Source organism: Cydia pomonella, chromosome 1 (genome assembly GCF_033807575.1).
Source record: "Cydia pomonella isolate Wapato2018A chromosome 1, ilCydPomo1, whole genome shotgun sequence".
Classification (NCBI taxonomy): domain Eukaryota; kingdom Metazoa; phylum Arthropoda; class Insecta; order Lepidoptera; family Tortricidae; genus Cydia; species Cydia pomonella.
Window position 1 is genome coordinate 28,677,700 of NC_084703.1, and position 55,459 is coordinate 28,733,158.

A 55,459-nucleotide genomic window follows, 5' to 3' on the forward strand; every position below is an offset into this window, starting at 1 on the left:
ACACCAACTACGTAAAATAGTAGGATTAATTACAGGACATAACACACTTAACAAACACCTACACAATATGGGTAAAACGGACAGCCCCATGTGCAGAGCGTGCATGGAAGAAGAAGAAACAACAAAACATATTCTCCTAGACTGCAAACAGGTAGAAGTATACAGGAACAAATACCTAGGGACTCCGTGCACACTAGGAGAGGCAATTAGCAACCTGAAAACTTTGCTAGGCTTCGTGGAGGAGCTGGGGTGGTTAGAGTAGCGCTACCTCGTTTCATGCAAAATAGGCACAATGGTTGTCGATTTGCGGAAAATGCCCAGAAGCACTAACTAACTAGGTTACGTCACGTCCTCCTGTAGTTATTAAAACGCACAATGAGTCATGTTGAATCTGTTTTTATATTTTGGCAAGGGTTGAAAATTTATTAGCGAGTCCCTTGGCTTTTGTTTCTGTTTATTTTTAGGGAATTGTCTTAGAAGCGGTTAATCTTTAGCTGCTGATGCAGGTAATTGAAGTGTTTTCTTATGAATTATCAGAATTTATAGATAAACAAAAATAGTTCGGTCAAATATTCGGCCCATTTGTAATTTATACATTACGTAATGCACCTTTTTGATGTCGTCAAGGACCTGTTTTTAACTCTACATTATATACATTTTATAATGAAATTAAACAAGAAAAAAACGAATATTTAAATATATAATACAAAACAAAGCGTACAATGGTTTGTTATCGTGTTGGATTAATCTTCCCACAAGTATTCTTTGTAGATTGCTAAACGAACACTCGGATTTATCAAATACATGTCCAGTAAACGGCAACACCGGTGATAGACTGGTCATTATAATTGTTAATTCAAAGGTGAAAGTACAATCTTTAATCCAACATAACTGTGACAAAGTATTTTAATAATTTGTTTTATTTCCTACATGTTCTTTATCTTTTGATTTTTTAGATGAAAAAAATAAGTTTAATTTTGTTGACGGCAATAATAGGCGTTTCAAATACATCCTTGGTGGATGATTTTGTGGGTAAGTAAGTCTTGATCTACCTGTAGAGATTTTTCGCGACAAGCTCGAAACGGAAAAATACGGTTCTAAAAACCATTGGTATTTGGCTTTCTGCACGGTCGCAATTAGACCTGTACCTCTAGTGTAAATTTATTCGATAGCGAAACGTGTCGTACGCGTTTGCGTTAAGTCTCATTTTGTATGGGATTTAGAAACAGCGCGCCAAGCGGGACGTTTTGGAAACTCAAAATCCCATACAAATTGGAACTTAACGCAAACGCGTACGTCTCGTCTCGTTATCGAATAATTTTACACTAGGGTTTCTAGTTAATCAAAATGAGCCACCGTTTTCGAGTAATGGTCAGGATAAGTATGACTTAAACTAGTATGCATCCCAATATGGACTCCCCACTAGCGTGTATAAAACGGATAATATTTATTTGAAATTGTCAGTTTTGAGTAGGATTTCTAGTAAATAGTTTTTTTAAATAAATGTTATTATTTTAATTCCAAAATTTTATTAACTCGAAAACGGTGGCTCATTTAGATTAACTAACTCCATATTGTGTCCAAATTGGGATGCATACAAGTTTAAGTCATATCTTTGATACGCATAGCAACTTGTGGTATGTCATCATTGCGCATAGAAATGAAGTAATATTATATTGTGACATAGCAGTTGTCATATATTTTTTGTGCTTATAGGTTTTAATTATAACTAGACTACATTATAGAATAGACTGATAGACGTATATACACCCTCCAAACACTTAATTCGACGGAGCCCCTATTTCTGCGTAGTTTGCCCTTCGGGCATCTAAAGAAACCTACCGAACCTAACCTACCTACTATTTGAATAAATCTATATCTATGAATAGTTTCTTTTATAAAACCATTTCTCCTACTGTAAGGGGCTCCTCTCCTTTCTGATTATGACTAAAGCAATATTTGCTTCATAGGTTGCTCACAAACATAAATATTTACTAGTAGCTCTGTGAGCTGTAGACCTCGCGAGCATAGCTTAAAAGTGAATAAAAGTATGGCTCTACTGTTTAAAAGAATTTATAAAAATAAATTGACAAAAATACATAATAATTATTGAATAGGGTGGTCCTACTTTACTTTGTATGTAGAAAAAAAATAGATTTTATCTTCACAAGGCTCCCTTTATTATATTATGGAATAATTTGAACTCATTTGCAAATGATTTAGTGGTCGCTGTACTCGCTATGATTTTGTAATTTGCAATATCCTCATACAATTTAAAAAATGCAAAGTAACTAAAAAGTAAAAAAAAAAAATCAACCGCCATATTTTGAACATACTTATGACTAGCTCTTGAACATGTTGTCCGAAAAGAACTAGAATAGGAGTTGAGTTGAACGGCAAACACAAGGTGGTAGGGTACGCCGACGACCTAGCTTTATTAGGGGAAAGCCGTGAACAAGTGGCGGAAGCAGCTAGTGTCCTGGAACGGGAGGCTTCTATGATAGGTCTCAGGATCAACCAGTCGAAAACCGAATACCTCCACATGAAACGGTACAAAAACACACGCGTCAAGCGTGACAGTCTTCATGTTGGAGGCACCGTTTATCGTGGAGTTGACAAATTTCGGTACCTCGGATGCACGATTACCGACACAAACACCAGAGAGGAGGAGATCAACATAGGCATCCAAAATGCCCTGCGATGTAGCGCAGCCCTCCATAAGGTGTTGGCGTCCAAGCTTCTCAGCAGAAATACTAAGTTACGGGTATATAAAACTATAATAAGACCAATCCTTATGTATGGCTGCGAAGCTTGGACACTAACACTGAAAGAAGAGAGTCAGCTCCTGGTAGCGGAAGGAAAGGTGTTACGGAAGATTCTGGGACCTATCAAGAGAGATGACGGCACCTGGAGGATCCGTAAGAATGTCGAAATCGAGGAGTTAGTGGCCGAACCCAATGTCAAATATAAATCAAATCGGAACCGGACAGTTAGGTACCTTTCCTTGTTAGTGTACTTTAGTTATCTATGGATTTACCGATAATACTGATTAAGATACCTATAATTATTATCTAAAGATACAGTATAAGTGATTACTTATTGTTTTTAGATTTTAAAACAAATATGCGAGTATTAGATTATGTATTGTTATTAAAATGCTTATACTGATTAATGAATTGATTTGTGAATTTAGTCATATGTTACCTTTCGCCTATGGCTCTACAATGTACAGATATATAAATCTAATTATCTACAAATCTACATAGTAAAAATCTATAATACACGTTCTTAAAAGTAACTCTGATTATGGAAAAAAAGCTGCATTTTAAGTGGCGGCAAACGCAAAGTTATAGTTTTAAATTAAATTTACAGTACATATGGGGCTACTTTATAGCACTAGTGCGAGAAGTAGCATATTACGTTACTGTGTCGAACATTTAAAGGGCCATATGTACTGTAAAACGTTGTACGATACATGTGCGAATAGGTAATTCGCAACTCGTGTCGATTTAAAACACTCCCTTCGGTCGTGTTTTAATTTATCGCCACTCGTTTCGAATTTCCTATTTTTCGCACTTGTATCGTAATGTACTATTTTAGACGTTTTAATAAAGGGCAAATGCCTTGAGAAAATGATATATAAATGAAACTACTAGTAGGTACTTATATATATTCGCAACGGCAGACTCCAACCTAACCTTTTTGATGGATGCGATGCGGTGATGAAAATGCGGTGGTGGCCGAGTGGATATGACGTGCGACTTTCAATCCGGAGGTCGCGGGTTCAAATCAATGAGTTTTTCGGAACTTATGTACAAAATATATGATTGAATTGAAATATATAGGCTGTATTATTATTATACACCCCCTCTTAACAAGGAAACAAGCCAATTCATGTGGTGATTAATTATCAGAGATGCAAATAAACTATTTTTACAATTATACGCAAATACTAAGAAATTTTTGATATTAATAATTTGAAAGAAAGAAAGAAAATACATTTATTTATGACAAAACCAGAGACATGTCAGTCGCTTCGCTTGACAGACAGATGAAGTGTGCGAAAGGGAAGCCATCACGTATATGAACAAGCCATAAGTGCGAAAGAGACAGATTACATATGCGAAAACGTAACCATTTTTGAGTTCGAAGGCGGCAAGATCATATTGCCGTATTTTTTAACGTGAAAAATATAAGAGAATCAAAAAGAAAAATATATATTAAGTAATTTAGTGACGATGGTGTCATGTGGTGTGCCGGGTTGTTGTGTTTCAGGGCCAAAAAACCCAGGAAAATACTCATTTTACAGGTAATTATGATAATCGTAGCGAAATTTTCGTACCGATATTTTATCAAATTAACAGCATAAAAAGTGTAAAAAGCCAATTTATACAGTTCATTATAAGTTTTTCTTCAATTGTGTGTTAATATTTCATCATATTAGTCAATAATTTAGAATATTTTGTGTAAAAACCTAAATTGTTACTTTACGCTAGGGCTTGACAAAATGTTCATATGACTATCGATAACTCGTCGGTATATTATTAGTAGGTATGGAATTAGTTGTTCACAAGACATTATTAAGTTATTAGCCTTTATAACCGACTTAAAATAATAACGATTGTTATAATACCTTTTTTGAAGGTGCACATGTTTAGCGATAAATTTAAACTTCACTTTCCAACACAGTACTTACATTTTACCCACTTCTCCACGGCTTTGTAGCCAATACAAGGAAACACAAGACAGCGTATACTTGTGCACAGCGTATACACACCCAACCCAACTTGTCAGTAGGAAATGGCGCGAAATTCATATTTTCTTTGGTAAGTCAACTCTTTGCGCCTACTGTTAACACTTAGCATGTGTTTGTATTAACGACATTACACATGTTACACCACTTACACCCGCATACGACAGAAACCTGCTTTATCAACGCGAGTCACCTGCTTTACCGACAGTGCCGCATTCCTTAATGCTTGTTCGGACTAACTACGTTAGTAATTTAGTCAAGTAGCGAGTATTTTTAGTTACTTAACGTCCCATAACACCAAACCAGGTGAGAAAAATAAAAAATCGCAATGAGTGGCGATACGATTTTAAGTCGACACGAGTTTCGAATTACCTATTCGCAAATGTATAGTACAACGTTTTACAATACATATGGCCCTTTAAATTTTCGATATATTTGACCATTTTGAGGCTGACTGTAACGACTGTAACTGTAGCCTCGGTTATGACTATCAGTATTGTTATTTACTGTGCGTCCGCTGTAAAAGAAAATTAAAGGTACTATAGGCGCTAAAAAGGTCTAATAGTAGTAATAATACTCATATCTATTACATTTTTTATAAAAACAAACACAATTGAAAAAGTAGTCGATAAAGCAGTTAAACATCGATAGATTATTAATATGTTGTAACATGACATCACTATTTTTGTTCGCACATAGACAATTTACGCATAAACTTGCATTTCATTTTTGGTCACACTTTTGAAGTTTGACAGTCGTTCTATACTATCCTATTTCTATGGACAAAACAGACACGGATGACAAAAACATGTTGACAATACAATGAATTATCATTTAGCGCAAAATGCCATAAAATGGTCACAACTCAGCATGTAGCTGGCAAAGCCAGCGCTGTTCTTCCGTTGTGAATTTAGAAAATGAGTGAGGTTTAAAAACCGTTATTTTTGTGACTAACTGACTTATAGATCAAAAATCTTTCAAATACCTAACCTACTTCCAGGATGTCATAGAAACTTGAAATTTGGCATTAAGGTAGACTATTAGGTGTTTATAGCGGAAAATCGGATAACTGAAAATTATTGATAACTAGATGAAAAACAATCATATATTGATAATTATTAGATTTATCTAGACTTATAGATCAAAAACCCACTTCCAGATGACTTAGAAACGTGATATTTCACATTAATGTAGACTATTAAATATAGGTATGTATATAGAGGAAAAATATGAAAAATAAAAATTATTGATAATTCGATGGAAAAATATATATTTTGATAAATATTAGATTAATTAAAACTTATAGACCAAAAACCTACCCCACTTCTATATGACCAAGAAACTTGGTAGAAGGTAGACTATTCGACGTATTCAAAGGAAAAAAGTCTGAAACTGAAAAGTTTTGACGATGGACCGCAATAACGCGAGGGTCCCATTTTGGCACACATACAGATCTCAATTCTTTTGTCGGCGAGTCAACATTCAACAATGGCACATATTCTTAATATTGATCTTGGCTCTCATTTCACATTTATGTTTTTGTTAGCTAAACATACTGTGGCCATCCGGAATCAATTTTTTGAATTTAAATGTACGCAGTAGCCTTCTTACATAATACCTTTTAAAGACTTTGGTATATGTGTATTTTTACAGGTATAAGGAATAGCTTGCTCGAGCAGCAGGTTTTACAATTACTGGAAACATTTAGGGAGACAATGTTAACTGGCTCTGGTGACATTCCGATTTTGGACCCACTCCAAGTAGAACAATTACATATAGATGAAAATATAATTGACTTGCCAGGGTAAGTACTATAATTTATAGTTTAATATAAACCTTGGGTAACAAACATAGATACCGAGAAGCGTGTCTTCAAAGTGCTGATGAGCGTATAATATATATATATCATTATTGAATTTGTTTGAAACAGTAAAATAAAAACGTATTAGTGTTTCTTGATTTTTGTGTGTACACGAAAACTCGTTTTATTTCGAAATAGCAGTGGAGATGGGAGTACCCCAAGGATCTTAGGCCCGTTTTATTCCTTGTGTATTTCAATGACCTATGGCAGATCGCCGGCATGGTAAGCCGAAGATCAGGGATTTTTATGTTTGCAGACGATACTTCTTTATTGTTCAAACTTAATAGGAAAGGTACTGAACTTGTTGAACCAAACAATACCGTATCCATGATATCCTATTGGTTTGCTGCCAATAATCTAGTACTGAATCTGAGTAAACGAAATGTAAAGGGGTCTCACTAGCTAACTCATCAACTGAAAATGTAGTCCCTAAATTCTCTAATATTCAATTTAATGGTCAAACTTTAGAATTTGTTAAGACTACTGTTTTTCTAGGAATAACTTTAGGCTCCAAATTACAATGGGGCTCCCATATAAACTTTATTAACTAACAGGTTGAGCTCCGCTGCGTTTGCAGTAAGGAGAATAAGGCAGCTTACCAATGTAGAGACGGCACAGTTAGTCTACTTCGCTTACTTTAACAGTATAATTACTTATGGTCTTATTTTGTGGGGATCAGCTGCTGATATTAATCTAATATACATTTTGAAAAAAAAAGGGCAATTAGATAAATTTACAGCCTGGGGTCACGTGAGTCACCAAAATAAAATATTTAAGCAAATACATATTCTAATTGTAAGGAAAACCTTACACAAGTTTTCAACGAATATTGATAAGCCAAAGGCTACAAGAAATACAGGAAAGCTTAAAGTAACATATTACAGACTGGCTAAAATAAGAAAGTCGTTCTTGAGAAATTGTATAAAATTCTATATCAAGATACCAAAGAATTGTCACCAAGCTTAGATTCTAAATTCAAAACTGTTGTTAAGCAAAAACTCATTTCGCGAGAATACTATAAAATGAGCGATTACATCATGGATTTGGCAATGATAACGTCCTGCATTAGCAATCTAGTGCGTCACTTTTCTATTAGAAAGTACCTACTGTATGTTATTTTTATTTAATATAGAAAATAACAACATACATAATGGATACATACAGAGGATTACTATAACTAGCTTAAATCTAAAATAGGCCCTTGAGGCATTGTACCAAGGATGCTGGCGGCATTTCCTCGTTGTATCGCAATACTGATACGTTATGCGAGGAAACCGCCAGCTCTTCGGTCACCAGTTACGTCAACCAGACGTTTCGCGAATTTTGCAAAAAACTTGTGCGCGCTGTGACCCTATGAACCTACTCTAGCCATCTTTCAGCTCTTGCCATCATACCTGATAATGCCAATCGGCTCAAGAAGAGCAGGCACATTGATGGTGGTAAGAGACCGACGGATTATGTCATTAAGCGACGCATGTCTTGAAAAACGACCCGCAATTTTTTAACAAGATAATCCATGGTGTCCGAGTCGGTCCACGTCCGTGCCACAAGAGCATATATGTGGCGTACATACCGAAACACCGAGTCGCAAACCAGTCGCCAGTCTTAGGGAGGTCAGATCCAAGAAAGTACCAGTATTAGGAGAATAATGGGCATGTAGCCAGTAGCCGGCTTCCCGGGCTCCGACTGCCAAAAGCCACGCTTGATCTTGACTTATACAGTTCTTTGGAAGAGTGTATTAAAGATATGTTATTCCATATTAATTTAAATTGTATTTGTTATTTAATGCTAATTATGCTAATAATATTAGTTATAATTATAAGATGTAATGTTTTGAAAAGATGTGTCCCGACAAGTTTCTCGCCGTATACTTAGGTAGGGCAGGCACTGACTCATTAAAGAATATTGTTTTGTCTGAGATTATACGTACTTACTAAATTGTACATTTCATTTCAGGGCCCACGTGACGATTAAGGATTTGGTACTGCATTACCTCAGTACTTTTGTCGTGGATCATTTAAGAATTTCAATCAGTGGTTTAATTCCATTGCGATATTCGGTGCAGTTTGAAGCACACATTCCGATTATAATCGCTGAGATTGGTAATTCACTAATCGTGTAATTTCTGGATAAAAAGAAGGCATTTCTTCTGGGGGCTAGCAAATAGCAAATATTAGATATATATATTAAAAACTAATATTATTTACAGTTAGAATAAATAGTTCGTTACTTGTGCATGGTACAACTCTTCTGGATCTCTTATAGATATAGCATAAACTCATAAAAAGGGAGAAATATTATTTTACTAAACATTTGAGCAGATAATACTCATAGAGGATTAATATTATTGCTTAGTTACATAATCATTTCACTGCAAAATACTAATAGGTTAATTGAATAAAAACTTACTTATGTAAAATGTACTTAATTAAACAAGTTCAAATGAAACTGCTATTTAAGAGTTGTTTGAAATATTTTAACAATACGATCAATCGTGCCAATATAAAAAATGAGACTAGTCGTTTTATGCTTTAGCTTTAGCTTTTATATTTTAGATTTGTAGTATTGGGTTGTCAGTGAGAAATCATACAAATTCCCATTCAATTAATTGAAATTCATTTTTACATTTGGTTTTTATTGCTTTAGTTTTTTTTGTACTCACCTATAGAGTACGAGTATGCTGCGGTTTAATTAGTAATAATTACAGGGTTGGGCAGATTAAGTGTCTTAGTTTAAGATAGCCTTAAAATTAATACAATACTTCAAATCTGAATATTAAACTTGTTTTTATTTTAAGCATACTTAAGATAAAAGTTAATAAAGCCTAGTTCATATAGAATTGGCACATAAGCAATGTTTCAAAAAATAATTCCATGGCGGAAAAAAAATGACAATTACAGTTCAATCACCAACCTTCAAAGTATTAATGGTGAAAATATTATTTTCCTAGCTTTATGCATTTTAATGTTTTCGACCATGAAAATTGAGAACAGGAGATTGATCGTGCACAAATACTTCGAAAATTCTTATCAATCCCGGGCAAAGACAGCTAAGTCGCTTAAGATAGAAGCTAGTTTTTGTAGGGTCATAAAACGTTACAAGGAGACTCTTTCAACCGACAGGAAAACACAAACTAATCGGAGGTCTGGGACAAATAACAAGATTTTGGGAAAAAAGTCCCAAGGTCACTCAAACTAAATTCAGGACGGTCTAATTACGATTTATCCCAAAAATTCAAAGAAACTTCTAGAAAGATAAAGATGATTCACCTCAGAGGTGGCTATAAGAGCTATCGAGCAATAAAACAGCCAAATCGGACTGTTAAACAGATCCGACAAGCTAAAACACTAGCTCGACTATTGTACGACCCAGTATTGACAAAATTCGAAGGTTGCTTGTTGTTGGACGACAAGACGTATGTAAAACTCGATTTTAATCAACTACTCGGTTCGAAGTTTTATATGGCCAATAATAGAGGTAATTTACCTGAAAAATATAAGTTCGTGAAACTTGACAAGTTCGTAAAAAAACATATGATATGGCAAGGAATTTATAATTGCGGCTGTAAGACGAAAAGTTTTATAACATAGTCAACAATGAAGTCGGACCTTTATATTAAAGAGTGCTTAGAGAAATGAGTATTGGCATTTATTAGAACCCATAACGGTCCTGTGAAATGATGGCCAGATTTAGCCAGCTGCCACTACTCAAAAAAAAAATCAGGCCAATTACATGCCCCGCGAGATGAATCCTTCGAATTGCCCCAATTCAATCTATCAAAAACTACTGGGCAATCATGAAAAAAATTAAATAAGACTAGTCAAATTGTCCAGGGTATCAATTCATAGCAATCTACTAGAAATCAACACGCCAAAAATGTCGACAAAAGTGTTGTGCAGATAATGACGGGGGTCCATTAAGAAAACAGTTCGTAATTATTTACATAACTGAGATTTTTTTTTAATTTATACATATTTGAAAGCTTAATACATTACTATTTAAAATTCACCATTCATAACTTTCTTATTTTATTAACTTAAAAAAATAACAATCTTCTAGTGCGTATCAATTCTATATGAACTATGCTTTAGTTAATATTTACAAATTTAATTAATTAGCTCAAATCGCTCTCCTTTAACCTGTATAACTTTACGCATTCTCCCATGCAATGAGTAGCACGCGGCACGCACTACCTCATCTGGTATAACGTCCCATATCTTGACCAACTGATGCTTAAATGAATTTAAATTCATTTCCTGTGTGCTCCCAATCCTGCTGAGCATGTATTCCCATATAGAAAAGTCCAACGGATTCAAGTCTGGTAAAGATGGAGGCCATTCTTGCCACGGTATAAAACCTGTCAAATTTGTTCGACACCAGTCTTGTGTACGTTTAGCTTTGTGAGACGGGGCACTGTCTTATTGAAAGCAATAATTGTCATACCCAAACAACTTTCGGATATTTTCTAGCATATATGACCCTGCAACACGTTCTGAATAATATAATAGTCTTGCTTAATTTTTACTCCCCGATCAATGAAGAGCAGTGGTAGTTTGCCCCTAGGTGATATGGCACCCCATACCATGACAGCCGACGCACTTTGAAACCGGCTAATTTGTCTCCTAGAATATCCCTCAATGAACCACCGTAAACACGAGAATTTTGTTGATTGTGGCTAACTTACAATTTAAACATCTTTTCGTCGGAAAAAATAATTTCATCGCCCCCATGCCAAGCTAGCAAGTGCCTGCATTTTTCAACTGTAGCTTTTTTCTGGTCTTCTGTTCATCCATGATATTTTTTTGTGGGCCTTCAATCGTAGATTATGTCGCCGCAATATACTACCCATTGATCGTCGGGATATTTTCATATCTTTAGCGAGTTTTTTTTTATACTACGTCGGTGGCAAACAAGCATACGGCCCGCCTGATGGTAAGCAGTTTCCGTAGCCTATGTACGCCTGCAACTCCAGAGGAGTTCCATGCGCGTCGCCGACCCTAAACCCGCCCCCCCCTCGTTGAGCTCTGGCAACCTTACTCACCGGCAGGAACACAACACTATGAGTAGGGTCTAGTGTTATTTGGCTGCTGTTTTCTGTAAGGTGGAGGTACTTCCCCAGTTGGACTCTGCTCTAGATCTGGAATGACATCCGCTGCGCTGTGCCCTACCACACAAAGCGAGATGACATTCAAAATGCCCATACCTCTCTTTTGGACGTAGTTTAAGGACGTACCCGGGTAAAAGTTGGGGGTAAGTTTACTTGCACTTTAGGCTGGATTTCACCGAATACGCTCACGAATGCTTTTGATTCTATTTGTGACACGAACAGATGGTTTTCGACCAGGTTTGAGTCTGATTCTTCAAGATCCTGTTTTTTTAAATCGCTTAATGTTCCAAGATATGAACCTTACATTAATATCTATATGTTTCAGCTTCGTAAATATCTCGCACGGTCGGAACTTTTGCTTGTATAAATTTACAACGAGCTGGCGTTTTGCGTCCATGTTGAAAACAATAGATATCAATCTGACGTCTAGAAATCATAAAGACGCATAAATTCTCGATTAATAAAAAATAATATAGTTAAAAAAAGTTCTGCTATATTTAAGTAAAATGGCAGTACAAAACTAGGCCACTTAATCTGCCCAACCCTGTAGTTTTAAGATTGTTTTGTGTTTTTATGACATTGATGTACAAATTTTTATGAAATACTTGATGAAATAAACATTTTAACAATGCCCGGTGGTACGGGTAACATTACTAAATATTAATTTCACAATAAAATAACTGGTGTAGAAGGATATACTTAAGGACTTTCGAAGTTTAATTCGTTATTTGATCAACTAGAAAATAATTAATGAAAGATCAAAACGCCACACCCACAAACAGACAGGCTACTACTAGATGACTCGTATAAAAAGTATTGTATACAATAGTGATATAATAATCAAGCTTTTCAATCTCGTACCTTACTCAGGAAACTCAGCAAGTTTCGTTACCTAAATACGGTACTCGACTGAAAAGCTTGTATAAACACGATTGTATAAAATACTATAATTAGGCAGTCAATCATGCTCATATACAGGGTGGGCCCTGTAACTAAAGCAAAAAAAATACCAGAGGTTTCTTAAAGTATGTACAGTTATTACATAGCGGTCCTAATATTCCAAAGTTTTTAATTAGGATATACAGTTATTTAAAATTAAGATTAGCCATCAATGAATTTTCACATTCCGATACTATCGCTAAGCAGTCGTAGGATATCTTGGTACCGGGCGTTTTGACAGATTCTAACATGTGTGTGTAAGTAGGTAGTGCAAATTATTTTTTTAATTATTTTAGGAAACACATAGTACATAGTACGTAATATTTTGTTGACCATTATCATTATTTTTGAAATACTACATTTGTATTTATTATTGCGAATCTCTTTAAAGGATTGGTTTGATTTTATGATTTAAAAATGTTTGTAACTTTATGGTACGTTGACATGCATGCACAAATGCCACGAATACTTTATGATTTACGCGATTTGTGCGAAATGATTCTGCTTTACGGCGAAACTAGAGGCAACGCACATCGAGCTCTAAGGTTGTACGGTGAACGATTACCTAATCGAAGGCAACCAGCCAACGGCCGAGTCATCACCAACGCCGTGCAACGAGTACGCGACAACGAGCCTGTGACTGGAGCAGTGCCGCCGGCACAGGGCCCGGGTGCGGCATTTAATATAAGATTGGCATTAGAACGATGAATAATACGTCATTTTCGGCAACGACTTACGACCAGCACCAGAAAAGCAGGCCTTATGTTTGGGGTGAATCACAGAATAGTACAAAAAGTTCTAAAAAATAGAAATTATCACCCTTATAAATTTCTTAAAATACTAGCCATGTTACCACGTGACTACCCAGTGCGACTTGCATATTGTGACTGGTTTGTCACAGATTACTTTAATAATTTACCCGAGAACATTAAAAATGAAACGTGGTTTCAACTAGATGGTGCACCTGCACATTCTGTTGTGCCAGTCCGACTAAGGCTAACTCAAATATTTGGTGATAGATGGATTGGTCGGTTTGGTCCCCGAAGATGGCCGGCAAGGTCTCCCGACCTTACATGTTTGGATTTTTTTCTTTGGGGAGCTATTAAAGATTACGTGTATTCGGCAGAGGTAGACACGGTCGAGATGCTGAGGAGAAGAATTGTTGAGGCGTTCGAAAAAGTTCGAGAAGTGGATCTTGACAGAGTGCACCGTAACACACTCTTGCGTTATGAAGCATGCAGTTCTAAAAAATAGAAATTATCACCCTTATACATTTCTTAAAATACTAGCCATGTTACCACGTGACTACCCAGTGCGACTTGCATATTGTGACTGGTTTGTCACAGATTACTTTAATAATTTACCCGAGAACATTAAAAATGAATCGTAGTTTCAACTAGATGCACCTGCACCTGCACATTCTGTTGTGCCAGTCCGACTAAGGCTAACTCAAATATTTGGTGATAGATGGATTGGTCGGTTTGGTCCCCGAAGATGGCCGGCAAGATCTCCCGACCTTATATGTTTGGATTTTTTTCTTTGGGGAGCTATTAAAGATTACGTGTATTCGGCAGAGGTAGACACGGTCGAGATGCTGAGGAGAAGAATTGTTGAGGCGTTCGAAAAAGTTCGAGAAGTGGATCTTGACAGAGTGCACCGTAACACACTCTTGCGTTATGAAGCATGCAGAACAGCAAATGGTCAGCACATAAAAAAAATTGCTTCATTAGATAGGTATTACTCATCACGTTCTGTCAAGCAACGGAACGATTTAGTTTATTTTGTAGTTTTGGTTATGCTACAAATATCTAATAAACATGATAACATTATCTTCGCTTTTTAATCACTACGTCTTTCAGTACAAGTGGCTGTAAATACTTGAGAGACAAGTGGGCATGCATCATGATAGAGAGAATGAATTACCGTAATGAACTTTTACCAAACAGTTTGTTTGAGACTATTTTCTGCGGTGGTGTGTCACCTTTGATATTTATTTAATAATAGGTACTTATTCAGAATAAATTGTTGCATTCTTATCACCTTATACTTGTAACCTGTAACTTTATAAATTCGAGAAATGTCTGGCACCCTTAATTAATTTAAATTATTTAAAATCTTATTATTTACGAAAAAGGCAGTTTGAAGTAAATGTTGCTACGACAAATGATAGTATTGACCTACAAACTTCATACTAAAGCTGGCCACAGACGTACGTGAGTTTCCGGATCCGGGAAACCTGAATGTATCCGTTTCACCAAGTTTCACGCACACGTTCTTAATTTTTTCAGGCCTGCTACCGAGAAGATCGAAAATTCGAAACATCTTTCTCTATCGCTCTAGCATATTTGACTCAAGAGCGGTAGAAAAAGATGTTTCGAATTTTTAATTTCTATTTTCGCAGTAGCAGCACTGAACGGAATAGGGAAAAATCTGACGCCTGCGCCGGCCTATGGAACTCCTTATCTGAATTATTAATCCTGAAATCTTATCAGGAAACCGTACATCTGTTGCCAGATTAATTTGTCGATCATTTTGACAGTTCTGAGAAAAGAGTTAATTTGATCTTTTGACTTTCAGTCCTCTACGCTAATAATAATTTTATCATAAACTTTCATAGACATTCACGCAATTGCAAATGATAACTTTTTGTTGTTTGTTGTTCATTTTCTTACCTATTGACAATGTAGGTACGTCAAGAAGATAAGATACATCAAAGTTATGCAAATAAACGACCATTAAATAAATTACAACACACGAACGCAAAATATTTAGGTACGTAATACCTATGATGAAAGAAGAGCGAAAACAAATCGAGCTTTATGTTAAATATTGCAAACGATTATCCTCCGGCTAATTAAGTATTTAATAGCCGTGTTACTTTCATCCCACTGCATCGAAAGTGTGGTTACCAAGTATTGGTCTGTTTGTGGCGGTGTGTATCCCGATTTTCACAGAAATTTATTGAAAAAGGTGAAACTCTCTCTAATATTGAAAAGGTGCGCACATGCCGTATCGGACAAAACGCAATGAATTGGAGTACAAGCCGTACCACCGAAGTTGTAGCTGAGAAAAATAAACATCCTTAACAAACCTTGTGAAGTGCATAACCAGTAAGATTTGAATACCTAATTATTATGAGTGATTTTATTTAGTGCATTTTTTTGTTGGAATTTCATAATAAAGAGTAAGTTGCGTTAAAATTATAATTTTATTACCTAAATTTATCCTATCGTGCCTACACCGTAAATCTACTTGATGAGAAAATTGTTACTCTCGTTGAAAAAAGTGATTATGCAATTAAGTTCAACTGCATACGTTTAAACAAAATTGATGTGTTTATAGGTTTAGTAATATTATTGGAAACGATCGTAAACGTCACTGTCAAGTATTTAGACTGGACACAATGTTTGTGGTACATTACTTGCTCGATTAATTTTGTTAAAAAATAACAATAAATTTATTTTTCATTTTAATTAATTAATACCATTTAGACGTTATTACTGATTAGTTAAAGGGTGTATATTTAAATTTTTTGCTTTAGTTACAGGGCCCACACTGTATTCATAGTAGTTTATATGACTGCTACATAAAAAAACTTATTCAATTACGAGTGCTGGTTTATGAAACAAATGAAGTGCGTTTCATAAAAAGATCACACGATCGTTTTAATGCCTACTTATGTACAGTTACATAACTACATTGTTTTACCGGAACCGCATGTTACGACAAGCATTGCAGTATCGTTTCTCTTTTAAGGATCTCGCGGATAGGCGGGTGGCGCCTCCGAAATATAGTGATCGTTCATATCACATGAAATATTTGCTGAGTTTAGTTTAAAATCAAAAAAATCAAACTCATTGTTTTCATACTAGTAGTTTTTTTCAGCACGCAGTAAATCGATACCTAAATGAAAACTATTTTCATGCAAACAACGTCCTCTCAACTGATATTAGAATAGAGATCGAATCAAATCAATTTTTTTTTCAGACATGTTCGAAATTTGAATGTACCTAATTATAAATTAGTTGTCATAATGGAGCAATATTTTTTTAATGCTAGTCATTACTTGCGGGTTTTGAACGCATCATAGAGGGTTTCATAATATGTGTGTACTTAGATAACAATATTGACAATAGATTTAGAAAAAAAGGCGAAATATCCAATGCATTGGTACGCCACAAGTGGCATTTAGGTTTTAGGTAGCCCAAAACTGGAGCACTTTGAAATACTCTCAAAATGTCGCATAATTTTATGTTTTGCACATTTTTTAACATTTCTAAACACATATAATATTTGATTACCTAATTAATGTAAGCATAATCAAACTGGTAATTTTCAGATGAGTACGATCTTTATATTAAAGCGATGGATTATGAAATATTTGGTAGAGGAGACGGCAAGTAAGTTATTAATCTGATGTATGATGTAAGTAGGTAATTAAACGTTACCTATAATTGTTACTTTAATTATATTTTACTCTTTTAGAGTTGAGGTGATTGAGCCAAAAATTTCGGGGTCCTTTACTATTGCAGTCTTAAGCACGACGGTAACAGATATGGTCGTTAACATTGGTTTAAGCAAGTTTGAGGTAAAAACTTTTTTATTTATTTATTTAGAAGCAGAACTTTGCTCATGACATTAATTAGCCGAAAGTACCTATAAGTTACATGACAACATCAACAAAGTAAATGAATCATGAAAAGTAAAATAAGTTTCGTCGAAGAATTAATTTTTGGAGTTCATTAACAGTTCCATTTCACCAAATGTTGTTTTCCGAAAGCAAATGCAAAATTATATGTAGGTGTCATAAAATGTTGGTGGTGAATAACAAAATGTAGGTAAGTACCTATGCAGAATAGAGTGGCCAACATTATATCTAATCTAATACTGATTCTAAAATGGATTGTGTAAATGTGAATTAAGTAAGGTGCGAGCTATTAAACTTGCTGTAACTTTATACATTAGCGTTTGCGTCAAATCCGGCAGTTCTGATTTTTGCAGACTTCTCTCGCCTCGAGCGCCGAACGCAACTTTGTCAAATATGTATCGAGAAGACCTCGAAGAACTCGTGTTTTTTAGATTTGGGCGATTATAACCCTAAAGGACTTATATTTGATAGTACCTTCTTGAAGCGTTCGTAAAGTAGACTAAATTTGCTACAATACGAGACTTGAATTGACCTGTAGACCTACCCCTCAAATGGAGGAGGGAAATTGTCGCCTCACGAGGTCTAATCTATGCTATATTTCTTCCTGTTCTTAGCAACTAGGGTAAATTATATACGGCGGTTCAGCGGTTCTTTCGTTTTTTGACAAAGTTGCGTTTGACGCAAACTTAGATTATTCGTTTGGCCAACATCATAACCAAGGTTGCAAAAAATCAGAGCTACCGGATTTGACACAATGATCTCGAAAACCGCGAAACTTTTACGAGACCTAGAAGTGCATTTTCTGGACCAGCCAAAGGTGCGTTCTGTCGAGTTAATTATAGTTAGAAGGTTATCCATTAATTACCGAGCCCCCAGTATAAATCTTCAGAATCAGGATTTCCTTCTTTCACTGGTGCTAGTTATTCTATAAGACATTCCTTATTGCCAGTACCCCTAGTGTACATTTATTTGATAGCGTGACGTAACGTACGCATTTGCGTTTAGTCTTTAAAATTCAATACAAAATGAGGCTAAAGGCAAAAGCGTACGTCACGTCACGCTATCGAATAAATTTACACTAGGGGTTCTGATCTCATATTTGTAAGTCACCGGGAAGAAACCTATGGGTTTTTAAATGTTGTTTTTAGGGTTCCAAATGGCAAAAAACGGAACCCTTATGGATTCGTCATGTCTGTCTGTCCGTCCGTCCGTATGTCACAACCACTTATTTTCCGAAACTATAAGAACTATACTGTTGAAACTTGGTAAGTAGATGTTTTCTGTGTACCGCATTAAGATTTTCACACAAAAATAGAAAAAAAAAACCATAAAATTTTGGGGGTTCCCCATACTTAGAACTGAAAATCAAAAAAAAAAATTTTTTTCATTAAACTTATATATAGATACAAAAATGATATTGAGTTTTCTAATATCATTTTTTTCTAAACTAAATTTTGGATATTGACCTATACTCGTATTACTTTTAACATACAATGCTGTTTCGTATATATAAAGGCACGGAAGAGTTAATATTCCCAATTTAGTAAATAAGGCTTTACATGATTCACATGTGTTTACACCACATATGGATCGTATACATTTTTTTTGGCTTTTTAATACTAAATCTCTGTCTGTTGAGTTTCCTCAAAGAATTACCCCGTATCTTAGAGTTGACGTGACGTAAGCGTGATAGGAAGTTATGACAGCAGATTAGTTAGAATAAGAGAATGATAAACCTAAAAAAATATATGATGTACATTACCATGCAAACTTCCACCGAAAATTGGTTTGAACGAGATCTAGTAAGTAGTTTTTTTAATAAATCATAAAATTAAATAATTTTTTTTTTCATTAAACCCATACGTATCTATGGATAGGTCTTCAAAAATGATATTGAGGTTTCTTATATTATTTTTTTCTAAACTGAAAAGTTTGCGCGAGAGACACTTCCAAAGTGGTAAAATGTCAAAGTCAAATCTTTATTGCATATCACAAATCACATAAGATGGAACAGAAAGTGTAGAAGTACATGTGACGCCCTGCAAGGGCACAGCAATCTAAGAGGACTAAATCTACTTTAAACAATGAGTAACCAATAATCTAAACATTGCAATTAAACCCCCCCCCCCCCCCACTGTAACTTCTAAAATAAGAGTATGATAAAACTAAGAAAAATATATGATGTACATTACCATGTTAACTTCCGCCGGAAATTGGTTTGAACGAGATTTAGTAACTAGTTAAAAAAAACAATAAATTTAGGGGGTTCTCCATACTCGGAACTGAAACTCAACTTTTTTTCATCAAACCCATACGTGTGTGGTATCTATCGATAGGTCTTCAAAAATGATAGTAAAATGCGTGTCCCCCCCCCCTTGTAATTTCTAAAATAACAGAATGAAAAAACTAAAAACATATATGATGTACATTACCATGCAAACTTCCACCGAAAATTGGTATGAACGAGATCTAGTAAGTAGTTTTTTAATACGTCATAAATGTTACGGAACCCTTCACAGGCGAGTCCGACTTGTACTTGGCCGCTTTTTATTTAGGGATCTGTAGCCGAAATTGCAATAAGATTCGTCATGTCTGTCTTTCCGTCCATATGTCACAGCCATTTTACTCGAAAACTATACGGTAGGTATATTTTAAGGAAAGTAAATATAACAAGGTGTAATTTGTGAGCCTCTCCTTAAATTAAAATAGATATTCAAAAGTTAAAATCAGGGTAGTTTCTTCTTACAAGTATATATAAAGTATAAAGAGTAATTTAAAAAAAATTACACACATCATTCCATAGGACTTTTAAAATAACTTTTCAGATTTATAAAAAGGTTTTTGATAAAGTTAATTTAATTTGAACTTGATCGGTTGAGCCATTAATGAGTTTTTCAAAAAACTTATCTTCTTATTATAAGGACATGCATAGGTACATTGCGAAAAACCCGTAACTTAACTCAAAATATTAAAAATTCTTAACGCACCTCAAAATATATGAAACAAAATAAACGTTCTCAAAATAATAGTAAATTTAAAGCATGGGCTGATTTGCTGTGAAAATGAAAAGTCGAGTGTAAAATTATTCCTTCACTTTCACCGACATAACTTACGAGAGCTGATCCGAAAGTTGTTAGCTGCTCAGGCTCTATTCATGTGATTTGAATAATATTTATACCATTGTGAGGGATCTTTCAGAACTAGCTAACTATCTTTAAGTGGTTTATGGAAGTGATGTAAAATCATTTTAATAAAACGATTAGTTTTTTAATATTTTATTTTTTACTTCGACGTCTAATTGTTTTCTAAATTGATTTCTATGACTATTGGTCATGGAAATCAATTCTTGTTCAAAACTGGTTATATTTTTTAGATGTTTAAAACAAAATTTAAATCTGCATTTAAAGCATAATCTGCATTTAAAACATAATATACTAAAATAAAATGTGCTGTACTTATATATTTAATTATTTATCAATTGTACATGAAAAATAGCAGACGGAGTCAAATAATGAATACTGGAAACATGTTAATTAGATTCTCAAACTGTTAAATAAGGAATTCGTTTAAATTTGACTGATTTGACAAACATTTCCTTTTTTTAAGTAATTTATAACTCCATACAAAACAGCTTTCAGTAAAAAGAAATCATAAAAAAAACTATTCGCATTGGTTTATTTAGGTATTTGAAATATCTCTTACAATGGTACATATTATTCACGGCGCGTGAGTAGTGCCACAGCAGCTCATAACTTTCGGAGCAGCCCTCGTAAATAATTACTATTAAAATAATGGTATTGGTTTCAGCCTCAACTCACTGGACTATTCTACCACGATGGCGCTAACAACTTCGCAAACGCTTTTGTTGCCAACTTGGTTCCGGAAATTGTTGTCTTCTACAAAGTAAGAATAACGAGGTTTTCGTTCGACCGATGAAAACGGGAATTTCAAACTGATGTTCCAATATGTCATTTATGGTTGAAATAATATCTATTAAGTTAGCGGTTCCGGATAACTACATGCTAAGATACCAACGTCAATGAAGGCCCATCGTAATTTTTAATATTTTTATATATGAACTTGCAGTTTTGTCTATGGTACTAGCGAACATGGACGCCAAATTTTAAGGCATTCACACTTCTAAAAGTATGACATTTTAAAGTAGGCAAGCACCGGGTCTCTTTTGTGTAGGTACCTAAGTTGGGGATCCTCTGAGCCGATTTTTGGATATACTCGAGCGTGAGATATAAAAGACTTCCAGTAGTATCGTAATCTACCCTGCGAACATACACTAATTTAGCGAAGATACTAAAAAGCTAGTCTGAGTATCGGAATACTCAGCAGAAATTGGAAAAATACTCATATAATAACAGTTTTTATTAACTGGACTTCTGCCCGCACGAAATTTCACACTTTGTTAAATGTTCCAAGAGTCAGCACATCCTTTCAAACATTGTGGGGAAACTGAACCTGTAACTCACTAGGTTTTAAGAGAAAACTACTTACATTCCTTAATAAAGACATAAATGAAAAAAATAATTAACTAAAAACCTTTTTCGCAGTTTACAAGGCCTAATTTAGCTACCTCCCGCGATAAGCGAAATAAAAAATCGTTGCCTCCCTTTAGTTTTTGCTATAATAATATGAGTACAACCGACATAGATGAATATGCACAAGTTTGGACGTTCGCGGTCGGTGTCATGTCGACCGTGCACCGTGTAGTGAGTAGTGATACTTGTAGTAAATAAATAAATAAATAAATTATTTTATCTTTCGATTTTGATAGGTCTCGACGGCGCCGTTGAATTACGCCATTTAGCTACCTCGCCTCCCTAACTATTGTTCTAACCGATCCCAACATAGTCGCAGAAGACTGTAAGACTTTGTTTGCGAACAGAATCTTTTAATTTTGCATATGTATGATAAATAGTTACTTATTTAAACATATTCATTAACATTGCCGGCTGCTGTGGGTCATATTTAGTAGTTCCAATTAAGTGCCTGACTCGTAACGTGTAAGTCGATTACTTACCTTTTATTTCAGCATTAATAAATGCAATTTTACTTCTTATATTTAATGATGACAAGTAGTTATTCAACAAATAACTTTTACATCAGAAGGTGTTCAATTACGCCAATCATATATCTGAGTAAGATAATAACATTCTATAAAATCCCATTTTTTCAAAAGAAACGACTAGTGCTTTGAGCCATAACATACATATTTCAAACGTAAGCTTAGTCCCATCAGACAGAATAAATAAACACTTGTGGACTTATTTTTTTCATACTTGGGAATTTTCATGCCAATATTTATGCTCTCTGCCGGATGGCAACATAACTTGAGTTAAAACTCCGAACTAAGGATTCGAATACGCAGGTTTTATTAAGTATGTCTAAAAACGCTGGACATGTTTCGATCCAGCGCAGTACACGTCGAGCGTTCGACCAACACAGGTGCTCCTCGAAAATTGGATCGTAACACGCGAATACCTAATCCGTTGAAAATATTATTTTATCGAGTTTCTTGGAAGTTAAATAGTAAAGATTCAAATATTGACTAACTTATTTATTACAGGATGAAATTAGAGACTTTATAAGTCCTTTAATACAAGACATTGCAAATCAAATACTGGAAAACGTAAGCATAGGAGATCTATTTCCTCAATTCCAACACATTAAGAACGTGAAACTAGACGGATAATTGTAAAACTCTTCTGGGTAGTTGTTGTGATACTAAGTGTTCGTACACTACAAGAAAAAACTAAATTAAAACTGTTGAGAATAATCGTTGTTTTATTACATTACGTAAATGACTACTCACGCTTATAAGTTTGTTTTCTGGCGTCACCTAACGAAGCGGCGCAAGACGCTACGCGGAAGACCTGCCCTGCCCACGTAGCCAACATGCCAATAGTTAACGCTCTTCCGTAGCGTAGCGTAGTCATCACTCTCTATCACTCTTCCATATTAGTAGACAGTGACAGTTGCGTTACGTTCGCTCCGGGGCAATAATGATTGGCATTTACTCTTTAAAATAATGTAATTTAATCATCCTCTTCTATATAATAATATCCCTATAAGTTTTATATTTATTACCTTCAAAATTGATGCATAATAACTATTAGATCCTTAAATATGAAATTGGCGTTCGGCGAACTGGCTACTTTGATCCAAATATCTGGCTTTTGACTAGGAATACCAAATTCGAATTTATTTCAGGAGCCCCCACAGTGATTATCGATTTTTGACAAATTTTGAGTCGTTACTCCTACATTTGCACTACAAATAGAATTATAAGACAAACGGCTATCGGTTCTTCAATCTTTTATCTCCATTCTGGTCTGCCGGATTTTGAATGAAATGAATACCTATTTATTTTATGATTTTTAAACATTGTCTTAAAAACACTTTTTTCATTACTCGATTGCTGTCAAGGATCTTACATATACGTAATCTACATATTTGGGTTCGTCTTTGACGTGTTTATAAACTGGCCAGAGATTTTAATTTTAAACTAATTAACAAAAGTTATGCCCAGAAAACCAGTTTTACGGCCTAAAATTATTGAACTTTGATGCTAAATATCTCGAAGACAAATGAACTTTGAAGTTAATATAGAATACTAAGTATATTGTTTAAAGCCGTTGCTGTTAATGCATATACATGATAAGCTACAAAAAACATTAGAAAAGTAACGGATTCAGATTGAAGGTCATTGGCGCATAAGCTGGCTTACTTGTGTGTTCGAATTTTGCAATTTATTTGCTATCACTTCATTTGTTTTTTTTTTAAAAGCCTTCATAACAAACAAAACAATTAGGTTTGACAGTTCATTTGATGTAAACTTGACAAAATAAATAGCACTGACGTTTTCTTTTACTTCGTTGGCAATGATTTGCGAAACAAACTCCATACAAAACTTTTTTTTGTTCCTAGTTGCGTCGGCCTGGTTCTGTTCACAATATGGAGAGCTTAAAATATCGCGTTATTTACGAATACGAGTTCCACCATGGCACCAGTGCTGCAGAAACGGCTTGCAGGATAAAATAAATTTTCATCCCTTTTTAACCATCTTAGGGAATGAATTTGCGAAAACGCTACAATATTCTTTTTAATTTTGATATAATACCTTTATGAAATGAAATGAAAATCATTTATTTCGAGCTATAAACTCATATAGTGTTAGTACATACAACAATTATTATTTATCTACCTATATATCTAAGTTAGTACAATATAAACAAAACAATAAATACCTAAAACTACTTAATATAATCTATTTCGATGATGCGTTGGTCCGTTGGGTTCATGCAGTTGGTTCCAACGCCTCATCAGAGGGCAGTCTACTCTGACGATAAATACGTTTAGGAGACTGTTGGTGCTACCCTGCAACCTATGCAATAGGGATGCCGCTCTTTTACGCATAATAGCGTAAAAGTCATCCGTACGGGCATCGGAGAACATCCCCGACGCACTGCAGTACCGAGGCAGACCCATCAGTATCCTAAACGCATTATTATATTGCACACGCAGCGCATTGTACGATCGCTGCGAGAAGCTGGTCCACAGGCTGCAAGCATAAAGAGACTGACAATAAGCTTTAAAAAGTGTAACCTTTACGTCATTGCTACACTTTGCAAACCTGCGCACCAGCATATTGCATCTGACCGTCAACGCCCTGCGCTCTCGTTCCAAATCAGGATCGTCATTAAGGCTTTCGGTGAGCCATTGACCCAGGTACTTAAACCGCTCTACTCTCCTCAGGGCGGCACCATTTAGCTCAACCCTAGGAACTTCCTCTAGTTTCTTGTTGCCAGCCCTGAAGATGAGTAGTTCACTTTTTGTAGTGTTATACCTGAGCCCATGTCTCTCCGCATAATGCTCACATATTTTTAGGAGCTTCCTGAGCGCTCTGATTGAGGGAGCCAGCAGCACCATATCAGCGTAACTTATGTTGTTGAGGCAGGTACCGCCAATGTTACAACCAACCTTGGCACCACTGAGTTCCTCAATCAGCCCGTCCATATATATATTAAATAGGGTCGGAGAGGTTACCCCCCCCCCCCCCCCTGCCGCACTCCACAGTTCAGCACGTATTCGTCTGAGTGCACGCCTGCCCACCGCACAGAGTTTATTTGGTTGCTGTACCAGTATTCAAAGACCGCTAATAACTCTGCAGGGAGACTGGTCTCGGACGACACCTTGCTCCACAAGATGTCGTACGAGACCCGATCGAACGCTTTGGAAAGGTCCAGAAAACAGGCGTACACTGGACTATCTTGCTTTCCATAGCACTGGACTGTACTTTTTAAACAAAATATGGCAGATTCCGTCGACACTCCTGGCTGGAAACCGAACTGAGCATCTTTAGCCTTATAGTTTTTCCGAAGCTGCCTATCCAGAAGCCTGTCCAGCACCTTAGCAGTCATTGTCGCCAGCGAAATCGGCCTATAATTGCCCAAGTCAGACACATCCCCCGTTTTGTTTTTTATTATAGGCACAACAATAGTTTGCATCAGTGCGCTCGGCAGGTACGAGTGACTAACACACAAATTAAACAATAACGAAAGCACTCGCGGAAGATGTGTCCCAGCATGCAGCAAGTACTTTAAGAGTATATTTTATAATTGTATTTGCATGTATTTATATGTGAAAGCAATTAAATTATCTGATTCTGAATGTATTTATGACCAATTCGGAGTCAGTATACCTACGTATTAGAATGATTTTAAACGTGTAAAGTTTTGGAATTTCGCGTTTAATGAGTTAAAAGGTAGTTGCCATTTTACATAAAATTAACAAATGCGTATGTACATTGCCATTAACATTGAATAAAGGTGATTGACAACCATATGTTCATTATAGACTTATTATCGTAGTTGTCCACTTTGTGTTAAGTATGACCTAAATTCAAGCAGTTGTTTTACGGTTTGCGTGGGATGGCGATCAGATACCAAGCAATGTTCGTGGCGGCGGTTGTAAGCTTGTGGTTGCCGTAAATTAAGCTAATAATGTCCGTACATTATATTGCAATCCTATGTATGTTTGAAGGGTTGGTCTAATTAGTTTGTAGTAACTTATAATTGTACTGCCTTAAAGAGCTGTCTTATGAGTAAACACTCATTGGTAGTAAGTAAGCCTTTAGAAAATAATTTGTTTCTAATAGAGAAAAAGTGGATTTAGTCAAATCTCACAAAATTTTAGTATGATGTAAATTCAAGTCTTCTGATTATTTTTTTGTAAAGGCACATTTCTTTCAGAAGTAATAAATTTAATTACTAACTTTTATAAAAAAAATTATTATGTATCTAACATACCTAATCTTCGTAAATCGTCTTCTTTGCTCTATTATGCAATCCAAATATTGCAATTAGATACAATATTCCTGGCAAATCCATATAATATAATGACGAGTCTCTTTTGTTGAAATAGAGGAATTACAACGCCATGGTGATTGCATTGTTATTAACATGTTGAGACAAACTGCGAGTAATTTGTGCGTTATTTGCATTCAATTTAATAATTTATTAGAGACCTTAACTATTTAATTTACGATAAAACAAAATTAGAGTCAGGCCAAGCCAAGTTAGCAGCGGTTTTGATGGTCCAGACGGGGCACGTGTTATTTTAAACGTCAAACTTCTATGAAATTATGAAGTTTTCTTAACACTTGCACCATCCTGGGCCTTCAAAATCGCTGCCAACTTATCTTGGTCTGACTCTAAACACTTAATGAAACATTTAGAATTACAATGATTTTGTGACTCTATCATCCATCCAAATGTATCTGCTCTGATCAAGAGGAAAATCGATATATGAGATTTTTTTTTAGGGATGAGCGGTTAAATTGGAATAAACCGACGCCATCTTGAATTTCTGCATTTATGCTCTGATCAAGATGAACATCTATATCTGAGAATCTGAGAAGGCCTTTATCAAAGATTACATTAAAAAAACATCAGCCCTATTAAATTTCTGCATTTTTACTCTGAACAAGATATAAATCGATATCTGAAGATCCGAGAGACCCTTTATCATGAATTTGAGGCTTAAATGAAAAATGATTTTTATCTCGATCAGTGCAAAAATACAGAAATTCAAGATGGCGGTCTTGAATTTCTGTATTTTTGCACTGATCGAGATAAAAATCGATATCTAAGGATCCGAAAGACGCTTTATATGTAGTTATAGTCATAGTCATTTATTCATAATATTATAAATATTACATGTCAGGTTATTTACCAAGAATTATGAATCTGAGGTCAAAAAATCATTCGGCATTTTGAATTACGGCATTTTTGTTCTGATCAAGATGAAAATTGATATCTGAAAATCCGAGAAGCCCTTCATTAATAGGAATCGGACTCGCACTTGGCCGCTTTTTATTTTACGGACACAGTAATAAAATACAAAATAATACTATTAAAAGGCAAACGAGCCTTGACAAACAGTTTTGCCGAGGAAACTGAGTCAGAAATAGTGTTTCCAGTGGGTTTATATATGCATTACACATACAAATAATACTTACTGTGTACAGATTCGACCATAGTTTAGATACATTGTGAAAGTTTTTCACATTGCCAATTAGAGGTTAAACTTCCACTATTTTATGAAGTTTATTTATAGTATATGAATATGAAGTTACTTGTACAAGGGTGCAAATTTAGTTTTTTGCTTCTATTGCTAATTTTGAGTCCTGAGCAATTAGCATGTTTCTTATAATTTGGCAACATAAACGAATTCGTATTTTACCCCAAGACGGAAAATTGGCCAGTTTGACGTTGCCATATACAATATATAATATCTGGGAGACCGAGCTTTGCTCGGAAAACATATTGAAACTCAAAAATGCGCGTTTTCCCAGAGATAAACCAAGCTAGATCGATTTTTCGCTCCCGAAAACCCCCATATAGCAAATTTCATCGAAATCGTTAGAGCCGTTTCCGAGATCTCCGAAATATATATACAAGAATTGCTTGTTTAAAGGTATAAGATATACATAATAATACTGTTGCCATGACATTTTAATTTCAAGTCCACGTCAGTCTCACGCTTGCAACAAAATGTAATTATGCTCATGCTCTCTTTTTTTGAGTAGTAAAGAACCCTTGTTCGAGCTGCTGACGTGAAAAATATGTTCCTAAAAGGAAAATCATGTTTTTAATCACTACCATGAGTAGTATTCCAAATATTCATGGGTGTTCGCAAGGTCTACAGCTCACAGAACAGATTTGTGTTGTGACATATTTAAGCTAGCTTTTACGGCGCGGCGCTAGACCAATACCTATTATAGTGCTCCTAAGCATTCACAGCACAAGCGGTTTCATAAGTGAGTTTCATAATGCATAAATAAAACGTAAACTTGGTTATAATACCAATCATGTGTTTCAAGTTCTCGCTTTATTGGATAAGGGATTATAACCAAATTCTATAGAGGTATTCATATCGAACCCTAATTAATCTATGCAAAAGTGGACTTAACATTCTCGAGAGGGATGAAGATTGTTGTATTAGCTTAAGGCTTCATACGTACGAGTAACTAGACAAAAGGACAATACCGGGAGTGGCCTATTTTTATGAGAATGACGTTACTAACAAATTGTACAACTGTCCGTGATAAGGAAGGAAATAAATCCAAACAGCTAAAACGTTTGGTTTTATTAAACTTAAAATAAATTTTCTTAAATTTCAAGGACCGTAAACCAGGTTTCGAAATTGGTTTTTCATCATTTTGTTAATTACGACCTAAAACTGCATACGAGCAGGTTCTTGCGGGATACCTACACTCAGTGTATGTATGTTATTTTGTGTATGGTATTGTGACCCCTGACGCTTAACGTTTAACATCGATTCCTCATGGATCCCATCATCAGAACTGATTTTTGACAAAGTCGGGACAAAAAAATAACTTTCAAAATCGGTTCAGAAATGACGGAGTTATGAAGTAAAAACAAAAAAAAATACTAACCTAATTGATAATCTCCTCCTTTTCAAATCTTGAAGCCGGTTCTTCTTCTTCTTCTTCTTTGTCAGGGGCTATGTAATGCTCTACAGCCTAAATATCACTGTGACCATTCCTGATCTATTGTGATCACCACCTACTACAACTCTCGATCCAAACCTGCAACTTCAAACAGCTGCAGGATCTTCTTGATCTCGAAAGACCTAAACTCCTCCGGACGTAATATGTGTCTGCCTAGGATTGAGTCACGAGTGCGCATTAGGGAAGGGCACTCTGCGAGGATGTGCAAAGGCGTCTCCTCTGCCTCGATACAGAGTCCGCACCGCCCCATGTCACGTTTCCCCATAGTGAGCAGGTGCTTATTTAGGCCGCAGTGCCCAGTAAGCACCATTACAAAGTTGCGCAGTTGGTTCCTAAACAGCGCTAAGGCGTTTGAGGCCGCCTTTTTGCTGAAGGCCTTGATAAGCGCCTTGGAATGATTCAAGCCTGTAGTTTCTCTCCAGAGTTGAATGGTTTTGTAGTGACAATAAGTCTTTAGGGTGAGCCGCGTTAGGCTTTTGGGAATACCACAAAAAGGCTCAGGAGTGAAGTTCTTCCCCTTAGCCCCTGCTCGCGCGTGTTCGTCGGCCTTTTCATTTCCTGCGATACCCGCATGCCCCGGGACCCAACGTAGAACAACCTTGTTCCTGGCTCCAAGGTTGTTCAGTAGCTGCCTGCAGTTCTCGACCAGCCTTGACGTAGTAACATCAGAGCCTAGGGCCAAGAGTGCCGCCTGGCTATCCGAATGGATATAGATTGTATTTTTGCCGTAGTTGCAGTCGCAAGTCGGTTAAAAATATACATATGTTTATAACATATATGGTAGAAAGTATCTAACATACTTCGCATATATAAATAAATCATATAAAGTTTGTATTGGCTAATTATATTTTATATAACATACATAAGTTGTAGTAATTATTACTAATGATGATATTTGAAATATCTTAAATATAACATATCATTCTCATTAACGTAATTAATAAAATAAATAGTAACTATAAAAAAATACACCACCGTCTTCATTCACGAATAACAAATAATATGCAGGTACTCCAATAAATCCATAGAACACTTAATATCCATAGAACACGTAGCTAGTGGAATGGTATGACGTACTCGTATATGTTGTTCTTTTCCTCAGTCCAGTTGTAAAATGTTTAAATGATTGACACTTTTTCCATGTTCTCTGGAGTGAAACATGTTCTATGTTGATTAAAATTCACAACACAACATAATAATTACATGACGTTGACGATGAAATACCTTCCAAATAATCTAAGAGCAAAGTGTTCATTTGAAATTATCTAAACTTTTTTTGTTAATCATTATGTTAGGATAAACAAAAAATTTGATGCCATCAAAAAATAACTAGTAAAAAAAATAAGTCACGCAACTCAGTTCTTCTACCGTGAAAAGTTGTGAGATCCATGTAATACTAAGTTGGTTAATTTATTCAGTCCCTACTTAAGGAACCTTCTGTCTTAAGTTATTAGCTAACCTATAACCAGTGACCACATTGGCTGGCTGGCTAATTGAATGAAATTTGAAATGTTACTGGAAATTCAGGGTTCTAGTTTTATCCACAACAAAGTTATAGGGGGTCGAAAATGGCCTGAACTGCTTCGAGAAAGGGATGGTACCGTTGTGCCGCTTTTTTGCTTGACTTGGCGGGGCATTACCGTGCCCCCAGATAAATGAAAACTTTTAAAAATACCTTCCAAATTATGCACATAATCATATATGTAACAAACTACGAGTAAATTAGTAGCTTTTGCCGGTTTTTCTCTACTAAGCAGGTCTCCGTTAGGTACGACGACGAGCGAAGCGATGAGGAATGTTAGGTTGAACTGCGAATAAACCCTTTCGGCCGCCATCGCAACCGTGTTTCACAACCAGTTGTCTATGAGGGTTTTTTAGTCTTTCATGGCAACCAGTTGTGATATAAGAAGATTTATTCCTGTTACACAACCAGTTGTCAATGAAGAAAAAAATCGCTGCCATCGCAACTGTGTTTCACAACCAGTTGTGTCAGAAGAATATTTATTCCTGTTACGCAACCAGTACTGTAACGGGTTTTGTATCACGTGTCGTCAGTCCATAGCTGTCGCGATGTGTACTGACATATCGCAGTATTTACTGTACGTTTATAATATAGTACTTATATTAAGGGATCACAATACCTATTTATTACGGAAATCTAGATTTCTGGATTCCAGATCTCAGTTTGTGATAAATATTGTACTCCCTCAATATACTACACTATTTAGACGATCAAAAGATAACACGATATTTGATAATTAGCAGTAAATCATAGTGTATACCTATTGTACATTAAGGTACTGTAACACATGCTCTTAAATAGCATGCTTAATATTAGCATGTTTATTAACTGGTTACAGTTTAAAAGTAGCACGTCCTAAACACACATGCTAGTATTAGGTAAGTAGCATGCTTTCATGCTAGTAACTAGCATGTATAATAGTACCTTTATTATAAAATGTATAAATAATAATAAAATTAAAACCTCCACCTTGTTTTTTGCTTACGAATAAATACTATTCTATTCTATTCTAAAATTAGATTTAAATCTGTCATAATGATTGACATTGACATTTCATTATTATCTTTGTTTTTAAGTTCTAATTAAATTGCTTATAAGCGTCGCATAAATAAATAGGTACCTATTGATTATATAATTTAAAACATAAGGTCACAGATTATCGTTTGAATGCAATTAGAGATTGTAACTCAAAGTCGATGCATTGAATAGGTATTCATCAAGCAATGTCTACCTCAAATATCTATCCCAGTACGTCAAAGCTGGAATTTATAACTTCAAGAAGAGGAGGAGTGACTCTGCTGTATGGTGGTTATCGATATTCACCGCAAAAAAAAATATACAAATGGAGATACATTTTTTAAATGTTGCGTTACTTCTGGCTGTAAAGGTAATATCTAAAGAACATAACACTGATTGTAAACCTGACATTGGAAAAAATGTGATATTGAAGAAATTGGACAGTTTGAAGCAGAAGAGTAGTTGCAATTTTGTGTCTATTAAGAAGCAATACGAAGAAACTGTTCGGGAACTTAAAGATAATGGTTATGAATTTTTTACTAAGATACCGAAATATGAAAATATAAAAACCGGTCTGTATAATGAAAGAAATAAAGTATTGGGGGTTGCTAAGACACGGTTTAATAACGCTCATGACGTTATTATACCTAATAAATATAAAGATTTCCTTTTTGCCGAGTACTGCGATGAAGATAAACGAATTATTGTTTTCGCATCCAAAGAAATTAAAAATGATCGAAAGGGAATTGCAATTAATAAATACGATCACTTTTTCGCTGATACTTTTAAATCTTGTCCCAAAGGATTTACACAACTGTATACAATACATGGTTATAATAAAAACAAACTCACTATATGACCTTTGATATTCGCGTTACTGCCGGACAAAAAAACTGACACCTATAAAATATTGTTTAATTTGATCAAGTCGCTTATTAGCTGTAATCCACAAAAAATAACTCTTGATTTTGAAGTTGCAGCTATAAATGCCATACAAAGTGTTTATCCGAAAATAATATTCAAAGATGACATGTAGCACGCTGCGTAGGGTTTGCACGACTGCCAGCTCAATATATAGAAGAGGGTTATTTATACACAATGCTGAAAATGCCTTCCAATCCTAGTGAAGGACTTTAACAATTTAACAAGTACTTCCAATAGCAGTGGTTAAAGAAAAATGAAATAATGGAATCATGTTCTTATGCGAAAGAAACTATAAGAACAAACAATAACATTGAAGGTTGGCATGCTAAGATAAACCGTTATATAGGACGGAAATATCCCTCATTGGCACAATTGTTAGAAGTTCTATTATCAACGGAAACCGAATGTTATAATTTGAAATTGAGAATCAAAAAGAAATTGGAGTACAAATTAATCGACGACGAAATTGATGCGGCTACACAACAATTAGAAAGAAAAGAAATTACGGTTGGGCATTGTCTAGAGATAATAAGCCCGTTGTCCATTACATTTTAGTACTTAAGTTCATAAAATAATAGTGACAGAATATGTTTAAGTTTTCTCTTATAGAATATAGTAGTGGCGGTTTAATACTATCAGAACAAACAATTATTTTATCCACATTTGTGTTTTATGTTATGCAGAATAAAGTTATTTTGAGTTGAATTGCATTTATCATCATCATCATCATCATCATCATCATCATTTATTTGTTGTAAAGTCATGTACATAGTAAATCAAGATGTTATACAATAAAATACAAGTCAGACCATGACACCCTGTATGGGCACACAACATTAACTTTAAACAAAACAAGTCTTCTCATTTAAAAATGACAATAATATTACAAAAAAAAAAACATGTTATAAACTATCGTCATTAAGAAAATCCTTAACCGAATAATAACATTTATCAATTAATAATTTTTCTACTTTTTTTTTAAACACTGTGTTTCGAGTTTCTAGCTTAATATTATTAGGAATTTTATTTGTTATTAAAATACATTTATACTGGGGACTATTTTTACACATCTCTAGGTTAGTCTTTGGTAATAGTAGTTTATTTATATACTGCGTTCTCGTGTTTTCCTTGTCTTGTTTGAATGTGAATAAATATGAATGTATTCCTTCATATGTACGAAACAGCATTTACTTGTACATTTACTAGTACAGCTTGGTTTAGTATGACTCACCGTAAATTGATCTACGTAAAAATCGCAAAAAATATTACACGGAGATCTTATGGCAGACACCACACCGGTGACGTAAAAGACGCAAAGATTTGCAAACAAAAAAGATTCGCGTGAAGCACGTCACTGCGATTCCGTATCGTCACCGTTTTTTAAGCAGCGGTGTGGGGAGCATGCGTCAAAAACGGTACGCATACGACGCGTCACTGCGATTCCGTATCGTGACCGTTTTTTAAGCTGCGGTCTGGTCGCACCTTTAGACTGAAACATGAGCTATGACGCAGAGCCATGTCTGATCTGCCCAAGTCGCCGAATTGAAGATGATTCGGTGGATGCTCGGAGTAACGAGGCTCGATAAGATACGCACCAAGCACGTTCGCGGTAGCCTCGGAGTACTTGATATCGCCGATAAGCTACAAGAGAGTCGATTGAGATGATTTGTACACGTAAAAAGAAGACCTGATTACATTGGGAATGTAGCTATGAATCTGAACATTGTTGGGTCCAGAGGAAGAGGTAGACCGAAGATGAGATGAGCAGATACCATAGCAAAAGACATGGGGCCTGCTACGTTTCAGTAGACGACACGTCCGATCGCGCGAAGTGGAGAGAAAAAACCAGAAAAGCAGTCCCCACAATTAGATGAGAATAATAATACTAAGGAAACAGAGATTAGTCTCAAACTAAAATTTGTTCAGCATGTTGGTATTTATATATTCACCTCGCTAAATATGGCTAAGTGTTGAAAAAATAACCTCCATACTTCAATAATACTTCTTAGTTAGAACCATCTACTGTTTATTTGGGCTCTAATAGCTCCTAACGTTAAGATAAGATCTACACCATTGTATTTTTTTCTAATTTCACCGTTTCAGTGCAATCTGAAAAAAAAGCTGTTCTCAACAATTAAGGTAGGTATTAAAATACAGAGTGCGCGCGTGCTTGTGAATATCAATCAGAACTTTATATTATTCAACGGAGAAGCAAAGCAACCAGGAAATAATATTATGCATAACTCAGTGAGTTGGATGCAGTCTATTATTACGCTTATATATGTAGTAAGGTTCATAGGTATGTTGTTAAAATATCCAGATAACATACGTACACTCGAGAACAAACAATTCGAGACACTTACACATACTTAAATACAGTGGAACCTCGTTAACTTGAACCTCTAATAGGGCAAAATCCTCGTTAACACAACATAAATGCTATAAAATATTTAACTTCATTAAGACAAAGTAAACATCGATTCCGTTCACGATTACCATGACCACAAAAAAATTGACGAATTGTTGTATCACCTGTACAGTTAAAGTTATTTATTAAATAACAAACCTTTGTAGTTGCCTCGAAGAAAATAACAAAAATATACTTCATGCGTTTTATTTATTTTTCCAATACGAGTTTTTACCTTTCATTAGTTACCCTTTTTTCATTCGTTTTACCTACCTCTGTTAATCAACACCTCTTTAAAGCGAAAAAGCCTATAAAGACCTCTCAATACCCTATATTAGACGAAAACTCGATAACTCGAATTTTTTGGCATTTCATTTGACATTCGTGATTTCGAGAATTTACTGTGTCTTGAATTTCTTGAGAACGAATAGCGTACCGAAGCATATAAATTGAACTGTATATTTAAGACGAAAGTGGAGGACCCGCGCATTATCGCCTTTTCATACAAACGTACTCCATAATTTGTTGTACGAGTATATCAACCACAGCTATGCCCCCACGTTTAATTTTTTTTTTTTTCAAATTTTTAATTATTATAAAAGTCAGAAGCATCTAAAAATTTATATGAAATCTGTTTAGTAGTGTATTACAATAATAAAAAAATCTAAAAAAATCAACCCCCAGGGGCATAGCTATGGTTAAATATATTTCAAATTAATATTCATTAAATATAAATAAGCGGTTTTTACTTCTTTACATCATTAGTGGTAGTTATTATAAGTGTTCCTAATTTAATACATCATAATCTAGCTACGTCAATCGCTCAACCAATTTGCAAGACCGAAGTGATTCCATACTACGTAAGTATGTAGTAAGGTGATTCCATAAGTACAATTGTCTATGGCAATGACTGCAATTAGCTTTTTGACGTGAGGAATTAAGACGATTGTCGGCCCAATGCCATTGAGCGTCGGGGACTCGAAGCGGAACTAAGCGCTCCGTCCCCGCACTGCCCCTCTAATGACGATCGCACGCAACGACGTTCAAAGAATAAGATGCAGTGCAGAGGCGTGCGGGTGGCGCTATGCTCGTATTTGTGTATCACTTTTGCAGACATTTTGTTGTTTGATATGAGTAGATCATGCATTTTGGTGAAGGTCGTATATTATAATAAAAATATACCTCCATGTGCGTATACAACTTTACAAGCCTCGATTAGTTAATTTGTGTTGTAATCCTTTCTTACAAAATTACACGTCAAACTGACAGATTAAGCAACCATTAATATTAGGTATTTAATTGAGATTTGAGACTAGTAGTGTGTTTCTAAATAACGCTATAGTTAATTTATAAACTAAGACTACCTACTATTATTTTTCGAGTAGTTGTTTGATGAAAAAAATATAGATCGTGTCATTCACGAAGACGCGTGCGTGTCTCGTAATATCATGATATTAAAGGTTACATTTGATAAATCTGCGCGTCATCGTACTATTAGTTATTGTTGGAGGCAGCATAGGTTAGTTTTTTTTATAATATTTTTATGTATTTTATATTCATATTATAATAACCTAGCCCAAGATGAAAGATAAATAAAGATAATAATAATAATTCATACGTCCTATATACGTACCACTTCTGGGCACACGCCTCCTCTCATGCGCGAGAGGGGTTAGGCTATAGTCCCCATGCTGGCCCAATGCGGGTTATAGACTTCACAATCTTCACATACATCTTTGAAATTCTTCGCGAATGTATGCAGGTTTCCTCACGATGTTTTCCTTCACCGAAAAGCTAGTGGTAAATATCAAATAATATTCCGTACACAGTTTCCGAAAACTCATTGGTACGAGCCCGTATTTTAACCCGCAAGCAACCTCCGGATTGAATGTCAGATGTCAGATCCACTCGGCCACCACCGCTTTACATAAGTATTAACTAAATGTTTTAACAGGTACTATACATACAACGTAACGTAATAGGTGGCTTATGTTAAAAAAAAAATTGTTTATAAAAGGTACATTATTCAAAATGTTAAACTTGAATGACAAAATTTATCTGTTAGAAAAAAATATCTCAAACATACGTAGGGTACATTACTTCCGTAATAATAGACCCCAAAACACCGTACGGCGCGCGCTAAAGCGCGTCACAACCAAATCAGCGCTTTGCTGTTATTTACGAGTATTCTTTAGCCACAATTACTCCGATATAGCACTTCAGCACTTGGGCTATGTACAAGCATTCATAGTGCAAGGAAAGCACGAAGCGACGAGCGACACAGCCTCCTCGTCTCAAGGCTGACACACGACTGACGGCCACGTCTTTTTTTATTCTCTCAAGATTCTTTTTCGAGCTGCATATTCAGTTGAAACTTAGTTATCATCAAGGCACTTCGATAAAACAAGTTTTGTGGCATATACGTTCAAAACTTATCTACTCGTACTTAACTAAACCCACACCTTATAAAATTGAAGGCAAAGGTACATAGAGGAAAACTATTTTTAAAAGTCGCGCTCTTCCAGAGCTGTACGTTTGTAGTACTTATTATAAATGGATTTATCACTAAATACCGGCCTGTTAAACGCAATACAGGTGCTTCGTTAAAAGCAATAATCGAATTTCGCCCCGACAGTTGGAGTGTTCGCTCAATCTCGGTTTGTGGCAGCTTTGTTCGAAATAAGTTCCTGTACATATTGACGACAGCAATCAGTGTTGTAAATACCTAGCTAAGCCATAAATTCTGCAACTACGTTAATTATACATAGTTGTATTGTAACAACTATGAATTAAAAGTTATTGAATTAAATTTGAATTAGGTAATTCATTAACAAAATGTCAATCATGGTATTGTTCCGCCAAGACGAGCCAAGCCAACCTACCTTTTTCCGAAGCGCTTCGACGTTTTTAGGGTTCCGTAGCCAATGGCGAAAAACGGAACCCTTATGGATTCGTCATGTCTGTCTGTCTGTATGTCCGTCCGTATGTCACAGCCACTTTTTTTCCGAAACTATAAGAAGTATACTGTTGAAACTTGGTAAGTAGATGTACTCTGTGAACCGCATTAAGATATTCACACACAAAAAAAAAAAACAATACATTTTGGGTGTTCCCCATGCTTAGAACTGAAACTCAAAAATTACATAGCTGTACTATATAGCATAATTGATATTTAATAACCCCGATTTCGTCACTGACACATTCACTCACTGATAATCATCACAAAACCTTTGGGTACTTCCTGAAGTCCTAGAAAGCTGAAATTTGGTATGCAAGGTAATATTAGTACACAAACAACAACAAAATTCTAAAACTTGCAAATTCCCCCCCCCCCACTCAATTAGGGGATGAAAGTTTGTATGAGACTTCCGCTAGTTTGAATGCTAGAGGTTTGAAAAATTAATATTATTAAATATGTATTATATGTAGTACTCGTATGTTATATTTTATGTGTTATATTTTTAGTAAATGTCCCCCCACCCTTTAAATTAGGGAATGGAAAATTGACATTAATAACTTACAACAAAAGTGAAATAGAAATAATGACATTACATACGCGATTTGAGCTTTTGAAAGTAACTGTCAACGAGCGTTTAACGCGAGTGTGTTTGCAGTACATTGCGGGCATATTTTGTATGGATAAATTTTAATTGCAATTCTAAGTAAAAATTATCTAATTACATTTCTTATGTCCTATACTAACCACCGTTAAGAGATTCGCCCGTATTAGATTTACACACTGTATAGTACTTATAAAATGAGATGAAACATAAATCATATTCAATACACAGGTGGTTGACACATGTTGAATTTTATAACTAAATCTAGTTAAGTAGATAGAAAATGAGCAAATTATCACAATAAATTAGAAACTTAAAAATATATACGAATATATTAGTTATTATTATTAATAATATATTAGTTATTATATAAATAAATAAATAAATATTATACACATATTGACTAAGTCCCACAATGACATTATTACACAAATTGACTAAGTCCCACAGTAAGCTCAATAAGGCTTGTGTTGAGGGTACTTAGACAACGATATGTATAATATATAAATATTGATAAATACTTAAATACATAGAAAACACCCATGACTCAGGAACAAATATCCATGCTATTCACGCGAATAAATGCCCTTACCAGGATTTGAACCCGGGACCATCGGCTTCATAGGCAGGGTCACTACCCACGAGGCCAGACCGGTCGTCAATATGTATTTTAAATTCTGTTATTTGTACAAATATGCACTAAAATAGCAAAATACTCGTACAATAGCATGGTCACATATTTATAAGGTTCTTTCTGAAAAAGTAATACAAAAATTAATAGAAAATCTGCATTAAACCTTTTGAACAGAAGTAAGTACGTAATAAATCTTAACCTACGTGCCCCTCAGTCGTGGTTCTGTAGAGCTCATGTTACCAATTTCAGTGATGTATTATCGTCGAGGGATTGCCCGAAGGTAAAGAGTGCTTTGTTATGTGCTCCTAAAACAAAATCGGACGATGATAAAATATTGAACTACCGTGAATGTACATCATGTGCAGGTTTTGGTATTTTCTTTAGTGGTAATAGATTCCATTTAAATAAATGGAATATCATTAATATCAATCAAAATAGTCAGAATAGATGCCGACTTGTGGCAAACACCTATGGAAACTAAAACTACATTCAAGGCAAGAGCAATAAAATGGTCCTTAGTATGGAAATATAAATTAATCGCTCCGTTTTCATTGTTCTTAACTTGAGAGCAACCATTTTTTTTTTAATATCGTAAGTTAAAAGTTAATACCTATGTTATTAAAAAAAATGTGGTTATGATTTTATATTGAATTTAACCCTTAGTAAGTATTACGTGCATAATAATATTTGATATAGCATCGTTTAATAATCCAAAAAGAAAAAAATAGTATTGGAATTAATTGCTAAATTGTTTTGCCCATTCCCTGTAGTCTCACCAGTTGAACCAATGGGAAATTCCTTCCCAATAGATTTACTGATAGTAAAACTTCGCTGATGTCATTTTTAGGGTTCCGTAGCCAAATGGCAAAAAACGGAACCCTTATAGATTCGTCATGTCCGTCTGTCTGTCCGATTATGTCACCGCCACTTTTTTCCGAAACTATAAGAGCAGTAAGTTTGAACAGTATATCAAACTTGGTAAGTAGATGTATTCTATGAACCGCATTAGGATTTTTACACAAAAATAGAAAAAAAAAACAATAAATTTTGGGGGTTCACACCTGTTCAGAACTGAAACTCAAAAAATCTTTTTTCATCAAACCCATACGTGTGGGGTATCTATGGATAGGTCTTTAAAAATGATATTGAGGTATCTAATATCATTTTTTTCTAAACTGAACAGTTTGCGCGAGAGACACTTCCAAAGTGGTAAAATGTCCCCCCCCCCCCGTAACTTCTAAAATAACAGAATGAAAAATCTAAAAAAAATATATGATATACATTGCCATGCAAACTTCCACCGAAAATTGGTTTGAACGAGATCTAGTAAGTAGTTTTTTTTAATACGTCATAAAATTAAAAAAAAAAAGTTTTTTTATAAAACCCATACGTGTGGGGTATCTATGGATAGGTCTTCAAAAATTATATTTAGGTTTCTAATATCATTTTTTTCTAAAGTGAATAGTTTGCGCGAGAGACACTTCCAAAGTGAAAAAAATTGTGTCCCCCCCCCCCCCCTGTAACTTCTAAAATAACAGAATGAAAAATAAAAAAAATATATGATATACATTACCATGCAAACTTCCACCGAAAATTGGTTTGAACGAGATCTAGTAAGTAGTTTTTTTTAATACGTCATAAAATTAAAAAAAAAAATTTTTTTTCATCTAACCCATACGTGTGGGGTTTCTATGGATAGGTCTTCAAAAATGATATATAGGTTTCTAATATATTTTTTTTCTAAAGTGAATAGTTTGCGCGAGAGACACTTCCAAAGTAAAAAAATTTGTGTCCCCCCCCCCTGTAATGTCTAAAACAACAGAATGAAAAATCTAAAAAAAATATATGATATACATTACCATGCAAACTTCCACCGAAAATTGGTTTGAACGAGATGTAGTAAGTAGTTTTTTTTAATACGTCATAAATGTTACGGAACCCTTCATGAGCGAGTCCGACTCGCACTTGGCCGCTTTTTATCCCATTAGTTTTACTTTGTTTAATAAAACATAGACCTCATAATTGATAGACAGTAGCTTTATTCATAAAAATTGTAATGCATTTTTTCCTAATGACAAAAAATAACAAACTCAAAGATAAGTACAGTCGAGTTCATAAAATATTAGAATTTAAATATATATATTATTTTTAAATTTATTTTGTAAATAATAAATGCATGCAATAAGGTGAAAAAATCCAAAAATCCCTCCGGCCGTTTTGGCCTCTTCGGCCGCGTACGTAACCGATCTTTCGTAACTAGTAACGAAGGAAGAAAAAATGATCTTTTTTACGATACCGGTGTTCGAAGAAACAGTTATTTTTCTTCATACGTAATCAGTCACCATCGATCGTCAAATGGTCCGTAATCAGTTACACAGTAAGAATAATTTTCCTTCCACCACACTGCTTGGAAACTCCCTGTTTGTCGTTTAATTATTATCAGACATAGGAATCCGCGGGGCAAAATTGTTTGACAAGTAGGGAATTCCTGTATCGATAAACTCAACAATCGATGCTAGTTCTATATACTAGTGATCACTCAAGGGTTTGCTTGTAAACAGATGTTTTTATAAAGAGTAAAAAAAAAAGTAATAACTCAAAATACTCTGCTTTTTGAATCTAACGAAGTAACAGTAATTTTTCTATGAAATTCCATTACGGGAGAAAACAGTTTCCACTAACGAAATCTTAACAAATATAATGTTTTTTCCTGAAACTTTTATATGAGTGTATGTTACCCACGTATTGCCACTGACTGAATTTCAAATCGTGCTTGGATTGAATATAAAAAACTTTTATGAAAATAATCTTGATTTCTACCACTGACATCGAAAATATAATTTTGAATAATTGATTCCATTATTGGCGCTGCCGTGGGAGCGGCAATAGAATTTGCTGATTGGAATTTCAAATAGAAAAATGTTTTTGAATGTTTTCTGCGTAAAGAGAAGGCTGCATTTGGGTAAGGGAGGGTATAGAATTTGTAAAAATCAGGCGAAGGCAAATGAGTCTACAACATCATGGGAGTTATGTTGTAGTTGTTGTATTCTAGGCCTTAACTAGTTTCCCAATTTTCCCATGTCTGATCAAGCAAAATTATTTCATAATCAATGTTTACTGTTTATGAATAATCGAGGCTAAGGTACCCAGCTAAGTAAAACTATATTACATTGTAGGAGAGGCCAGAAAACCGCTCAAAGATGGACGAGTGAGTTTGAGTAATACGAGTCTATCTTTAGCGTTTCCGGCCGAGGCATTAAATAGAGCTTTTCACGACTACTGTGAGGAAATAAGAAAATATTTTATTTTATTATTTTTGTTGATTATATTTACTTTAATAGAAATCAATATTTATAATGGCGTGAGGACAGTTGTTGAAAGAAAGCATATCATTTATTTCCAGGCAACTATGTATACTATCGATGTGATCATGAATGTCACATTTTTTCCTTATATTGGCAATATGTTTATGTACATACAGAATATTCTATTAAATGTATTGACAGTGCACTGTCGTTTTATCAATTTCTTTAAATTAATCTCTAAGTGAGTCTATGGTTCATATTATATATTTCTCGAATAGCCTGTCTGCAGAACAAAAATGGAACGTATCTCTAAAATATACTAATCGAGCTGACAATTGTACAATAATCAATATTTAAACAATGCAAATTGTAAACGCTCCGTAGCTGCATAGCCAGAAAATGTTGCTCTCGTCTCTCGTACCATGACATTGCGATAATATCGCTACATTCAATCACTGATTTGACAATTAAACTTTGAAGAACAATAAATTACCTAAAAACTTATTAAACATGTTGCCAAACAATAGTAGCTGAGTTTAGGGAGTAAATGGAATCGAATCCTGCATTTAAAGCCCCTTATAGTGATCAGTACCCCTAGTGTAAATAAATTCGATTTCGAAACGTGACGTACGCGTTTGCGTTTAGTCTCATTTTGTATTGGATTTAGAAAGAGCGCGTCAAGCGGGACGTTTTGGAAACTCAAAATCCTATACAAAATGAGACTTAACGCAAACGCGTTCGTCACGTTATGATGTCGATCAAATTTACACTAGGGGTACTGTACGTTGTTTGTTTTAAACGCTAGAAAGATATACATTTATAATGAAGAAGGATACAACGTGTCGTACATTTATATGCAAACGTCAGAGTAGACTTCAAATGAGCAAACGAGGGTCCTTATGAATTAAGAAATGCGAATACATTTTGCACAAAACAGGGCGCTGCTATTGAGAATTCTTAACGGACGAGCTCGAATGTTGTGTTCAAAGAGGTTTTATCACACCAAACATAATTTATAGATTAAATGATCTGGTAAATTAAAATAACGAATAAACATAACATTTTATCGATTTGTTCTCCATCCGTCGAATAAAAATACGAAAATTTTAGCTTTTTTACAGTTTTTTTATTGGCTATTTGCCGATTTCGTTCGTGCCTTGCGCGCACATTGGAATCGTGCGTAAAAAAAATAACGCGCCAGCCATTTTCCGTATTTGTTATAAAATTGTAATAGTTTTGCATGTTTTTAGTTTATATATTGACGAAAATGTCATTTTAAAGCATTGAAAATGAAGAACACATAAAATTGACGCTGCCAGTAATACTAATAGAGGCAAGAGCCTAGTACGATAGCCTTTTACCATCAAAGTCGGGTGAAAAATAATTGGCGGCATATGAAACTTTTATTCAATGGAAATTTACATTCTGGACTCATAATAATAAGAACTATTATTTGTACATATGCATGCATTTGTATACATGCTTGAAAATTATTCTGCAGGGCCCTTCCTGCGAAGGCGGACAACACATAGAAAAAATGTCACTTATTTCTTCTGCAGTCGTGGAAGAATCTTACACAACTTAAACTAAGGATGACTCACGCTGGAACGGTCCGGACGGGACGAGGCTTCCGACACTTATTTTTCTAAGACAGGTGATCGGTAATCACGTGATACCTTCTATAGAAAACTAACTTACAGTGTGTTACAGTATGGAAATAGTTATTTATGATACAAGAGTGGTAAGTAGGTCTTTTCCAACGAGTGTCGGCGAGTTTAAAACACAAACGAAGTGAGGGAAAAAAAACTATGTTTGGCGGAAATTAGTAATGTTTTTTGAGGTTACCTACTACACATATTTCTAATCTTTGCTAAAATAAAAATTTACATTGGCATTGTTTTGTATGTTAAAAGTTCTATTCTTTCCAGTGAATTTAATTCTAAGTAAGATGAAATCTGTTTAGGCATAGCACCAAATTTGTTTATGCCTATGCATTTACCATTTCGAAAATTTTGAAAAAATCTATTGCTTTTATGTTTTTCTGATCTGAGTGCTTGGTATTTCTTTAAAATTTTATTAAATTCACCATCATTCACAAACGTTCTTGGTATTTTTACGATAGAAATTTCTCCATGTTGTTCAATATTGTCTACTTAAAGGCCGGCCAGTTCTTCTCTCCTGCATGCTCCGCCGATGCCAAAAATGTATACTACCTATGAACAAAAAAACTCATAATTATTATTACTGTTATTTTAACTAAGTATAAAACCTGAAATAACCAATCGTAAAAATCATTATTTTATCCACTTTTTTGTTATAGGTACAAACTTATTCTTACCTTGGTAGCCAAATAATTGTGATCGGGTGCTTTGTCGATAAATTTTCTAACGTAGTCTGCAGATAATGCTTTTGACTTATTAGATATAACTCCATCGCTTTGTCGTTTCAATAATTTAGCTTTTTTCAATTTCGCATAACGACTCAAGTCTATATTATTTTTCGTTTTTAGTGTAGATTTCAACATCATTTCAATCGACCACAACACAATGTTGAGAGCTTATATTTAGCTGCCAATTCGTTAAAATAAGCCATGAGAACATTCTCTGAAAAATATCTTGTTTTTTTATTGCTTTGCCATTTCAGAAAGTTTTCATAAGTGTTTAAATATTTGTCTCTTGACTTTATCGGCAAAAGTTTTCCAGTCGCAATTTGCGCTTCCATAAAAAATCTGGCGGCGTGGGTTCACTAAAACTTTCCATCTTTCTTAATACTTATAACACCGGGCCAAACTCAATCAAAACTGTGAAAACTCAAAAGGAATCTAATCTAAATCGGCAGACAAAATGGCGGGAATGATTTGCGCGCGCAGATGTGTTTACTCGGTCCGAATTGAACTTGTGGGCGTGTATCTGTACAAATAACTATTATTTAAAACAAGAATATTAAAAATTTCTTGTGTTTTATTATACAAATAACTATTCAGTCGTGATAATCTTACTCTGAATAATACTTAAGAATATTTTTAAATAATCTGGAATAAAAGAAAAATTTCAGTGGAATTTTAATATTTGCCATAGTACGATACGGCCTATTTTCTTTATTACCAAGATAAAAATAAATGGTAATAAGAACGACCAATAAGAGCGCTGCGTCATTGTTGCTCGCCGCTCAGTCCGGAATAGAGTAGAAGTATAATAAATGTAACACATATTTATATTAAAAAATTGCAGAAAAATCAATATCTAATCTGTTTTTATTATCACGCATAGTATATCAGGATTTTAAGTTTGTTTATAAATGTTTTATTAATATACTTAATTAGGATGAAAATTGAAACTCGCTGATTGTAGTTATTAAAATATTCCTTGGTTTGGACAACAATAAAATATTAGATATTTGGTAAATTAAAAAACTACTTTCCCGAACGCTTGCGGAAAAGTGGCACTTTCTATGCTTATGTTGTCCCACATAATAAGCCACTTTCTGAGCATATGCATTGGAAAAAAATAGGTAACACAAAGGCCATGTTTTATTATGTTACCAAAATTATTTTTACCTTTTTTTAAAAAAAAAACCCTGTTTACCCGTCCGTACCTCTTTCCGGACGTTACAATAATACCCCGGGGGGCAATTTGGCTCGGGTTGTCGTTCATGCTACGAGTTTGAGCGTGGATAAGTTTTTGTTTTTAAGAATTGAATATTCTCCTCTAGCGATCCATGCTCCTATGCTCCTAATACAAGTATACAATAGCTTCAATGAAACTAGAATCATAAATAAATGTTAAAATCGTTTGATTCTAAAACAAAACAAATTAAATTCTATTTTTCACAATCAGGTATCATTGATTTAAATTTGACTAACATGTTTTCTTGAGGTTGAGGTTATGCTAATAAAGGAACATATGCCGAATGTAAAACAATATATTTTGTTGGAGATAATACTTTACGAAACTACGCTAAAAACTTATTACCAAGTAATAGCTCTTAATTCAATTTTATTATATGAAACCACTGCATGTGTAGACATAAGCAATGTCGCAGGTCACGAGACAATTATGAAAAAGTTTGTTTTTACTATCATGATCCTAAAGTTCGTCTTTATGTCGTATGTAAAGTGGAGTTCAATAGAAATAATTGTATTGCTGAATTTATTGCTATATGATTGCTAAATATTGCTTAATTTATTTTAAAATTATTAAAATATCATTTATGTACGCTCTCTTTTCTAAGCATATTCGCGTCCACTGCTGAACATATGCCTCTTTCATTGATTTCCATGTTGTTCTGTATGCGGCGATTTTATGCCCCGTCGGCCCTGCCGTCTTTCTGTACGCTAATAGAAGCTTTTAGTTCTGTGCGCAACTGCGATGCAGATGCCTGGAAATTCATGTTTCCATGAATTTCCAATGCTAAAAAAACTAATTTTCATGCCAGATGTTTCCATGCATTTCCAGGCATCTGACCCATACATCGTCGGCCTAAATCGCAGACCTCCTAACTCAATCTGACCAAATTTTACAGGACGCACAAAAAACTTCACTATTTACTAAACATTTTGCATGAAGACTGGCTTAGTATTTTTTTTACATAATGTTAAGTTAAATTTAGCCGTCAGATTGTTCAAAAAACCAATTTTTTTAAATCACCTGAACCTAAAAACTTGGAGTTACGAGTTTTTCTTGAAAATTTTAGAAAGCTAATCGGGAGTTAAGAGTTTTGCTTTTATAGCAAATATTACACAATTACCTTAATCAGATAAATATAATTGATCTGATTAAAGTAATTGTGGATTAAAAAAACTTGCAATATTAAAAATATTAATTAAACTATAAACAGAAAAGTTTCTTCTGGCTCCAAAAATGTGGGTAGCAAAATCATACATTATTTTTCAACTCTAAATAGATCTAAACTATTATAACCTACAACTTTTATTAAACAACAAAACAATTCTTCTATCAGACTCATAGTTTTTGCTAACATAAAAATATTTGTATATTTTTCAACAATATGTCTTCTAACTAAATAGTAGAGGTAATAGTGGTAGTGACCCTGCAATTTTTTCTTAAAAGACGCCACTTGGCATAGTTGTTCCTTAGGTCAATCTGAGCTGAATTAGCCTGGTTGACACGCGGTACTCCCAGACAGGTGGGAGGGGGAGGGGGTGGGGGGAAGGTACAATTTCCGTACTGCACTCTGGGCTCCATATGGGGTCGTCCAGAAATCATGTGATAGTTTAGGAGGGGGGTGGGGGTAAGAAGGTCATGCTCTCCGCTATTGTCACGTTTTTGTGCTAGATCCGTTAGCATTTTTGATTGACAAGCGAATTCAATCCACACTTTTCGCGTACAAAACTTTTAAATCTTTGCCGTACTTACCATAGCCGAATCGAATTGTTTCCGGACAAAGGGTGGCAATGTTCGATTGAGTTTTGATATTATTAAAACGAGAAACAGTCTTGCAATCGAGTGAAACAGGCACAGACTAACTTAATTAAACAAATTGAGAATTGGAACGCCATGTCCTTAGAGAAATCACTTGAGAAAATTTAATCCCAAGATCGACTCTGTATATTAGGTTACAATACACAAGTAAATTAGTTAAAAACAAAAAATCCGCCTGCTACATACATTTTTGAAATGGTCTTTGCACTAGCTTTCATTTGATACCCATATTGCTATGGTAAGAAACCCACCGCCCCTTTTTCATATGCCGGCGCCATTTTGGCAAACTTATATAGCCGATTCGTTAAATTTGATGAATTTTCTTAATTATCCATTTTGATGACCAGAACAGATTTGATGACAGATGACCAGAACAGATTTGATGACAGATGACGAGATGTATTATTGACGGTTAATGATTACTGATTCTTTAAAAAAAAAAACCAGCTCAAGGTAAAAAAAGAGGACTAGGACTAGATAGCAGTTTGACTGACGTCCTCTCCTCTATAATCTTATTTCTACCTCTTCACATACAAAATTAAAATCAAATAACACGATCAATTGGAAACATTTGTTCTTTGAAGTTGGTTAAAAATTATTCAAATCAGGTTATAAATCGAGCAAAGCAGAGGTTTTAGGCGAGATCGAGAGGTTCTATGGACAGTTATACACTTCGATCGGAAAGCCCGTTGACAGCTTGGTAGGAGATCCAAGAGCCAAACTGTCCCGACATTATACCGAAGATATCCCGGACATCAGTCTGTACGAGATTAGGATTATTTTCACTGACCCAATGCACTTTTTATCACTATTATATATGCGTCATAGTCATAATCATATCTGATGGCTGACGTATTGCTTATATTTAGAGAATCAGACTAGAAACCGGCCAGCATATCCAGAAAATTTTAGGTTTTCATTTCAGTAGTTTTATCATTTTTGTAACAAAGCGATCATATACCATTATTTTTCTATCTAAGTATTGTAGCATCGACAGCGACAAGGACAACAGTCACGATATATGTATTATTTAGGAATTTCTAGTCACCAGAGAGATCAATATTCAATGAGAATAAACTAGATTGAGTTGAGATATCTTGGGATAAGTAAAAGGATTGCAATCATTGTCGAACTCCGGTTACGTTGGCAACCGAAAGAAACTTGAAAATTACTTGTCCCAAGCTAGTTACGTACGAGTAAAACAGAGTGCTTGACCGGTCAGTTATGGTTGAGTAAAAAAAAAGCTTCGATCGTAACCAGGTTACGAAACCTCGGTTACGTAGATGGCCGAAGGTAAATGAACATAGATGCATACATACGCTCGGAAAACATTACCCTCCTTCTGACGCAGTCGGGTAAAAATAATACTTGTATCCCTACTTATTCCTAAAATATTTTCAACAATTATCCCTACAGTAATGTTACGATACCGGGTGTGGCCTGTAACACAAGCAATAAATTCAACTGTAGGCTGTACTCCTCAAACTTACCAACGTTTATTCAGCGATTATGAAAATTATGAATTCTTTAGACTTCCATTTTTCATACAAATTAAATATTACCTTCAATGTACGCTGTCATCAGTGTAATTGAAGTCGATTGTCACGCTTTAAACATAACAAAATTCGCAATACATTGCTTCTTAGAATAGACTTTAAAGTGTTTTAAAAATCAAAATAAAAGTTATTTTTAAAAGTTGCTGATGAAATGTTGGTCAGTTTGAGGAGTATAGCCTACAGTTTAATTTTTTGCTCCTGTTGCAGGCCACATCCTGTAAATGCGAAAGTAGGGGCAGTAAAACGGTAGTCCATTGAACGTATCTCGAATACCGTCTATGAATTAATTAATGTTATTAAGTATATCTTTAATAAAACGGTTGGTTCTTTAAAAATCAATGAAGGACGAGTAAGGTCGGGTTGGCACAGTTACGTATTCATTTGACATAGTGGAACTCTTCACGTGCTCTTTAAATAATGTCGGTTATCCCCGACTTAGTACCGCCGGAGCCCCCTCAGCTCTGCTCCGCCAGGCGATAAGGCACTAGCGTGCAAACGGCGCAAAGGAAATCGTCCCATTCGTCTATGGGTCCCAAAAATATGAAAAAAAATGCGAAAATAAAGCTTAGTAAAAAAGACTTACAAGGAAAACATATAGCGAACCTGATCGGTTCAGCCGTTTTTGAGTTTTTGCAAAAAGTGTATTATGACGGACGAGTAACTACGGAACCCTACATTAACCATGACACCGATATGCTCTTGACCGGTCAGCAGGCACTAAAAATTAAAGTTATGATGAACAACTACGAAAAAGCAACGTTTTCTGAAATAGCTTGTTTTATCTCTATGTTAACTTAAACACCCTGTAGTTCCTAAAGTATTGATCGTAAAGTAAGCATAATTATGACCAATTTTGTAGGAAATTTTATGCAAAAACTTTTGTCAGAAGTAATCAAAACGCTATTCGTAAGATGTACGAGATATGAGCAAAAATCTTAAAAAACTTATCCCGCCGGGTAACGACTTGAAAAAAATTAGAGTAATCTCCAATAAGGTACGCAATTCCATTTCTACAATAAAGTTACTAAACCATTTGGAATCTGTCTGTATGTTCGAGACAACTGAAAAACTGCTCAACGGATTTTCATGCAGTTTTCACTTATCAATAGAACGATTCTTGTGCATGATTTAGGTGTAGGATAACTTATTAAGGCATTGTGTAAATTGATTGAAATATAACGATGTTTGCTAATGATGCCAGAAAACGCTTTAACTACCCGTGCGAAGCCGCCTCGCCCCGGGGCGCGTCGCTAGTTGTAAATGTAAATCATTGTAATCTTTTTAATGAAATGATTTCGAAGGGTTGTAAGGCGTTTGTGTTAATGGCGGGGATGGCCGCGAAGATGCGGGATATAACGAATGAGAAAGTTAATCGACAGCGACAAATATTAAATGTTTGTTTTTACATAAATGATATTTTGCTGTATGTACTAACCACCATTAGTGGTTTTACACCGCAAGAAGTTTTGTACCCCTATATGTCGTATCTAATCACCCCCTACTTTTCACCCCATGCGTGTGAAACTCAATAAAACGTGAAAAATCTGGTAATTTTAAACGAGCTGTAACTATCCATTGGTAACATTTTATTTTTTCCTACATTTTTTTAAATAGATGATTTCTTATATCTTTGGTACAATAAGGCCTAAGTTCCTGTTGTGAACATACCAAATATTTTATGTATCAGTTTAAAGTTAATAACGATTAACCGTTAAATGCATGTTTTTTTTCTTTTTACCTGAAATTAATATATGTGTTACATCATTGTTCACTGATTCTGGAAAAAAAAAGTGGATAATCACTGCTAAATCAGTGTTAGAATATAATACATAGGCTAAATCATATTTATGTAAATATATAATTTTCTGTAATAAATATATGAAAAATCATACTACTATCAGAAAGATATACTATTTCTGATATACCTATGATAAAGATTTCAAAATTAAAATAATTGCAACCCCCGAAAAAAACCGCCTAAATCACATACTAAAAATCGCCAACTTTTCCAGATTTTCCAAATTTTCTGCCATTTTGTCTTAAAATAATATATGTATATTAATAAAAATCAGACCATCTAGCATGGGTTGCGTTCTCGCGCGAGAGTCCATACTTGAAGTCGCGCGTGAGAACGCAACTCATGTTAGCTGGTCAGAGCATTACAAATGTCCAAAGGCCAAAGTCACGCTGATAAGACCACATATTAACGTCCACCGAAAAAAAAACAAAAGTATTTCTGATAATTCTATTTCGTTTTGTACTTATGGTTTCGCACAGTAACTATATCAATGAAATAAAAGCACTTTGTTATTTGAAAGATACATTTATATAAGAGTAGACAGAAATTATGAGAACCGTATTTATAAATTAAATTTCAAGAATTAAAATTGTTTACATTAAATGTGAAGAATTCTGTTGATAAATTGTCAATCCAGTATATTGACGTTATGTCAAATATATTTTTTAAATAACGTAATAATAATACCAATAATTTTGTTCCAATGAGTAAAAACAACTCTTTAAACTTTTTTCATAACAAGTGAATTAGGAAGAAACGAATTACACTAATTCGGTTGTACTCGTATTTTTTTTTAAATAATTGGTAATATTTTTTAAGTATTATGCTCCGACGTTGATATTTTTTTTATTACCTATAACAAAAGATAAAAAAAATAATTATTCGAACAATTATAGTTATTTGCAATAATCGACAACAAAAAGAAACACACTGTGTTAATCTTTGGCAGTGTTTTTGACAATTTGTTCGAAATATTTAATAATAATGACATTTTTCAAAAGTCAGAAGCTTATTAGTGTCATAAATAAAAAAGATAATTAAAAAGGTCGAAGAAGGTTCCATACTATTCTTTGAGGATATTACCTTAGGAGCTACTAACACATACATGCAGCTCCAAAGTAAAAAATGGTAATTTGTTAATTTCATGGAAACCGCTACACCGGTTGTTATGATAATTTGTACACTGGTTCTAAATACCCTAATGCATATGTACATTTCGGCTTTGTCCAATGGCTAGGGACACACTGTATATGGCGAATGTATGGACATTTTACGAAAGTTTATATTTACGATTGAATTTATTTGTTGCCTTTAAGAGGAAAAATAGGAAAAAGCTATAATGTTGTAGTACAGTTATCTGGCTTTCAAAAGCACACGATTTTATAACTTGAGCATCGATTTTTTTTACAAATTTTACTTAACGCTGACACTCATTCATCTCATTTTAGGTACAACTTTGCGTAAGTATATTTATTATATTGTAAAAGGTTTAAGATTTTCAATTGTGTACTATTGTAAACACAGTCTATTAAGTTTTTTAAGAAATGTGAACACTAGCGACTAAACGGTGACTGCCTTTTTCGTTGATTTTGCTCTACGCAGTCTTAAGGTAGGTAAGGTTTTTCACGGAAAAAAAATAAAAGATACAAAGTACGCTAATTTCGTAAAAGAGGCGTTGTGCTGCATTAATTTAATGAGACACTTTACCCTGCAGTACGCTTATTCATAGTCATTATACGAGTACCAGATGTATTGAGCTCGCACACAGCTTCTCCTAAATCTTAAACACATGTAAACAATACTATATGTATTCTACATACCTATATTACATACGGAAAAGGACGGATTTAAGGCCTTATTTCGTTTTACCTCACTATGCCGAAAAGTGTTATGAGTTTTTAGTGTAAAAACGTAATTAATGAATTCCAATGTAAATGCCGCATAAAGTGTTAATTTGATAATTTAAATTCACAAAGAAATATTTAGAAAAAGTTTATTGATATTTTTTTCTATTTTTGAAATGAACTCTGTCAATTTCCTCCATACAAAACATGATACATTTTTTTGGTAGCTGATGACATTGAATGAAATGTTTCGTATTTTAATGTTACTTAATGGACGCGTTTTACCTACCATTGAAACGCATATTAATTTACTGACCTTATTCGAAGTTTATTAAATTGAGATAAGCAGCACGTTTCCCGCCGGGTATTGCTATCTCTTTCTATACCCCTTCTACGTTTCTCCCTCCACCTAGCAGTGGGGATGACTTTGGTTAATTCCCATATTTCAATTTGTTCTTCATTGGATGGAAATTAAACCAGGCTCAGTTTACTTATAAGCTTCGAATAAGGTAAGTAAATTAATATGCCTTTTAAGGGTAGGTAAAACACGTTTATTCATTTGACTTGACCGTTATTCGAAGCTTATTTAATTGAGACATGTTTGTTATCGCCTGGAGGACTTAAGATGTGACAAAGGATGTATTAAATTCCGAATGTACGGGTTGATAAAGTAATCAACAATATTTCTCGTTAAAGTTTTTGTTAACAACAAGTACTCCTATGTACGTATGGGTATCAATCAGTATTACTTTAGGACTAAGTAATATTGATTTATTATTGTTAAAATAGAACTAATCAACTGCTGCAAACAAATTTGATATATTCATGGTATTATTCAAGGTGGGCGCAGGCATAACCTCGCGTCTGTAATAACTTTTAAACGTATTTTCAGAACGCCAATTGCCTCGTGACAGAATATCTTTTACATAATAATTGTCCACCAATGCTTAGAAGCCACGGCAGCACGTATACTCTCAGGTGTTGCCATTATGCCTGCCTTCCTAAACACAGATTTAACCCAACCTGCAATCAGAGCACGCCATGCAGCTTTCATATCTTCTCTGAGAGAAAAAAAGAGGCTATTACAATTAGCAGATTCTCTTATACCTTTTAAAAGCGAGAATGTTTGTTGAATCCGAAAAACAGGGTTAAGATTTTGACACGTCTCATTAGGAAGTAATCTCCACCCTGATTGTCTGTAATCCGCACAATCAGTTTTAGACCCGTTCGGGTCAAAGGCCAAAAAATATTGAACTATCAGTGAATATGCAGTGATTACAATCGATATTTAGCAATGTAAGATCGTGTATTCTTCTGCCAGAACAGTGAAGAAGGAGCAATGCAGTTCTTCTGCAAGCCTCAGAAATATTGTCATGGTTAATTTTAGATCTTTTAAGATATATGTATCAATAAAGACTTTCACATTCCAAATTGGAGATTTTTTATCTATTGGAAACAATGCGAACAGAAACTGCTGCTGCTTTTATGAACAAAAGAGAATGGGGAATTTAAAATTCGGATACATACACACTGGGCAAAAAAGCAAACCGGGGAAATAAGCTACGGAAAAAAAAATTGGTAAATTTTGCAAATGGAAAGATTTTAGCAAAAATATCACCACACTCCTTGAGGTATCGCATATATCTTTTTCGAAACTTCTGGCATCCCATTTAGGAGATTTAATAAGGCTCTATAGTTTAGCCTTCCCAAGTGAACCACGAAACTCGCAAAGTTTAGGAGTGCCACCAATCTATCCAACTCCTTCCAGTTTGTCTTGTCGGTGTTTAACTGCGAAATTAACTTGGGTACTTTGTCTTTCGACAGATACTTCTAATTGGACCACGGGTCCCAATAAACGCCCAAATACACCAGACCTCTCTGAGGTTTCAAGACTGTTTTTTCGTAGTTGACTATCCATCCCAGTGACTCTAGTCTTGTTAGGACTATGTTTACGTGGTTGATAAGAGTCTCTTTGACCTGGTGGACAATCAAGAAGTCGTCGAGGTATACAATTACTCGTATATTCTCCTTTCTCAGCGTCTGAGCAATCCAGTAGGTGATTGACGCAAAGACCTTTGGCGCTGTGGTTAAGCCGAA

At 34.8% G+C, this 55,459-nt stretch overlaps 1 protein-coding gene across 1 annotated transcript; it reads left to right on the plus strand.

Annotated features, from left to right (window-relative positions):
* Positions 1-770: 770 nt before the first annotated feature.
* Positions 771-23,096, plus strand: LOC133528115 (uncharacterized). Its single transcript, XM_061865344.1, has 8 exons — positions 771-862; positions 957-1,032; positions 6,407-6,557; positions 8,571-8,716; positions 17,000-17,060; positions 17,146-17,248; positions 21,116-21,211; positions 22,887-23,096. Exons 2-8 carry the CDS (start codon positions 957-959, stop codon positions 23,010-23,012), a joined length of 759 nt encoding a protein of 252 aa, XP_061721328.1. The 5' UTR covers positions 771-862; the 3' UTR covers positions 23,013-23,096.
* The last annotated feature ends 32,363 nt before the right edge of the window (positions 23,097-55,459 follow it).

Bases quoted from the DNA above. Each gene is read 5' to 3' on its own strand.
- LOC133528115 (XM_061865344.1), top strand. From the start codon at position 957: ATGAAAAAAATAAGTTTAATTTTGTTGACGGCAATAATAGGCGTTTCA. The intron at 1,033-6,406 runs GTAAGTAAGTCT...GTATTTTTACAG, and splicing joins CTTGGTGGATGATTTTGTGG to GTATAAGGAATAGCTTGCTC. The intron at 8,717-16,999 runs GTAATTCACTAA...GGTAATTTTCAG, and splicing joins GATTATAATCGCTGAGATTG to ATGAGTACGATCTTTATATT.